At 53.3% G+C, this 70,513-nt stretch overlaps 3 protein-coding genes across 4 annotated transcripts; 2 read left to right on the top strand and 1 right to left on the bottom strand.

The window, feature by feature from the left end:
• Positions 1 to 10,109: 10,109 nt before the first annotated feature.
• On the bottom strand, positions 10,110 to 19,827 carry ngfra (nerve growth factor receptor a (TNFR superfamily, member 16)). Its single transcript, XM_051919064.1, has 6 exons — positions 19,505 to 19,827; positions 17,632 to 17,773; positions 15,398 to 15,760; positions 11,861 to 12,128; positions 11,647 to 11,783; positions 10,110 to 11,547 (listed from the first exon to the last, which is right to left on the bottom strand). The coding sequence occupies exons 1-6, from the start codon at positions 19,544 to 19,546 to the stop codon at positions 11,240 to 11,242; spliced, it is 1,260 nt and encodes a 419-aa protein (XP_051775024.1). The 5' UTR covers positions 19,547 to 19,827; the 3' UTR covers positions 10,110 to 11,239.
• Positions 19,828 to 34,711: 14,884 nt separating this feature from the next.
• Positions 34,712 to 37,107, top strand: fzd2 (frizzled class receptor 2). The gene has a single exon (XM_028819378.2). The coding sequence runs from the start codon at positions 34,993 to 34,995 to the stop codon at positions 36,676 to 36,678; it is 1,686 nt and encodes a 561-aa protein (XP_028675211.1). The 5' UTR covers positions 34,712 to 34,992; the 3' UTR covers positions 36,679 to 37,107.
• A 12,355-nt stretch (positions 37,108 to 49,462) lies between these two features.
• Positions 49,463 to 70,100, top strand: pus3 (pseudouridylate synthase 3). Of its 2 annotated transcripts, none has more exons than XM_051919060.1 (7): positions 49,463 to 49,544; positions 51,635 to 52,241; positions 52,417 to 52,685; positions 53,155 to 53,338; positions 54,388 to 54,497; positions 57,179 to 57,354; positions 68,745 to 70,100. In XM_051919060.1, exons 2-7 carry the CDS (start codon positions 51,636 to 51,638, stop codon positions 68,945 to 68,947), a joined length of 1,548 nt encoding a protein of 515 aa, XP_051775020.1. In that variant the 5' UTR covers positions 49,463 to 49,544; position 51,635; the 3' UTR covers positions 68,948 to 70,100. The 2 variants fall into 2 exon arrangements, with proteins under 2 accessions (XP_051775020.1, XP_051775021.1); XM_051919061.1 differs by having other exon boundaries at positions 49,465 to 49,544; positions 68,748 to 70,097.
• The last annotated feature ends 413 nt before the right edge of the window (positions 70,101 to 70,513 follow it).

The following is a 70,513-nucleotide window of genomic DNA, read 5'->3' as shown; positions in this document are numbered from 1 at the left end:
ATAAAGCCCACCGGCACATGAGGAGAACATGCAGAGTCCACGTAAATGATGACCACCTGGGAGTCTCAACCCCTGCGGCTGTAAACAGAGAAAGATCAGACAAGGAGCCCGTGGCGGCGTGTGGTGTCCATCCGGACCTCGCGACAAGGACTTTGCTGACCACTCGTTGCTGGCCGCTCATTTCACCTGACGGCTCCCAATTCAAATTTGTGCCGCGGTGGCTGAGCTTGGGCCCGTTGAGCTGCAGTTCTGCCGAGCGCCCGCAGAGGGAGCTCTAAACCAGGCTACGGCGCTCCTGTTCGAGTCTGCGCACGCGAGATTAGACGGCGCTCCGTTACCGCGATAGCAGCGGCAGCAACAGACTGGGAGAGCAAGTTTAGGTGAAGATGGATCTCGTCTCTTGAATCCTGCAAGTGCCACCTCCTGCCAACCTGGGTTCCTGTGTCCCAGGTTAGTGAGCCACCACGTGATCTTGCCAGTCGATTCCTATGAGAATTTGGGGGCCAGAAAAGGCGCAGGATTTAAACTCTGTGCCACCGTCCATCTGCTGAGCGCTTGAACCCGTGTCTCTCATTGGTCTCCATTGGAGTCAAGTGGCCAGACTGGGGGCCATGGGGGCTCCTAACTGGCAGGGTAGCTCTCTAATGGCACTGGAGATGGCAGACCTTTAAGAAGTGGCTGCAGCTGGGTTTCAGGTGGACTGTCACAGCCACGTGGGCACCTGGCCACTATGTCATCTGTGGTTGTGCCCTGCATGAGACCCCACAAGCAGAGCCCATAGCACAAAGCAAGAAGGAGTGAGGGTGGCAGCTTGATGCCAACACTGAGCACCTCCACACCACAGACTGAATAGACCCCGAAGTGGAGGTGCCCAGGCCAGTAGAAGCGGAGGGCTGTGTGGGTCTGCCAACCACATCACCTACATTTCAGGGGCACAAGGTCAGCCTGACGTAACGCATGGGTTAGGGCTAGGGTGGCAGTGACAAGTGCATGTCAAGCGGGCGGTCTCAAAGGTGGAGACACTTCCTCTATGATGGGTAGTTCTGTTGTACCTTCATCAGTGATTGGCACTGGCCAGCTCTGTCATTAGGGTGACTAGACCAGCCTGTGCCCAAATCCCTAAGTGCTTGGCGCTGCCCACTCGGTGTTCTTCCACCGGCCCTTGACAGCCCACCTCTCCACCCTTCTTTTCAATCCTAAGGTGGGAGTGCATGTGGTGGGCCGGGGGGGGGGGGGGGGGGGGGCACAGACTACAGAGACGCCAGCCTCCTTGAGGCGCTGATTGGCTGAGACGAGGAGAAGTGGCGCCCGACTGCAAACGTGTCTTCAATTATCATCTCGGACGTGGCGGCTGTGTCAGCAGCGTTTCTCAAGGGCACCGCGGCCTCGTGCCGAACAAAGCCGGGGTCGACCCGCCAGCTGGCTAAAACGCTCCCAGATGCCGTTGGTTCCAATTAGGCTCGCTGAGAGCCTCGGCGTGGAGACGTCAGCCGCACCGTCTTCTTGGGAAAGGGAATTGGAAGTGAAGGCCGCCCCCGGGGCGCCGCCAAGGTGAGGGTCCAGGGCGGCCTCAGCTCGAGATAAGAAATGTGCCAACTGGTGCCCGTCCACCGCTCTTCTCTTTCTGGTGGGCATCGCTGGTGACTGAGGGCTTAGTTGGAGTGAAAGGTGTTAGTGAGCAGTGGGCACTGGGATGGGGGGGGGGTCAGGCAGTGCCATGATGGCACCAGGGAGGAGGGCCGCGGGCTGCCCAGGAGACGTCTCCATCTTTCTGTCTCTCTGCTCTGTAAATTGGATGTAATGGGCGCCTGATCTAATTTGAGGGCTCCTGTGCTCGGCAAACTGAATTTCCTCGGAGGTCCTGGCGTAATCTCGTTAAAGTGCACTCAGGGGAGCTGCCTGCGTCGGCTGCTGGGTTATATAGCGACTTTCAGCCCCAGTGCCGCTGCTCGTCTCTCTTCGGCCCCCTGCTGGCGCTGCAGGTGCATCGCCCTCCCTGCGGCCCACCCCCAACACGCAGACCGCCCTCGAGTTTTATGGATTCTGTTTACGAGGTACGACTTTAACAGGCGGGCGAGTGCAGACTGGCACGTTACGCCTGCAGCCTCAGGCCCGGGCCCAGCTTTAGGTTCTATATAGCGCCCTTCCGCCAAGCCCTCTGTCTTGGTGTTTTTCTCCCTCCAGCTGCTTTCACTTTGGCCCAGTTCTGCCACCCTGTGCCCGCTCCTCCAGCGATTGGCCGTTTTTTCCTGCTGGTATCTTGATAGCCTGCAGCAGACTGTGCCAGAGCACATGAAAGGCACTATATACGTCTCAGAGTTCTCTAATTCACGTTCAGGGTCCTTACAGTCCTCTACAGGGGGCACATCCAAGCTGACGTATCCATGGAGACGAGCAGTGCAGTAGCCCCCCCACCTCGTGCTCAGGCCGTGTTTACACAGCGCCATAAACTGAGCCGACAGCCGATCACCGACACGTCTCACGGGCGGCCGTTTGCGTTCCACACTCGTCACCCGCACTCCCACAAGACTGATGAGCCTTACGTGGCACCCGCTCAGGACTCCAACCCCCCCCCCCACCATGCAGTCCAACGCCAACGCCAACACCTGGAATGTTGGCTTGTGCCACTTTTGGCAGGCCTTAGCCTCTTTACACTTCTTAGGTGGCTCAGTTTAACTCACTGCCCACTCTGCCATGCCCACCAGCAGGAGGCGCCCGCGCGTTGAGCGGCTCAAAGGCCAGCCAGCCAACATGTGTTTCCCGTTGCCGAGGGCGCCCTGGGAGTCGCCGTCACACATGACCCGAGTCTAATGAGACGAGAAGCCGGCAATCGGAGGGGCCGGGCGGCTCTCATTTCTGAGGGCTTCGTGTTTCATAGCCTGGGCACCGCGGGGGGCTGGCGCACTTGTACCAGGTGTGGCCATTGAAAGCAGCAGGCTAAAGGAGACTGAGGCGGGGTCTCCAAGACGAGAGCGGCAGAGGGTCTGGTTAGTGTGTGTGCCAATGGGCACACAGGTATGGTTGGGCAAGGAGCAGTGCCTGAGGGGACGCTTTGGACATGGCACCCTGTGGTGGGATGCGTCTGCCATCAGCGGATGTACAGAGTTTGTGCTGTGCCAGCCAGGCAGGTGTGGATGAGCTCCTGTCACTCGTGATGCTGGTCACTTGCCTGGCCTGATGGTGTAAGGCGCTATATGAGACGCTGCTCAGAGCCACTTCAAGTGGACAATGCAGGGGCGGTCAGGGCCCCCGCTACAGGGCTGGCCAGCCAGCTGATGAATGGCCCGCTTCAGTGAGCGGACCGCCCTACGCTTTCTCTCATTTATGCCCTGCTAAAGCCATTAGTGCAATTAGAGGATCAGGGACCCCCGCCTGACTCCCCCCGGGCAGCCTCGGCCCGCCTCCTCCTCCTCCAGCCTGCTAGATTTATGACTTCCTGTGAGCTGTGAGGGGCGCCGTGGCGCTTTGACCCGCCGCTCCGTCATTAAAGTCTAATTAGGACGTACAAGTGAAGTCACGCCATGAGCAGGTGTGTGACTGGCACGTCATATAGCGCCTTAAGTCACTCACCCGTTGGCTCCTTCAGACTGACGAGTGGAGCAAAGCAAAACTTGGAGAAGTCTGGAGTGAAAGTGTGTGTGCGAGCAGGGTGTGCCCGGTGGACTGGCTCGTGTGGACGCTGGCACGATGGTACGTCAGCAGGAAGTGTGAGGAGGGCCAGAGAATGCCTGAGTTGAAGCAGGCAAGGGTGGCATAAGTAATTAGATGAGGGCACTTCACACCCGGCAGACCTGGCAACTTGATGCCCACTAGACTGGCACCTGACCTCAATCTGAGCACTTTGGTCTGGTGGAGACATCACTCTGGTGACATTGTGGCACAAATTGCTGAAGGCACCTGCCCTGCTGCTGCCCACCCTTCTCTTCCTCACACTGGACTTCTTTGTCAAGTGTGTGTTGACAGTGAGTTCTTTCTCCAGCTGGACCAAGACAGCAATGCCACGCCCAGAAGCCTCTCTCTGCCAGTGCCTGCCTGTAAAGGGTTAAGTGGGCGCGTCTGACAACTTGTAATTATGGTGGAGATAAACGAGAACATATGCGCCGGTTTCACACTTATTAGAGCGCCACTTACTGCAGCACCTGTCAGCCATTATGCCAGCGTGGGAGCATGGCACCACTGAGCCCCTGCTGCTACTGCCCTGATTAAGGGCACGCCAAGTCTGTCTGCTGTGTAACCTCACAGGTGCCCGGTGGTAGCCAGTGCCAGATCATCTGCAGGCCGAGCTTCTGTGGGCAGCGAGTCGATACCCACTAGTGGCACTGGACCCAGTTGCGTTGCCCGGATTTAGAGGGCTTCAAAGACAGAAAGTTATGGACCAGGCATCTTGAAGGGTGTCGGTGCCCAGGTGTATGCAGATGGAGAGAGAAGAGAGTGAGCCTGGGCACACCTGTGGGTGCTTACCTGTGCAGGTACCTCTGTGTGTGTGTGTGTGTGAGCGCTCAGGTGTATGTAGAGACCCCTATCTGCACTGATGTGCCTGCATGTCCATCTGTGTGTGCCGCTGAGTGTGAGTACCCACACATTAGAATGCCCCTGTACATGCCCGGGTGACTCTCAGTGTGTGTGAGGCTGCCCCTCTCCGCAGTGCTACTTACCTGTGCAGGTCCCGTGTGTACAGGTGTGTCTGCATACCTCCACATGCAGCGAAGTTTCTGTGCATGAAGCCTGCCCTCTTTGCCCAGGTAAGCCCCGGGTACTGTGTTGCTGCCCTCCTGCCAGCACGCCACCCCCTTGGTGCCGCCTCACCGCTCCGCCCAGGTGGCTTTTCCCAAGGCCTCAGTGCACTTGGGCCGGGATGGATAGAAGATCACAGGTGAGGGGAGCGCCTGCCTATCTGCTCATCTGTGTCACTGGAGAGGCCCCCGGCTGGCAGACCCCTGTCCCGGTTCACCTGACTCCGCGGCCTTTGATGGCAGGATAATGGAGGGTGGGGTCTCCGCGCGGGGAGACAAAGGGCTGGCAGGGCTGGAGGGGGATGAGCTGGCAGGGCCGTCTCGTCGAGGAAACCAAATCCGCTCCCACAGCAGCTGCCGAGATGAGACCCCTTGTGTGCCCCCGTGAGTGAGGGGCGCGGCTGCTGGACAGCACACCTGGAGGAGCGCTGATGGGGGGAGGGGCTGCAGCATCATTTATAGCGTCTTTGCTCTCTTGTCTGCTTGCTATGAAAGGCGCTATATACCAGGAAGCTGACCTCCTATTTGGTCCAACTGCCAGGTATGTTGTGTCTTTTATTTTCCTGGTGGTCCCGTTATTTCTGCCAGCTGCTTGTGGTGGGCTGTGAAATTCCTCAGTGCGTGCGTTTAATGCCAGCTCATTATTATGAGGTGCCAGGGGTCTGCACCTCGGCCTTTTACTTTGTGCTGATTGGCCCCATTAGTGCCAGAGGCAGCCGGCAAGCATAGGGTTACAGCCAAGAAACACGCGCCAGGGAGCAAATCGTCAAGCGGCTGCCAATGAGCTCCAAGATTTAATTATGGGGGTCCGCGGCGGCTCCAGCACAGACAGGCCTCCCGCCCGCCTGCTCACTTAATGGCTACCTGCCTGCACGTAATTACACCTTGAGAGGCGAGCACTGGCAGGGGAGGCAGAGGGGTACCTGGCATTAGCACTCATTGGCAGTGGGGTTCTTCCAGACTGGCACTCCTGATTCAGTTTGGCTTATTTCAGTATAGCGCCTTTCACCAAATGTCGGCTCAAGTCAGCTGGAAAAACACAAATTACAAAAGTCCAGGTGAGCATAAACAGACGATAAAGCACCTGGCACTGCCCATCCTTTGATGTCCTCATTCAGGTGGCAACATCAGAGAAACTCAGTCATCTGCTTCACTGGGGGTCCACAGTCAGAAAAAACAGGTCACAGTGATGGATGCCCGCCCCCTATTGGTCATTCCGATTAGATGACAAAATCTTTGGGCTCCTAGCGTCTCTGGTGGGAAGGTAAATAGCTTGGCAGAAACACACTGGCACCAGGTGGCACAGCAGGACACTACAAATTAGAGGGGCAGTGCCAGTTCCAATTTATAGTCATCCTTTTATTTTAGTAGAGATGACTAAAAAATGGAAATGCTGCCAATCCGCAGCTCTACTCAGGGTGTGCCAGTCAAAATTGGTTATCTTTTCACCTTGAAACCGAAGGGGCATCACTTGATCAGCTTTGAGACATTGGCATTAAAAATTGACCTCCCACTGTTTTAAATTGATCCTTGCAATCTTTAAAGGACTGGCATCTACTAAACTAATAAGCTTGGTGTTCGTCAGACTGGCACATCCGACTGATATTTTTAACCTGCAGTATGTAACTCTCTAGAGCCAGGGCTAGTGAATGGAGTGCCACCTTCACTCTTTGCATGTAGAAGCTGTGTACCCGCCATACCTTTAATGTTTGGTGCCCACAGCAGATCAATATTATGAATTACATTCTTCTTAGTGTGCCATCTGCTAAGTGGCTTTCATTAGTGCCAATGTGTGGATGAACCACAAAGGCAGGCATTGTGTGTACTTCATGATCACCAGCTGTGTGGGTCAGGACTGTGGCACCAATGCCAGAGGTCACTGAAGTTGGTATTGAGCACCCAGCAGGCACATCAGTGCTGATCATCAAAGGCTAAACTGGTACAGGAGGACACAAGTGGAACCCACAGGGGTCTGGCAATGTGATGTTTCTGGCAATGTTTCAACCCAATGGCTGGTGTCATTTGGTCACCACATCACTGGCAGAAAAAGTGGTTCTGAGACCAGACACTGGCATGCCAGCTTTCTGATCAAACTGAGGGCATCCCATTGACCCCAACATTGACTTGCTTTATTGTGAGGTTGGGCTTCTTGAGTGGGCAACCAGCTGAGGACTCCTCCTGGACATTTCTGTGTTGGTGTGAGATGGGTAGGACTGGGCAACATCAGACAAAGTGGACATGTGGCACTGCTAGTACTATTGGCACTAATGAGCTGTGTGCCCCCTCTGACTGGCACTGCTAAGCATGCAGTAAGGCCTCAGTAGACTGGCACTATCATTTTGAGAAAATTGATCTAAGACTTGAATGGCTGCTTTCTCATGTGAGGTCTAAGGGTCATCCATAAGACACGGGCACAGTGCCCAAGGTGGCGGTTTAGCACTTGTGTGGCTGGCGACAGATCGGTGAACCACACTGGCATGAAGGCCACTAATGGGACAGCAGACTTTCTCAGGGTTTGCTTCTCACTGCAAGTTTGCTGACAGGCCATGGGTACCTAAAGGCCTGCCCACATCCTTGTGTGCCCGCCCTGCCTGCGCCATACATGGCAGTCCATCCGTTCCCAGAGACTCGCTGTGCTAGCGTGCAACATGACATTCTTTACTGCGCCACATCAAACGGCCGTCGATCTGGCAACATCCGTGGGCTGGCGGCTGGCGAGCAGGGCATGCTGGGAGTGCAGAGGAGGTGGACCTTCAGGACACCAGGCGCTATATTGAACAGGGAACATCTGTACAAAGACACACACCAGAGCAGATGGGCACACATGTGTGTGTGTGTGCGCACTGATATGTTGACCCACACATGTGGAGCCCCCCCAGTCACACTCAGACTCCAGAGTCCCACACACACACACACACACACACATGCAGGCCTCACTGTGCCCCCTCTGGTGGGCTCTACACTTTACCCACACTCATGGTTTTCACTGGTGCCCCTCCTTGGTGGGTCTTTGCCATTATGCCCAGTTGTTCTTAGTTTAATGGCCGCTTGGTGGTCAAGCTACCCACAGAGTGATGGCAGGGGGATCCCTCTGCTGATTTGCCCACCTAATGATAAAAGCTGACTGTGCCCGGATTCGGCGACACAGAAGCGAGCAGGAGCGGCCCCCGTGGGTGTGCTTCACATCAGGACCCTCAACTGTGCGCTGAGCGCCAATTCTTCTGTTTTCTCTTTTCCTTTTATTTCTTAGTAAAATCCCCCGTGAACACAATGGGGGGAGCAATGAGGGGGCCGTGAGACTCCAGAAAGGGCGGACATGGCAGAGCATCAAGACGAGTAAAGTGAGAGGAAGATAAGCGGAGCGGCGTGAGGAAGAGAAGGGTGGGGAGCTAACATGGGGTGGGACTGAGGGTGAACCAAAGGAGGGCACAGGAAGACGTGGCAGTGCCATGTGTGGTGTGGTATGGCGTGGGGTCAAGAAAAGTGTCACATCACTTACCAAGCCACCTGATTCAGAGCAGCATCCTGGGGTGAGGGGGCTGGAGCCATCCCAGCTGGCACAGGGTGCCAGTCTGACTTACTTGAAGGGCAGGTGAGTATGGAGGCCCACAACCCAGAAAAGTGGAATCGAGTGGACAGCACTGGGGACCCCATCCACGTAGGAATAGAGCAGAGTATGGCGTAGCATAGTGTGGATTGGGTGGGGAGGGCATTCACTCTGCAGATGGCGCAGCTGGCGTTGAGCAGGTCATGATGGCAGAGAGACCGAAAGCCATGGAGTACAGTGACCCATACAGTAGAGCTGAGCAGAGCACAGCCGAGACACGGAGAAGGGCAGTAGGCCACGTTTAACCTTTTGTAGTATGGCACCGCACAGGGGGTCCGAGCAGAGCAGAACACAATGTGGCAAAGCTCAGAAAACTCTGTGGGTCCTCCACAAGTGAGCGGGACTAAATATACCACCTTGGAAAATGGCACAGCACACCACAGAAAAGTGGACAAGTGGGTCAGGGTGGTGCACTGCAGCTCACTGGGGCCTGGACAAGTGCACTGGGCGCCAACAGAGCAGAGGATGGCGCAGTATAGCAGAGGGCAGTGGAGTAGGACATGAAGTCCTGTAGTGTGATGGATCCCACATTAGTGGGCTCTCAACAAAGGCAGCCGAGTACCGCGGGCACAGCACAGGACTACTGGGGGTGAACACGGCATTGGGTGAGCAGCTGGGAACATCTGGGTGAGGGTGGCATATGTCATGCCAACATGAGATGTGTGCAGCAGAGTCACTTTACTGCAATGGTGGATGGCATGGAGGACCGCCAAGCTGCACATCGTGGCCTCCACCTGCCAAGGTGTGATAGGGCAGAGCCAAGTGCTCATTGGTGGCATAGACCTGCAGGTCACATTCAGTGTGGCAGTGACAAAGAGAGGACAAGTGATGAGGAAGAGCGGGCAGAGTACGAGACCCCACGGGTGCCTTTCTTCTTCTCCGACTTTAGCATCAGCCATACAAGTGATGACGACGAGACAATGCCAGGCGTCACCAGGCAGGACAGGCACTAAGGACGGTGACACTGGCAGTGATTTGAGCTGCATATGGCCGGCCAGCTCGCCTTTCATTCATTCAGCACTTTTTGTGGAGCTCAACAAATCAAACCCCCCGCAACGGCGAGCCCACCGAGACGCAATCTGCTCGCCATATGTCAGGCTGAGCCTCACAGAGTGTGTGTGTGTGTGTGTGTGTGTGTGAGAGAGAGACGAGCGTGGGGGGGCCGAGTGTCCCACTCAGTGGGGCGACTCCATTAATCTCCATCAATCCGAAGCGCTGACGGCCCCAAACTGGGATGGGGGACACCATACTGGGAGAGGAGGGGGCTGTAAAGAGACGGACGGGCAGGCGGGCACACAGGAAGACTGATAAAGGTGAGCTTTTGTGGGACTTGGCAACTGCAGGTGGGCACAGACAACTGTGTCTGCAGTGGTGCATTTGTGTGCCCCCCGTCTGTTCACCTGGCACTCATTAGAGTGCCCTCGACTGGATGCCCTGTCCCGCCCCTCACCTTCAGTGCCAGCACTTGGCATGAGGCTCAGAGGTGCACGAGTGCCTAGTCACTCCTCAAATTGCTCAGGGTTCGTGGAGCATAAGACATGCCCGCCTGCCCCCCCCCCCCCCCCCCCCACAGGACCCCTCGGCCTTGTGCCCGAGATTAGAAGCAGAACCTTCCAGTTGAGGCCCCCCCAAGCGGTGAAGCCCATCTGCTTTGCAGCCTGGCAGGGAGGAAACATTCTGAACAGTGAGGCACCCAGGCCGAGGGAAACCAGATGGCTGATGGCATTGGTGCCAGCCCTGCCCGCTTGACCAGAGACAGCACACACCCAGATGGCTTATATCTTTATTTCAATCTTTTTTGCCCAAGATCAACACAAGTGGTGTCAGAGATGAGCGGCCAGACAACGTGTACAAAACGCGGAAGGCAGAGAAGAAGCCACAAAGTGCGCCCAGCCGCCGTCGAAGCGGGTACTGCTCCTCTGGGCGCTGCCACACTTAGAAAACACATTGCAGCCAGCTGGGTTAGTGAACGAGCAGGTGTGCCCAGCCCACCGGAGGTCGACCCTCTGCTCTTTCCGACTTCATGGTGGCCAGGCACTCCTGGGAGGGAGCCAGTGATGGGCTGCCCCAGAGATCGAGGTGCCAGCCTTGGCACTGTGTGATCCTTAGTCAGACACGTCCTCCTGGTACGTCTTGTTTGGCACCTGAGACCTCGGGTGTCCACTGCAGCTCAGTCCATGCCAGTCACTGAGCAGTAGGGTGGGGAGAGGGTATACCAAGCAGCAGCACTGGTCTCTTCATCAGTGGTGGGTGCTACAGGGAAGTGCCCAGGTGGCACAGAGTCTTGTTCCCTGAGATGCATGCCCAGTCGTCCCGGATGTCCCTTCTACAGCATCAGGGGACTTTTGCAAGGTGGCCACTTGAACCCTCACAGCTACCAGACATGTCTCAAGTGGCTGCTCTCTTCTGTGCCCGGGAAAGGTGCCCATCTGGGCACTTCCTAGAACTTTTCCCATCATCTCCTTCAGGGAGTCCACTCCAGGGCTTCCTGCTCGGGTCCACTCCGATAACCACAGCATGGCGGAAAGCGTCAGGTGACATTTGAGGCAACAACAAGTGACAGGCTGCTCCTTGGCATTCTTGAGATGCGTATGGCGCTGCAGAGCGGGTTGCACGAGGGACAGCTGGGGAGAAGTCGTCTCTTGGGTGGGCCCACTGGACCCTTGCCCAGGCCGGCTCTTCTCTGGTCAGTTAACGGATTAAAACTCAAGGAAGAAGGGGAATGGGGGGCAATACTGAGAATCCAAACTTCAGTGCACGCTAAGCGCTTCCTCCATGATGGTGGAGCCAGGGGGCATTTCCATGCCCTCTCCATGCCATGCTGCTGCAGGAGAGAACTCCGCCACCATAAAAAAGTCCAAAGTCTCAACACGCAGCCCATGGGCGCGTGCCCCCAGCTTCACACGGCAGACGTAGCGGTGGGCTCGGCGCTCAGGCACTCTGCAATGTCCTCCCGGTTAATCTTCCTCAGGGCAGTGCAAAGGGCATCCACGGTGGCACTGTCTTTGTTTCCCCAGTCGGACAGAAGCTCCTGCACCGGGTGCTCGCCCTGGCGGAAGGCGTCGATATGCCCCTCTTGGTAGCCCAGCAGGCTGGCCAGGTTGCACCAGTCAGTGTCGTCCTCGGCGCTGCCCTTCAGCAGGTTCTCCAGCTCCTTCTGTTTGTGGGTGGGCAGGTTGGCATAGGGGCAGCTGGACGCCTTTACTGCTGCGGAAAGAAGAGAGAGAGAGAGAGAGTCAGCCAGGTTTTGCCAGGGCAACAGAGTGGTGTCTCAGATCGGACAGTGTGCCCACGCCACCTTCTTACCCTGCTGCTGCTCCTGCAGGCTCTGGCTGTCCACGGAGATGCCACTGTCACTGTGGAGCTTCTCGCCCTCAGGTGACGGTGTCTGGTTCACCGTTCGGTTATTGGCGGCCTGCTTGTTCTGCTTGCAGCTGTTCCATCTGCAGGTAGACAGAAAGGCAATGAGACTGGCACCTGAAGATGGGCACAGCCGAGAATCTCAGCACACCCCGCTTACCTCTTAAAGACGATGTATGCCACGAGGCCGACTACCACCGCCGCCAGGATGGAGCAGTAGATGGGGATCAGGTTCTTGTCCATGATGGTGGCATTGATCTGGGAAGAGCTGGGGTTGGTGGTGGTCACAGTGTTGGTTGGTGTCATGGCTCTGCCCATGCCATTGGTGAAGCCCAACGTATTGGTGGGGACGGTGACCTTGCTGGTGGTGGAGGAGTCCATGAAGAGAGGGTCTGTCATGGTGCTGAAGGTCATCCGAGGACTCACCTCTAGCAGGCAAGAAAGGAGACAGTCAGTTACTGGGGGTACACAGGGGTGGGGCACTGGCAGGTGCATGCAGTTCACCTTTCCTAAAAGAAAGATGCCAACATGAAGGCAATCAATATGGCAGCGACACTGGAGGAGGGTACCAGAGAGGGCATGGCGGGCTGAGATGAATTCAAAGTGACGTCACTTAAGAAGCAAAAAAAAAAAAAATGCGAAAAACGTGGCCAAGCAGGATGGCACTCGCCAAGTGGGCAGCGATGGCTGCTTCCATTTTTGGAGGACAACTGGCCGTCACACATGAAGCCTGGGGACATCGGGGGGGCGACAAGTGGTGGCCACAGCCCCAAGATAGTCAAGCCTACATTCCATGAGGCCACACCCCTTAATTCACATGTAGTCAGGGTGACACTTACATTGAGGCCACACCCACAATGACCCCATATCACCAAGGCTAAACTAAACATAAAGCCACGCCTCCTTTAGCTCTGTATAATCAAATCTGGCTTAACAAGGAGGCCACACCCCCTAGATACTCCACACGACATTTGTAGCCACGCCCCTTTCTCCACGTGCAGTCACATGTGCACTCAGCGTGAAGCCACGCCTCCTTTCACTCTGTATAATGAAGCCTACACCACAAATATGGCCATTTCTGCAAGCAGGTCCTCCAACTTACAGGGACAAGCTGGGGGTTGGTGGCAGGACTGGCACTCCAGCCACCATATAAAAAACCTCGAACTGTTCCAGTGTGGTGCTGAGGTGTCCCAATGCAGGGGGCTCGTCGTGTGGTGGGTCCCAACCTCTCTCTCTCGCTGCAAGACCCCGTATCAGCAAGATTACACTAAGCATGAGGCCACGCCCACTTATTACCAGCTTTAGTCAGGTCTGAACTCCACATGAAGCCACACCTCCTTCACACGTAGCCACGCCCCTTTGTCTCTGTAGAGTCAAGCCTGCTCTCTGCTTGAAGCCACGCCTCCTTTAAGTCTAACATAAACCACGAAGCCACACCCACCCACTACATTTCCATGTAACGTCCAGTCCACGTGAAGTCACGCCCCTCGACTCCTGACATGGTAGCCATGACAACACGCCCCCTTTGCCCCTCACTCTTCTGCCTAAAGTCTAAAGTTTCAGAGTGACACCATTCCTGCTCACTCTCGTGTGCCATGTGCTTTGGGTCCACCTTCTCGCTTTCTGCCAGGGTAGAGTGTGGAGCCGGGCACAGCAGAGCCCACCGGGACTGGCACACACAGCATTTCTCTTCTGGCGGAGAACAATGCCCCCTTGACGTGGACCCTTTGATCCGCAGCAAATTGGCTCCACAGACATCCCAGTGCGGCGCTGCCGGCAGCTATGGCCTCTCTTGTCCCTGTGAAGCGTCCTGCCAGGGTGCAAGTGACAGAGTGCCCTTTGTTGGGCTCCGACTGCCACATGCTTTGGATTTTTGAGCCCTGATGCCGATTTGTTCCACTGGGAAAACAGAGCCACGGGGGCGGAGGGAGGGGCTGCCGGGCAGGTCAGGACTACCGGACGAGCGAGCGGCACACAGGCGGCTGCCTGTTAGGCGCCCTTCACGTGCCCGCTGCTCTCGCCATTCCCTGTGACAGCAGCCCGGGCAGGCTGCCCACACGTGTGCCACCATGTAGGCGTCTGGCACGTTCCTCTTTGTTAAGAAACACCTTTGGGTGCAGAAATCCGAGCCGACACACGAAAGGGAAAGGGAAGGGCACAGCAGCCGAGGAACTCGAGAAATGCGACGAGGACAAAGCCGGGGGTACCAACACGTGCCCGAGGGCACGGCGGCCTCTGACTGACCCTCACCATCCATCCACTTAAACACTCCCCGGTCAGCACCCCACTCCTTCAGCCAGTGTGCCCGCTCTCCTCCTCCCTGCACCCACACCTGGCTCAGCACCCACACCTGGCACAGCCTGCACGCCCACCATCCCAGTCCACCCCGAGGTGTTAGCCTGTCAGGTCCAGGGGTGCTGACCGCGCAGGGTGACATTGTCCCCTGTGCTCTTCTAGCGGGGGGGTGGTGGGTGGTCCTGGAAAGCGTCCGTCTCTGCAGAATGTGATCCACGCGGCTGAGGTCACTCGCTGCGCCTCGAGAAACCCGATCTGCCCGCATCGATCCGAACTGCGGCAAAGCAGCCGAGGAAGAGCAGAGAGGCGTCGGAGTGCTGCCACCCCGGAGGGTGCGGCACCCGGACTCTGGAGGCAGGATGTGAGGGGGGGGGCACGCACCCGCCACTGTGACCTTGACCCCCACGGCTCTAAGTCTCAGCGTGGCGGAAGTCTGCTGCGGAACTGATGGATTTGGCTAAACGAGGGCATCCATCATGCAGCGCCCCTCTGAGGCCCCACGCAGGGCGCCCTTTGGCTTGGACACTCCTTGTCATTGCTGCCCGCTTTGCTTAGAGGAGCCACCATAGTAAACTGGTGACTTTCATGGCATTAGGAGAACCCGCCAAGTCAAAAAAAAAAATGAATGTCCAAAAATAGAAAAGCGCCAAGTGCCCGAGGCGCCCAGACTTTGGCCTCTGACCCCTCATGAAGGGGCCATTTGTGGCCAGCAAGCAGACGCCTCAGCAGCCGGCCAAGTGACCATGAAATGACAAGAGCACTGCCTGCCCACATACATTCAGGGAGGCCGAGGTGGCCGTGCCATCGCAGAGTCAGGGGCAGCTCGCTCGTCTCCTCTGGCTCTGTGTGCCCATCTTGGTCTTTTTGGTGGCAGAGAGCTCAGCCCAGGTGTCCACCTTCAGCCACACTTACCGGTGCCAGGAATAGAACAATCCTGCCACAAGTGAATGGCCATGCGTGAGCGGGCACACCCCAGCAGATCCCTGGGACTGCCAGCCAGTGACCCTTCAGGTCTTCCTCTTCATCCTCCCTCACTGGCCTCTTCCTCATCGCCCCTTTGCCATCTGTGCCCTGGCCAGTAGCAGGACCATGGTGGGCAGCCCACACCTAATGGCCGAGTCTCACAGGCTCAGTAGAAGTGCTGCAAGTTGGCCAGTGGGGGGCACTGTTCCCCATACCCCATGCACCCCTAAATTCCCTGCTTTAAATGTCCAGCTGCCATCTTGCTGAAACCCACCTACAAGCATGACCTGAACCTGCCACTGGCACCTCCTGGTCAAGACAGGTCACCTCGCCGGTAACAAGCAAAGGCCAACTGAAAGTCTGCCAGACTGCATGTGGGCAGCTACATAACTAGGCAGAGCTTGGGCACCCCCATGAACCCTAGATAAGTGACACCTACCCCTGCAGATGGCATCTGAGGTGCTTGTGCAGGGCTCCAGCATCGTCTCGTCATCCTCATCGCACTGGGTACAGGGCAGGCACGGGTCCATGCTGCTGTCCTGGTCTGAGTAGGTGCCCTCAGGGCACTGTTCACAGGTGGTGTCCCGATCCTCGGTGCACTCGGTGTACACTCCTTGGCCCAGTGGACAGATGGTGCAGGGCATACATTGGTCATTCATCATGTCCTTGAAGTAGCCATAGTCACAGATGCAGATGGCATCAGCGCTCTCGGTGCAGGGCGCCTTCATGCGCAGCAGGCGGCCACACTTGGTGCAGGGCTGGCAGGCCTCTGTGTGGCTGTAGAACTCTGAGAAGGTCTCACCTGTGGGGGCAGAGAGGAAGCATTGGAGCGAGAGCCCGAGGGAGTGCCAATGGGCAAAGGGCATGGCCCGCTCCTGGCCCTGGCACGGGCTGGCCGGGTGGCTCCGGGGACCCTGTGCAGAAATAACGAAGTTGGCTCGAGCGCAAGCATGCAATGCATCTTAACCAGGTGAGCACGTGCCACAGCCTGCTTCACGAGGCGGGCAGGAAAGACCTGTTCTGAGGAGGTGTGCTTGGGCGCTGGCAGCGGCACAGGACGGACACGGGAACCAGCGTGGGAAAATCATTAGACAGCTGCCGGAGGCAGCTGGCAAAACTGCCAATTACTGAACTGGAACATCGGCATCTCATCAACAAAACAGCCATCTCATCGGTGGATGACCGCCTGGGGTGACACCGGGGCACATTGTAAAGGGGGGGGGGGGGTCGCTGGGAGGGTGGCAGTTGGTCACAAGTGGACTAAGTGACGAAGGCATCACTTCTTAGGTAGCAGTTCCACGGGCTCAGCATTGAGTCGTTTACCCGCCGCTGCCCACCATTACAGAGGACTGGTGTTAGCGACACCTACAGGAGATGACCGTACACTGCACCCAAGTGAAGGCACTTTACAGACTGGCAAAGAGTGTCAGCCCACCTCATGGCCCCTGCCACCTATGGAAGGTTGGCAGACTGGCACGTGGCTCATGGGTTCAGGCCTGTCTGGCAGCGGTTGGCTTCTGCCTCACTCGGCTTCACCAGGAGCTGCCCGCCTAATGCCGGCTCTAAATCCCGCCGGATGGCGTCTAAGTAGTACAAATCTGGCCATCAATATTGCAGGGGCTTATGGAATTACATTCGGATATAATAGGAAACGGAATAAATAATGCAAGACGGACATCCATCTCGGCACTGGCAGAGATACGCGCGAGCCCTGGCGCCGAGTTCTGCTCAGCAGCTTGGCAGGAGTGTGACAGGGCATGTGGGCAGACTGACCGTTGGTTATTGACCTCTGGGCCCGAGTGCCCTACTTGGGTTCAAAACCCACACAGTGTTCATTTGGGGTGCCTGCAGACGGCTGCAGTCGAGGTGACCTCCGCCCACTGGGCAAGGTGTCCACCCAGCGTGGAGAGCGGCTATACCGTGCCCATTAGGCTGCCCATCACCCAGCTCCTCCTGCGCCAGGCCGCAGGTGCCGATAGGCTCCACTCAGAAGCCATTACCCTAATGCGCTGATCAATAATTCATCGGCTCGCATTAGCGCACGCCACACTGGCACTCCCATCTGGCGCATGTCCTGCCCGGCTGCCCTGCTCAGCTGTCAATACAAATCACATTCAATCTGTGACCGGTCACCCAGCTGATGTCCATCGTCACCTCTCTCAATGGCCTAGGGACAGGAGCACATCGGGCTCGGGGGTCCACCAAACCTGCAGCTTCTTTTAGTGGGCAGCCTGGGGGAAAGAATGAGCCAACCAGGTGGAGGATGAGATTTGAGGGGAGGGGGCAGAGGCACTGTGGGCACAGATGGATCGGCCTGGGCAATGAATGGTGACTGGCATCACCGGGCAGGAGTCGTTGACGAATGAGGTCGACGGGTGGAGTGGGGGCGCAGATAGGACAGCTTTAGGGACACTGAAGGGACGGTGCCAGTGCTACCATCACTTGAGTGATCTGCGCCCGCTGCGCGCTCAGCTCTGCCACGCATTAATTAAGAAGTGCATTAACCCCTCGGTGCCCCCGTCTCCCTGCTGGCTTTTATAAAGCCTTTCAGGACCCGCAGAGTGAATAATTGATGGCGTCTGCTATTATCATTATGGGCTGGAGCTGCTGGCGGGGGGCTTAGCGGGGGTCCGCGCAGCAGCAGCAGCTTCCTTCCCTCCGGGTGGTACTCACTGTCCAAGCAGGCGGTGCACTTGGTCTGGTTGATGCCACATTTCTCCAGCACCCCTTCACCTGGCTGGCACTGCTTGCAGCACTCGCCGCTCCTGGTGTACTGTTTGGAGGGGCAGTCGTCCTTCGCTGCCAGTACGGCCACCTGCAAGAGAAAGGGGGCATGGCAAGGTTAGAAGAAGTGTGCTGCCATCTCTGCCTCATATAGTGCCTGTCACCATGCCTGCTGGTGAAGCACAGCTTAGGTGGCACAACGGTCCACAGCGTCTTCCACAATCCCCCTGCGCCTGCACGTCCAGACCCTTCCGATGGGCACGTGTGGACCTGTCGTTAAAAATGCCGGCCAGGTGACCTCTAGAGAGTCATGTGGGGTCAGGGGCCGTGACCTTTGATTGGTGTCTCCGCGCGTGCCAAATCTGCCCTGTGCCCTGTCGGCAGCATGGCACACAGCGGCTTGGCACAGCTGGAAGCGACTTCATTTGCATACGCTCTGTGTGCCATTGAGATGATTGGCACGGTGCTGCCGGAGCTACAAAGGCACCCTAAATCGAGCTCAGGAAAGGGGAAGTCGAAATGTTCCGCCGCCTTTGTCAAGACAGGAAAGCTCAAGCAGCTGCGTAATCCGCGCCTTTATGTGCCAGAGGAGCGCAGCTGTGCCACCTGCCAGCGTTGGGCGCCTTTCACACCGGGCATTGTGATGAACCTCAAGGGCCTTCATCAGCGAGTGGGGGTGAGGAGGAGGATGGGGGCATTGACCATTTTCACTTTGTGCCACCACGGCGGGCGTCCTCTGCCTGCCCCTTCATCCTCGCCCTGCTGCTGCAGCGGAGCCAAGGTGGGGGATGGGTGGGAGGGAGGGGGGATTAATATTTCAGTTGGATTGCAAGGAGGCAAAGGGGCGGAGCCTGGGAGGGGGTGGGGGGGTAGGGGTGAAGTGAGACGTCCTTTGTCTCCCAGAGAGGGGTCATCAAGGGGTCCGGTGGTCCAGCCGTGCAGCAGCCCGCGGTGGATGGAAGAGGGCGCCCTCTGGAGGCTACACGGCAAACAGCAGATTGAAGGACCAAGAGCGCCATGAGGCCAGTGCCAAGAGTGGCAGTTAGAAATATCAATTGGGCACGGGGCTTTTACAAATCAGACCTCAGTCGAGGAGAAAGTGCCAACCACTGGCCAGGTGCCCCCGAGCACCTCTGAAGAAGCACAGGTCAGTCCTCGATCCGTGCCCCGTCCACCACACCCCACCAGCCCACTCAAGAAGAAGAAACAGAACCCAGAAGGGGCGCCCGCTGTAGCCCCACATCCCGAAGAGAAGATGCGCACGCAGACAAACTTGCAAGGGTCCTCGGACAGGAGGAGGGCAGTCCGCGCGTGGCATGCCGCTCATGTCCGCGGGCTGGGCAGCTGCTGCCTCTCGCCCAGCCCTACAAGTCTGACACGCATTAAGAGATTAGAGGCGCTCGCTCGTGACGAGCCTCACCTGGAGCTCTCCAAACCGGTTAGTGACGAACGAGGGGCGGGCGGCGTCCGGTGAGGAATTCGCTCTCGGGATCGTCGGGGCTTTCAACACAAGCCCAGCAACCGGCAAGAAGGCGAGCGAGCTGCAGGGCATGGCGAGGTGCCTGCTGCCGGCCTTTCAAGGCGCTATACTGGCGGAGATCGACTCACCTTGCCCCGGCGCTCGAGCTTCTTGTTCTAAGCGCCCAGTTCGCCCTTTCCCTGCGATCGCGTCTCTCTCCTTCCACTTGGAAGCACCGACGTGCCGTGACAAACACGACCCGCCCGCCCGCCAGTGGCAGAAGATTCCGAAACAGTCCCGCAGAGGGGCGACGACCGGAGAGCCGGGTCCCAGATAGGCGCACGCGAAGTCGCTGGCACTCACCCCTCCGAGCAGCGCGAGCAGCAGGTTGATCCCGCGCCTCATTGTCCGTGTCGCACGTCACCACGGCGGTAAGAGAAGGTCCTGTCGCGATCGCCGTCCTCTCCAAAGTTGCTCTTTTATCGGCTTTGGCGCATCTTCACCGTGAGGCTCAGCTCGCCGGCCCGCGGGCGCATTCCGACTGCGGACTCCAAAGCGACACGTGAGGCGAGGTCAGGTCGGGTCGGGTGGGGTGGGCTGTGTCCGCGCTGAGCTCCTCGGCTGGCGTGATGTTTACAGGACAACGGCGGCGCTCCTCTGATGCCGGTCACCGCCGAGCGGCAGCTTTCATAGCACTGAGGCGGCTGCCTTCGCAACGAGCGGCCCCTCCCCTTTGGGCTCAGCCCGCACCTTCCGAAATCCTGGAGATGACGAGGAGGCTTCAGCTGGGGGGCGCCATGGAGGGAGGGCGCGTGCGTGGGGGTGTGTCAGGACCCGATCCCCCCCATCCCATCCCAACCCGACCGGGGCAGAATGCAAGAAGGGCGAGCTGGCGTTGTAGCGGTCGTATGTGTGCGTCTGTACAAGGCGCTATATTGGACGTCGCGTGCCACTCTGTGACTTCTGTGCCCGGTGGTCCTCCTCTCGACTTCCCTGACCTGGCATTTCACCCACACTATTCATTCCCATAAAAACAATACAACGACCTCTGCGGGGCGCTATATAGTCCGTTGACCTGTCCTACTAAACAGCAGAAGGGCAGGCGCACCCATGGCTAGGGGTCCCACTGAACTCAAGGAGATGGCAAACAGGCTGGATTTGTGCCACTGTGCAGCCTGGCATTACTGTCTTTGTTGCATAAATGCACAGAGGTCAGAGGTGCCCCCCGTTTTTGAAATTATTTTGGCTTTAGGCTGCGCTCTTTCATTTCTCCTCTTTTGAACAAGACCCTCTCAGATGGGGAACGCTGGCATCCGTCCGATGGCAGCTCATGAAAGCCTTGAATGTTCTCGGCCGCGGACAGACAGCGAGGAGGCGCCCGCCAGGCTCATCTCTGTTACTGGCACGCCTGCGCCGTTCTTCCTGGTCACTGCTCTGTCTCACAGTGACCTTAGGGACAAGTGCCAGACCCCGGGGGTCTGTGAGAAAAGCAAGAGGTGGCCAAAACCACTCGCATCTGTTAAAGCTCATGATAAGGTGGGCCTCCTGTTTGGGGATGGCTGCCAATTGGCAGACTGGCTTTGTGAGGGTCCGGCCTGTGAAAGGCGCTATAGAAAGGGAAAGTGGCCACGGGGCTCGAGGTGATGGCACGGACTAGTCGGTCTGTCCTTCTGTTCTCTTGCTCTAGTTCTCCCTGTGCATCGGGGTGCCACTGGAGTGGTGCTGCAGGTGGGCACCCTTCACATCTCAATAGACTCGAATGCCAGCCTGCCTGCGTGAAGTCTTCGTCTTCTCCCAGTGTCTGTGTCGGGTTCCCCACAGCAGGCTGTTTGGCCGTGTGCCCCACCCGGAGTCGGTTTATGCCCACCCCTGTGGGCGGACAGATCGATGGATGGAGGTCAGACAGCCTGCTTGTTTTCCTTCCTGTTCCCACCAGGGTGGCCTTTAGTGTTGGACTTGCGGTCAGCCCTTCACTGTGCCCACCGGACACCTGCAGGTGACCTTCAGCATCAGAGCAAGAAGTAAATGAAGGAGGCAGGGGACACGATGAGTGCGGTCACCTCCTACTCCCGGCCCACGCAAGGCCACTCGCAGGGCATTGCATCTTTGAGACCCCCGGCGTGTCAAGGGCACAGCAAGAGCGGCGTGGCCGGTGGGCGGGTGGGCGGCTGGGCGACTCCACGCTGACGTCTTTGGCTTTGATTCTCCCGGCTCAGCTTTTTAGCTCTGCCGGAAGCAGCGGGGAAGCACTTTAGCTCATTAAGCGGCACGATCGATGCGCCAGTTAGGCGTGGCACAGCCGGGTGGGCACAGGACCATGCAAGCCTGGTCGAGGGTGCTGGTCATGGCCGCCTCCTGGCATGAAGTGGGCAAAGGGCGGCTGTGGGGGAAGGGGGGGAGCTGGCTGCAGACACATACTCACTCTCACACACACACTCACACACTCTCACACACACACTCACACTTACACACACACTCACACACATACTCACTCTCACACACACACTCTCACATACTCTCTTACACTCACACTTACACACACACTTTCATTCACACTCTCACTCACACACACGCACACACATTCACACACTCTCACACACTCACACACATTCACACACACTCTCACACACACACTCACACTTACACACACACTCTCACACACTCACACACTTTCACTCACACTCTCACACTCACTCTCTCACGCACACACTCTCACACACACACTCACACTTACACACACATTCTCACACACTTTCACACACACTCTCACACTCACTCTCTTACACACTCACACTTACACACACACTTTCATTCACACTCTCACTCACACACACGCACACACATTCACACACTCTCACACATTCACACACATTCACACACACTCTCACACACACACTCACACTTACACACACACTCTCACACACTCACACACTTTCACTCACACTCTCACACTCACTCTCTCACGCACACACTCTCACACACACACTCACACTTACACACACATTCTCACACACTTTCACACACACTCTCACACTCACTCTCTTACACACTCACACTTACACACACACTTTCATTCACACTCTCACTCACACACACATTCACACACTCTCACACACTCACACACATTCACACACACTCTCACACACACACTCACACTTACACACACACTCTCACACACTCACACACTTACACACACACTCTCACACACACACACACACTCTCACACACACACACACTCTCACACACACACTCTCACACACACCCAGCCTCGCTCCCTGTACTCCTTCCCCGTTGCAGATGGCTACTCAGGCCCAGCCCCTCCCCGGTGCCCCCCCCCCCCCCGCGCCCGCCAGTCCACTCGCCTCTGCGTCTCGTTATCTTCAAAGCGCCGCCCGCACTCAGCTGCTTTCCATTTAGCTGCCCGCCCCACAACTGGGATTTTTGGACCAAACTGTTAAAATTGCATTTTTTCCCAAAGTCGCGGCTCCTCTTCTGCGGTTTCCCACGTCTTCACTTGGCTGTTTAAAAGCTGAGTGACCGCAGGGGGCCGTCACTGTACCCCCTGGTACGTCAGCTGCTGAGGGTAACTGCAGTGCCCCCCCTACCCACCTGTGTGCACCCCCTTAAATTGCCTGGTGCCCATGGTCAAAAATCCCAGGACACTCTGCTGACCTCTCGAGGGTCCGCAGCCCTTCTGCAGTCCTGACGGCTCCCTGTGGAGACCACCGCTGCCCTGCCCTGTGTCACCTGCTTTATCTCATTGCAGGACATGGGGAGCAAAGCAGGAGAGACAGGGCATCTTCAGTGGGCACAAAGGGTAGTTCTGCAGAGAGCACCACCCTGGGCAGGTAACGATATTAACTGCTGCTCCACAGTGCCAGCTTGGCTCACTCACTGGGAATCTTCATGAAGTCAATCCAGAATATAAAGCACCATGGGCTTGGCTGGTGGCATTGTCGTGGACACATGATGGCACCCCTGGCAGACTTCTCGTTAAGTGGTGGCCAAAATGCTCCTGACATCGTCAGTCAGTCCACTTCCTGGCCCCAGCTGGCAGGCCTGGCACCTATGCATGGACCTGTGGCACAGGTGGCAATGCCCATGGGAACACTGCTCACAGGAAAGGTAGGAGGGGCTTCAAAGTGAGGACACCAAAGCCACTTCAGTGCCATGTCAGCTGAGAATGAAGAACGCACCCTGTGGCCAGTGGTATCTCCTGGTCCAAGTCCCACCCCCCCCATCCACTCCCAGCCGCTGCCCGGGATGAAGAATGGCACTTCATACCAGAAGAGAACCTGAAGGGCCTCCCTGAGCCTCAGCCAGCTTCCCACACACGGAGACATGGAGCAGATGGCCAGGTCCCCCACACCCCTTCATTCTATACAGAGAAAGCCCACCCACTGGCCATCGTCAACTCAGACTAACACACCAAGGGAAGGACCTCGTGGGGCACCCTCATTTAATATAGTGCCTTTCACAGCCAGGCCACTTTGTTTCTGGTGACATCTGTTCATCTTAATCCTAACCCAGTTCAGGGTCATGGGGGCTTCTGGAGCCCACCCTGGAAGCATTGGGTGCGAGGCAGCAGACAGCTCTGCAGGGGGCACCACATGCCCACACCCAAACAAACTGCTCTGGCACTGGGAGAACACGAAAACTGAGCACAGACAGACTCTGGGCAGAGCGCCCCCTGGTGGCTACGATGTTAGACCATTTTGGTGCCTCTGGGCTGTTGGTTTCTTTGGAAAGGCGCTATATAAGGAAAGATCTTCCTGGGAAGGTGCCAGACCAGGCGAGTCCTCCCACAGTGCACTTCACTGGGCAGCACTTCTTCTGCCCACGAGTGGCGGCCCCTCAGCTCTGGTGGTTCACTCGTGCAGGGAGGCCATGCAGTTTCAGGCGGCACCAGTGGGCTCCTAATGTCTAGGAGAGACTGGCAGAGAGCCAGGGGGCACTGCAGGAGCACAGCGCCTGAGCTCTTCCCTGACATCCTGCTTGGCCCCTCACCTCAACGGCAGCGGCTGCCAGACCTCCAAGCCACAAGGCGCTGGAAAGGCCTCTGCGGTGTGTAGCTGAAGCCACCAGGGAAACGAGGGCCACATGTTTGTAGTTTGCAGGGAGAGAATGTGACATCCTGCTGTGACCCCAACGTTCCCATGCTACGTGCCAACTCCGGCAAATGTCACAGCCTCTCTGTGCTTATAGCGCCTTGCACTGTCTGAACTGGTGACTGAGGCTGAAGTCGCGGGTACCTCTGCCAACCAGCTGCCCAGGTGAAAAAGGAGGGTCAAAGGACAGGTGACAAGCGGTGACATTAAAATGTAAAGGCAGAGAGACGGAACTCGTTGACTGGGTGAGCCGCCCATCAGTCACCAAGTGGCTACAAGCAGATTGGACGAAGTGTCGGGGGGGCACCAATTGAACTGAAGGCTCGACAGCTGAGAAGTGGGCTGGGAGTGAGTCGCTCGGGGCAGAAGAAAGCGGGCAAGTGGCCTGGCATAGTGTGCCATGCTGCAGGAGTACATGTAGAGCGCACTTGACAGGGCACACCCTCCGGTGCTGGGGTGGTCCAAGGCCTGAGGGTCCAACAGGAGGACATGGACAGTGAAAGAGGGGGGGTGACCAAGTAGCCTCCATCTGCGCGCACACACCCACAGACGCGCACACACGCACACACACACACACACCCACAGACACGCACACACGTGTCAGCGCTGCTCCAAGTTAATTAAGCCGCGCGGGTTAAAACATTCCAAGACCCCTTTTAGCGGATATCAAATTCCAAGGCCAGGAAGATGAGCTCCATCGATCGGCGCGTCTGTCGATACGTCCACTCCCCCCCCGGTGGGTCACCGAGAGACCGCCTGCGTGAGATTTATGAGCCTCGCAGTCAGCACAATCCGAGGGCGGGGGGCTGCAGCCGGTCAGCAGAGAGCGGGAGACAAAAACAGCTCTGACCACTGGGGGCATTAAATGGGCACACTGCCACTTTGCGATTCTCCCTGTGCTCCTCCTTCTTTACCATCCCAGAGGGTCATTTGTTTAGCCCTGTGTTACTCACAGGTGAGGTGTGCCATCTTCACACCCGGCCAGTTCAGAGGTCTGGCGCTTTGCCCGCTGAGCCCCTTGGCTGTCTGTGGCACTTCACAGCCCTCCCCCACTGGCTGCATGCCTTGGTCATCGGCGTCTTAGCCGCGCCACACGGGCTGACTGCCTGGCAGATGCCAAGCCCACCCAGGGTGGCTCCAGTACTGTGTTTAAGTGGATTGGCCGTTCTGTGCTCCTGTTTAATATGCGTAACTGGGATGAGAGCCTTGTCGTGACTTGCCAGTCACCCGCTCGCCATCGATGTTCCAGGCCTGGCACAGTTCACCTTGGGTTGAGTTTACGTTGAGGTGCCCGGTTGAGCACAGCTGTCCTCTCAGAAATGGCAGACCTTCCTCCGCTTCCTTTCCTTCCTCTCTCCTTCGTCCCCCTCCGAGTCTCCTCAGTGTCCAGAGGGATGCCATCTTTGGGGGTCACTGAAGCTTCGTCCCATTAAATCAAAGGTGAGGCAGCTGAAAGTGGACGGGCGCTGGTCATGGCAGCCTCCTTGCAGAGAATGGTGGCACATCAAGCTTGCTAACCTGACAAGTGCAATGCGCCCACCAGCCATGGGGAGGTGCTGTGCAACTGGTTAGGTGCAGAATGCAGGCCAGGAGGAGGTGCCACCTTGGCTCCCGCTGTCCTGCTTTGAGAGCCTGGGCAGCGCCATTCTGAACTAGTGATGGTGGCATCCCTCTAAGGAGGTCAGCTTGCTACTGTCCATAGCGTGGGCCAGGGGTCTGCCCTCGGACACCTCACCTAAAATGTGCTCTAAAGGCCCTGGGGGATGAAGACTGGCATGGTACTCCTCTATGGTCCTGCCCAAAGGTGCCCCTCAATGCCTCACACTGATGATCTGAGTAACAGGGCAGCCTCGTTAGTTGGGCTTCAGCTTTGCCAGCGGTGATTGCTGTGCCCTGGGGGTTGAGTGCCCCATTTTATATGCCATTCACCCTGCTGCCCATCGTCTACCAGTCTTACAACTGCAGTTTAAACAAAACCAAAAAAAACAGCTGAACCTGTGCCCATTGACAGGTGAGCCCTCAGCTTCCTGAAAAGCCTGACCTGCCAGGTGCCTGCTGCAGTACCGCGTAGCATGGTGCAGCAACCCTTAATGGGCACCTCCAATCTGGCATTTGGATGACATGTGGCTTCAAGTGGGCACTGTCAATCATGTCAAGCAGACTGCCCCAGTGAGACTCATTAAATGGGCAATACGACTGACCTCACTACCCAGCTCTGTGGGACAAGGCAGAAAGACTGGCATATGCCACTCTCCTTGCCACTCCTCCAGGATGCCCATTTGACTGGTGACATGACTGTTCTTGAGGACATGGTGACCTGGACAGATGTGATGGGTCAGCAAGTGACACCAGTGCCAGTCAGACGACACGGGCACCTCAGTACAGCACAGCATGAAGGCAGGAGTTCTGGAGGAGCACCAGGGACCCCTAATCCCCACCCTGATGTACAGCTGGACTGCCTTTGCCCATAGCTGACCCCCGCAGGGGTGGGTGTGACGGGTCGAATGTTTATGGCCTCTGAAGGGTGTTGTGTGCCCGACATCTGCTTGTCCCTCTGCCAAGTCTCCTCCATGACATCATGGTCTTGACTCAGTGACGTAAGCCCCCCGAGCTGGGTGGCCCCCGAGTGACACTGGTGAGTCACAGCCTGGCTGAGGCCTTTGACTCACACATGTGGTCAGCGGCCACTGGACGTCAAGCTCTGCCTCATGCTGCTGTCACCCAGTCTCAGCAAAGGTGACAACAATATCAGCACACCATGTGAAGTCAGATGCCCACCTGAAAACTTGTGCCACCATGGATGTCTCGCCAGCCTCTAGCAGCACCCTGTGTCAACCTCTTAATGCTCTGAGCCCCTCGAAGATGGCTGGCACTGCTTTTCCAGGGTGCCATCAGCTTTGAAATGGCATGCCAGATGTGGGCACAGAGTCTCCTGACAAAATGAAAGGACATGTGACCTGTTATCCCTGCATTTACGCTTGGGGTCCCACTGTGCCACACAGAGCCAGTGGGTGCCCAGGCCCGATATTGGGTCCCCTAACTGTTTAGATGAATGATGGGTAAATAATTGAAGTTTTCGTGGCTGGGCCAATGTGTCATTGGGCGACCACTAGATGTATGCCAGAGGGCCTGTGAGAACACGGCTGTTGATGGGTGAGCCCTGGCAATCTCCACGGTAGGCCTTGAGATTTGGCAGATCCATTAAGCTCGCTAATCTCATTAATCCTCTCTGCCATCTGCCCTGTGCGCCCGTCATCACATCAGTGCCAGGGGACCAGCCCGACCCAGCTTGCTGCCTGACTCCCCTGTGCCAGTGAGTGCCAGGCACTGATCAGATGAGATCTCATTAACTGGCGCATTAGCAGGACGCTTCACGCTGATCTGCAAATCGCTCAGGGTGCAGCGTGCCGCCCCAGTCGTGGAGTCTCTGCCCGCGCCCATGGCACAGCGGAGTGGCTCAACAGGCATGGCTCCAAACTCAATGAGTGGGCACCTGCCTCAGTGGATCCCTGCCCGCCTCCCTCCTCGGGTCAGAAATCACAAGAAGCATCCAAGTGGGCACTGGGGTGGTGTTGGGGGACGTGGCAGAGTCAACGCCAGCAGGAGTGACCCCCCGACTGTGCAGCCCACCCCCTCCCCCAGCCATGATTATCAGATTGCTGTAAAGTGCTCTGGGATGCCAGGGCCGCTGCGCGGGTCCATCAGCCGAGGCAGATGAGAGGCCGCAAACTCAATCAGCCGCGCGTATAAAGTGTCGGAAGACATTAGCCGGGGAGCGGGCGGGTGGGCGGGCGGGCAGGATAATGACCACGGCAATTAGGCAAAAATCCATGGAAAGCACAATGATAGAAAGTGAAGTGGGGGCAGCGGGGAGAGGCAGACGCGCCCGGATAGAATGTCAGCAGTGCCCGCTTCACATCTGTGACCTCGGCCACTGGGGGCTCGCCCTCCGAAGCCGGCACTCCTAAATGTGCGTGCGTGTGGCCACAAACCCCCACACTCACCTTGCTCCGAATGAGGGGGACACCAGACGGCCCCCTCCACAGATGGACGAGACTAAATGCACTGGAAACGGCGGCGGGCGCAGCGGGGAGCAGCCCTTTGTTGCTGACCTGCGACGGCGCACTTGACGCTTGAGTGGGGCACTAGAAGATGGCGACCGACCCCTGAGCCACGTTTGGGGTCGGCCAGCGGCCATCTCAGCTGGGGGGGGGTAGGGGTGTGGCTGCCATCGATGAGCTCACCTTGGAGGTGGGGGCCTCCTCCTCCTCCTCGCCCCCTGGCATCGGCATGGCCCCCCCCAGTGGTTTGCATGCTGAGTGAGAGGAGCCCCTCAGTGCTCCCCCTGGTGGCGGACAGAGTGCACTTTAGACCTGCTGCTATGCAGAGAGAATTCTAGGCCTCTGATGCCCAACTGCTGTACCCCTTACTGGCACAGGGGGGCAGCCCTTCTGCAAGACAAAAGACTATCAGCTTTCTGCCGCACGAATCTCCTCATCAGGATGGCATCTCGTGTGCTGCCCGGCTTTCACTGACTAAGATGAAGTCTGATGCCACCCTCTACCTAAAACCCCAATCTGACTCCAGTCCAGAGGTGCCATGGGGGCAGGTGTGTCTCACTGCTCGTGTGTGTGTCCAGACTGGCTGACTGCCAGTGAAAATGCCTGGCACACAGGCTCCAGATTTGTGTTGGTCACATGAATATTCACATGATAGGGACCACTGGCAGAGGTGAGTACGAAAGTGTGAGTGGGCAGAGCCCAGGGAGCCTCCAGTTGGCATCGAGCTTTCAGGTATATGACTAGAAGAGTGGGTCCACAGTGGGCACATTGTGACTGAGCAACCGTGATGAAGGGAGCAACCCTGGGGATGGGCAAATTACTGCTGAGTCACGAGAGTCAAGGGGACGCTGGGTGATGGGCACACTGAGCCTGGTGATGGGTACCTCGGAAGGGAGTGACCCTGATGACAGGCAGGCTCTTAGATGGAGTACCTGGGGATGGGCACACTATAGGTGAGTGACCCTCTCGATGGGCACCTTATGAGGAAGAGTGACAATAGTGATGGGGGGCACTCTGACTGAGGGTACTAGCGATGGGCACAATGTAACTGAGACTGGATGGGGTGCCACCTGTGCCAGGCTCGCACTTGGTGGTGTAAATGACATATGTGTCCAGTGGAGTGTGGGTGCTCAGCTGCTTGTTCACCCGATGAGGTGGCAGTCACGACACCAAGTGACTAAGGGCACACACTGAAAAGGTGGCTGAGTCAAGTCGCTTTGTCCCGTGGCAGCGGTCACCGGGCCCCCGCACATTTCAGCCCTTTGAGTGTCAGTGAGCCATTCATTGCCCGCCGGGCACTCACTCGCGGGCACGCCTTCCCTCTAAGCCGCCGTGCAGATCAGGAGACATCTGACCTTCTGCCAGGCAACACTGACCCCCGGAGCTGCTTCTTGCATGAGTTCACTGGCAGGAAGTCCCCGAAGATGAACAAAGGAGGGCTTCTTCTTCCACGGGGTGATGGCCAGAGCGGGTGGACCGCAGTGGGGGGGCAGTGGGGCCGCCTTGTCAGTGGGACAATAAAGTCTTTCTCCTGCCATCCCCTGGCACTTGTCCATGGCCGCAGGGCTGAGGGCCATCGACAAACGACCTCTGTGTGTGGCTGAAAGGCGCTATATGGGGGTGACGCTGCAGTCACACTGGCAGGCTGTGGTCTGGGTCAGTTTATGACAGTCTTGTCTTGAGCCAGCAGAAGAATGGCAGCCAACTGGTCCGCACGTGGAGTCCTCGGCCATTGTCAGCCCGACCAGAACGTGTCTGTCTGGAAGGTGACAAGTGGCAGGCAGCGAGGGGCAGAGGTCACCAGATTCTGACAATGCCGTCACTCCTCTGTGCCCCTGCCTTCTCCGACACTCGGAAGTCCCACAGCGCCCCCTGCTGGACTCTGAAGCTGCATTCGCAGGCGTCTGCTGCACAAGGCACAACATAGCAGCCCGAGGGAGAGGACACACTGACCTCTGCATCTTGCTGACCATCAGATGTGGACACGCTGACCACCATCCTGCTGAAACCCAGGCCGATGACCAGCACATCCCAATAACCCTAAGGCACTGGACGAATCGTGCGGTGTGGACACACGAGTCAACGTGCCCTACTGACCATCAGCCTCTGGACATGGCTGACCAGCACATTACAACAACACCAAGGGAGTGGACAAACTGCTGACCCTCACATGTGGACGCACCAGCTTACGTGTCCTGCTGTCCAGCAAGTGCCACTGGCCCTAAGACGTGGACCTGCATACCCTAATTACCCCAATTTTCCTGGCCATCTGGCTGACCTTCACATACTGGACACTTTGGCCATCTTGTCTGGGTGACCCTTAGCCTCCACAGCCATCCATCTTCAAACTCTAAGGCTGTGGACAAGCAGGCCTGTGTGACATGATGACCCCCCCCCAGATGTGGACACGCTAGCCTGCAAGTCCTGCTGGTCAGTGATGTCTGCTGTGGTCAGTTCTAGCACCTTGTGCTGATAAAGCAGATGCTGGTGGCTGCCCCGTGCTGCACCATGCCGGCCAGTCATTGGTCAAGCCCCCTGTGATCAGCAGTAGCCTGATGCCCACAGCAAGTGGCAGACTGAGGACTACTGAGTGCTTCAGACCCTTTGGTCACCTCAGCCTTGGTGGTCACTTCAGCCGCAGCCCACCTGGCCTTCTGTCCCACAGCCAGCTGATCCCCCACTCCCAGTTTCCTCTTGCAGTCCCCTTCTTCTCCACAGGGTGGTGCTGTTAGACTGCATTTGCTGGCCGAGTCCTCCCCACAGTGCCACCCACAATGATGCCCTGCAAAGTCGGAGCTCGGGCACACAAGGTTTGTGAAGGATGGTGCAAGTGGACCAAGCAGCCAATCACAGAGTCACGTGTCTGTGGGTAACGGGCAGAGGTGTGCCAGTCTCAGATAAACAACAGGAGGAGCAGAAGGGGCCAAGGAGTGACATGGCTGCTCTCCAGCAGCTCGATATGTGACATGATCCGTGGCACTTCAAGGGTGTGCCAGATGGGCTCAGGTGGCCAGGGGTGAAGTGGACGCCCACTGGATGGCACTATTTACTTGGGTGGATGGCCACACTTGGACATGCTGTGCCATGCCGGCTACGGTCACTTCTTGGACACGTTTGAGTGTGCGCCGGTCAATCAGCCCATCTTTCTTTCTTTCTTTCTTTTATATAGCGCCTTTCATGATGAGCACAATGGCAGGAGGACATGGAGGTGTAGATGGAACATGAAAGGTCCTGCCATCTGCTCAGTTTAAAAATCACAGAGAACTGACAGGCCATGGGGCGGGGGGCCGATGGGCCCACCCAGCTCAACACAGCCTGCCATGACAAACACCTAATCTTGTGCCATTTGACTCAGGGTTACAGGGACTGGGGCTTATCCAGGCAGCAGCGGGCACAAGGCAGAACCCCACCCTGGACCAGCACACGCACTGCCACACAGGACATGCCATGTGCACGCAGATGATGTCCAGTGTGGGTTTGGAGCCGCACACTGGGTCTGTGGGGTCCTGCACTACTGTGCCACCCCAAATGCCAGAAAACGTCTGGCACAGACAGACAGACAGACAGACAGATGGGGTTCTGCTGAAGTACTTCATGGAGCAATAAAGAGGTGGCTACAGCACCCCCTGCTGGGATGCTTAAGTGACAGCCCATCATGCCCACCTGGTAGCCGTCATCGGTCAGCTGGCCACCCTCCACCCCGTCCCCTGCTGGGACCCTCCAAGACCGCCGACCACAGCTGCCGCGCTTTCCCGTCTATTTATAAGCACATCTCAGCTTACGCTGACCCCCGGCCTTCAGTCTCGCTGTTCTGCCCCCCTCTGGCTCTCCTGTTATATTCTGGATGGCGGGGGGGTCAGTGAAATCAGACAGGACCCCACTGAGAACGTGCCGGTCAGCGTCATGTCCAACTCCTGGAAGTGACCCCAGCAGGAAAAAGGCAGGAGAGTTAGGGAAAGTGGGCACGTGCGACATCCAGGGCAGCAAATGCCTGGGTATGACTACAGGGAAGGAATCAGCGAGTGAGGCGTGGGCATTTGAACCACGACCGCCCTTCACTCGCTATGAAAGGCACTATATAAAAGTGCCACGCCAGAAGGAGGCCAGTGACTGCGCTGACCTGATGGAGGATGGAGGGGATTGGCCGCCCCCTGTAGCCTGGCATGGGCTCAGGTGGCCAACTGTGCCGTGAGTCCTGCTCAGTTTGGCCTTCAGCACTCTGACCAAATTTGTAGCTCCTCTCAGGAGGGGGCAGCCGGGTGGGCACCCGCAAATCCTCACCACGCTTTTTTTTTTACAGTTTCTTGTGTGAGACCACCAGGAGCAGCATGAAGACCAAAAATGGGATGACCACCCTCCCCACATGCACATTGGCACAACTCAAATATAAAACCAAGAGAACAGGTGCCAACATAAGACAGAGTGCCCACTACTTCAGCTGTTTTGTGTCACACCACTAAAGAGAAAGCCCCCAGATACCCCCTACTGTGGCACCTCTACCCTCTGCCCTGGTGAATTCTGACAGGTTCCCATCTGATAGGTGGCCTTCAGGTGCCACGGAGTGAATGACAGGTATCAAGTATGTGCCATGCCAGTGGGTGCCAGTCCTCAGAAAATCAAGTGAGAACCCCCCCAGTCCATGTGTTCCCAGAAGGGCCAGCAGGGGGCACTGTGTCTTCATTGTGGATAGGGCCAGACATCTCTCTAGGGTTCACATATTTAATGCCCAGGGTGTGTGAACTACAGCTACGTGGTAGTCAGTCCTGCCAGTCCAATTGCCCATGGAGTGAAGCTGCTGTATGCTCAGAGTCACGGGCACGTGGGCAAGCTAAGACTGGTAGGCCAGTAGGCACTGCCCAGGCCTGAACCTCTATGTGTGTCACTTGTAGGGGCTGGGCTCTCGTTCAATATCAGGGGTACCAGATAAAGGTGTGCCATGGTGTTGGCTGGCACGACAGGATTGAAACCTGACAGGGCTCTGCCACAGTGGGTCACCTTTGGACGTGGGTTCAGTTGTTGGCTGCTCTGGCGTCCCGTCCAAGGGTGGTCCTCACTTTGAACCCCATGCTGCCAGGACAGGTTGGCATACCCTTAATGCTGAGAAAAAGGCAGACGGACAGGTAAGGAATGCGGGCAGTGAAGGTGAAGACATCACAAAGTTGCAAGGTACAGCAGGGCACGGGTATTGAAGTGACAGCACCAGTTTGAATGGCAGATGGAAACTGGCGCTGTCTGCCAACTTTGCCATTTTAATTTTGATTCCTCAGGTTTGTGACAAGAACATTTAATGGACGCTGATGTTTAAGGCCAAGACGACTGGCAGAAGTTCATTTATCTGCTCTGCCAATAACTGAGATGGGCACAATGGATAAGCACAGATGGGCATCCTGCTGGCACATGGGGCTCAGGTTATCCAGGTGGCACAAAGGGTAGTTTGACTGAAATGCAACTCAGGGCTGATTCCAATAAATGGAACACTGGGTGACGTTTCGCGATGTGACCATCTGAATGTTGGATAAATGAACCAAAAAATGCTGGGCATCACAGCGCACAAAATGGCAAGTGGCATTTTAAAATGGTTTGCGTCAAATCCCCCTTTCCTTGCACCACACAACTCCCCTCCTTCCACTATCAAAACCACTTAGCCCAGCCGGGCACTGGGTGAAGGACAGGGGCCGACTGGCGAGTGACCATCGCTCTCTAGTCATACTGGCATGAATCTGAGCTAAATGCCACCTTTGGGATGTGGGAGGAAAATGAAAGTGCCAGGAGGAGGACACAGGGAGTATTTGGACTCTGGGTCTGTGCCCAGGTGGACATGCAGTGCCATTCTCAAATCTCAGTGACCAGTCGAATCATCTCAGGGCACGGGCTGGCCAGCCAGGACATGCGATTGGACTTTTATATAGCGCCTTTATTTTATGGGCCACACAGCTTAGGCTGGGGTGCAGTGGGCAGTGCCACCTTGTGCTTCTTTTCAAATGCCTGACTGATGCCACCCCCAATACCCCCGCTACTGTCTTCTTTCTCGGCTATCAATCTCGGGCTCTGTTTCTGTCCCGCTCCGTTTTCTAAAGAAAGTGCGAAGTGCGCTATGCTGTTACTGATATAGCGCCTCCACGGAGGGGGACGGGGGCGGGTGTGGGCGATCCAGAGCTCCGGCGCGCGTTGCGAAGAGACGCCATGAGCCTGGCCGCTTTGCCCGCTATATAGCGACTTTGCGAGGAGGAAGAGGAGGAGGCCGTCCGAGTTTTCTGTTGTGCTAAGTGATCTCATTACGCCGAGCTTGACCGATCCTGCCCCCCACTCCCCCCCTCACGCCCCCTTAGGCCGGTCCCGCTGCCTTCCCTGGGATTGGCCGGGATGACATTTTGGGAAGGGGCTTCGGGGAGGGACGTCAGTTTCAAGGCGCCCCGCGGCCAGCCGCGGACCAAGAAGGGGGAGCCTTGAAACGGCGCAAAAGTGAATGTGGAGATTTGCACAAAGAGAGACGCGGCGCAGTCGAGACGGCGACAGGGAAGAGCGGAAAGGAGTCGAGCAAAGAAAAGAAAAAGAAAAAGAAAAGTGAAGGCAAGAAAAGAGAAGAAAACAAAAGGCAAGACAGGCGGCGTGAAGAGGCGCCGGGGTCCGTCCGCTCAGCTCAGCTCGTCTGCCCCCCCCCGGCCCGGACCCTCGGTCAGCCATGCGGGCGCCCGGCCGACTCGCGCTGCCGCCGCAGCTGCTGTTGCTGCTGTTGTTGTTGCTGCCGCCCCTGCTGCTCCACGGCCAGCCTCACGGCGACAGGGGCATCTCGGTGCCCGAGCACGGCTTCTGCCAGCCCATCTCCATCCCGCTGTGCACGGACATCGCCTACAACCAGACCATCATGCCCAACCTGGTGGGCCACACGAACCAGGAGGATGCAGGACTGGAGGTGCACCAGTTCTACCCACTGGTCAAGGTGCAGTGCTCGCCCGAGCTGAAGTTCTTCCTGTGCTCCATGTACGCCCCGGTGTGCACCGTCCTGGAGCAGGCCATCCCGCCGTGTCGCTCTATCTGCGAGCGGGCCAAGCAGGGCTGCGAGGCGCTCATGAACAAGTTTGGCTTCCAGTGGCCCGAGCGGCTGCGATGTGAGAACTTCCCGGTGCACGGGGCCGAGCAGATCTGCGTGGGACAGAACCACTCGCAACAGGGCCGGCCCACCCTTTACCCTCCCACGCTGCCCGCGCACGACCCGGAGATGGGCACGCCGGGAGTGCACCGGCCCCCCTCGCTGGACCAGGCCTTCCACTGCCCCTGGGTGCTCAAGGTGCCCCCTTACCTGAACTACAAGTTCCTGGGCGAGAAGGACTGCGCCGCCCCCTGTGAGCCCTCCAGGAGCAACGGCTACATGTTCTTCAGCCATGAGGAGATCAAGTTCGCCCGCGTCTGGATCCTCATCTGGTCCTCGCTGTGCTGCGCATCCACGTTGTTCACTGTGACCACCTACCTGGTGGACATGCAGCGGTTCCGCTATCCGGAGCGGCCCATCATCTTCCTCTCGGGCTGCTACACCATGGTGTCCATCGCCTACATCGCCGGCTTCATCCTGGATGACAAGGTGGTGTGCAACGAGCGTTTCTCGGAGGACGGCTACAAGACGGTGGTACAGGGGACCAAGAAGGAGGGCTGCACCATCCTCTTCATGATGCTCTACTTCTTCAGCATGGCCAGCTCCATCTGGTGGGTCATTCTGTCCCTCACCTGGTTTCTAGCAGCGGGCATGAAGTGGGGCCATGAAGCCATCGAGTCCAACTCCCAGTACTTCCACCTGGCGGCTTGGGCGGTGCCAGCGGTGAAGACCATAACCATCCTGGCCTTGGGGCAGATCGACGGCGACCTGCTGAGTGGAGTGTGCTTCGTGGGGCTGCAGAACGTGGACCCCCTGCGCGGATTCGTCCTGGCGCCCCTCTTCGTCTACCTCTTCATTGGCACCTCCTTCTTGCTGGCCGGGTTCGTGTCGCTCTTCCGCATCCGCACCATCATGAAGCACGACGGCACCAAGACCGAGAAGCTGGAGAAGCTGATGGTGCGCATCGGGGTGTTCAGCGTGCTCTACACCGTGCCCGCCACCATCGTCATCGCCTGCTTCTTCTATGAACAGGCCTTCCGCCACCACTGGGAGCGCAGCTGGGTGAGCCACAACTGCAAGAGCTTGGCCATCCCGTGCCCGCACCAGTACACCCCCAGGATGAGCCCCGACTTCACCGTCTACATGATCAAGTACCTCATGACGCTCATTGTTGGCATCACGTCGGGCTTCTGGATCTGGTCTGGCAAAACTCTGCAATCCTGGCGCAAGTTCTACACCCGGCTGACCAACAGCAGGCACGGAGAAACCACAGTGTGACGGTGGATGGATGGCTCGCCAGCTCTGAGGGCTCCAGTTCATTCCCATTTAGAGGGGCACCTTGCCACTCGCCAGGGGGTGTCCCAGCACACTTTAGGAGGCCTGAGGGCAGCCTCTGGACGGCTGTTGGTGGGCACTCAGTGTTCTCTTCTCTTCCTAAACTCGCGTGGGGCCGTGACTCACAAGTACTATGAGTTGACTGGCTGGGGGGTCTCCTACTGACCCCCGCTACTTCAGAACGCCATGCCCTGTGCCACCTGTGAATGACTCGGGACTCGTCTGCTGGGTGGGCGGGCAGGGCGGGGTGAGGCCTTGTGAACAGTGAAGTGGGGTCCAGAGTTGCCCCTCCTCGGGCTGAGTGCCCCTCTTTTATGAATGTTTGTCTTTTGTAACTGCTCTCCTCAAAATATACGTCTATTTTAAATACGAGCCCCGTGTGCCTTTTGTGATTTGGGGGCCAGGAGGGGGCCTGGCGACTGGAAATGGACGCTACGTGCCAAGGCGAGGGCTCGAAACAGGCAGGGGAGGGCAACTACGACGACAGGGTGCTAAATTATTGTGTGAGTGCCCCGTGGGGAGTGCAGCACTGGAGTGGGTGAGTGAGTGAGCTGTCTAATGGAACTGGCACGGAGCTGTGCAGTTGGCACATGTCTGCCGAGCGCGGCGCTATATTGGATGGCACATCTAGTGAGACTGGCACTACATTGGGCCACAAGTCCAGTGAGAGTGGTGCCATATTAGACCGCTTATCTAGTGAGACTGGCACTACATTGGGCCACACGTCCAGTGAGAGTGGTGCCATATTAGACCGCTTATCTAGTGAGACTGGCACTACATTGGGCCACACGTCCAGTGAGAGTGGTGCCATATTAGACCGCTTATCTAGTGAGACTGGCACTACATTGGGCCACACGTCCAGTGAGAGTGGTGCCATATTAGACCGCTTATCTAGTGAGACTGGCACTACATTGGGCCACACGTCCAGTGAGAGTGGTGCCATATTAGACCGCTTATCTAGTGAGAGTGACGTTATAATGGACAACCCTCCAGATCTAGTGACAATGGCACTGTACAGTGGCACATGTCTGGTGAGCGTGGCACTATATTAGCCTGCATACCTGCTGGGAATGGAGCTATATAGGCCACTGAGAGTGACACCACATACTCCTGTAAATCTGACAAGGGTGGCACTACATTTCATGAGACTGGCACTTGTGTCAGAACACAAGTCCAGCAAGGGGGGGCACTATACTGGACAACATGTCTGGTGAGAGTCCTGCTGTTGTGGAGGGCTCCATGGACCTACACAGTGCCCAATTGTAGTCTATGTCCTCTAATGGAAGTGACACTGAGCTGTATGGGGGCACTGGTCTGGTGAGGGTGGCACTATATTGGATGGCACATCTAGTGAGACAGGCACTACATTAATATTAGACCGCTTATCTAGCAAGAGTGGCGTTATAATGCACGACTCACCAGATCTAGTGAGAATGGCGCTGTACTAGGCCGTATATCCAGTGATGGTGGCATTATACTGGGCAGCAACTTGTCAGAGAGCTCCATGGACCTACACACTGCTAAACTGTAGTGTATGTCATCTAATAGAAGTGGCACTAAGCTGTATTGTGGAATTGGTCTGGTGAGGGTGGCACTATATTGGATGGTATATCTAGTGAGACTGGCACTACATTGGGCCACAGGTCCAGTGAGACTGGCACTACAGCAATATTAGACCGCTTATCTAGCGATAGTGGCGTTATAATGCACAGCCCTCCAGATCTAGTGAAAATGGCGCTGTACTAGGCCGTATGTCCAGTGATGGTGGCATTATACTGGGCAGCAAGTTGTCAGAGAGCTCCATGGACCTACACACCGCTAAATTGTAGCGTATGTCATCTAATAGAAGTGGCACCAAGCTGTACGATGATCTATGTCTTGCAAGGGTGACACTGTATTGAACTTCATATGTAGTGAGAGTGGCATTATAGGGCACCCCTGCCATAACTCATGAGAGTGGCACTCACTACCTTACCCTGTACATGCAGTGTGAATGGCACAATATTGGACCACGTGTATACTGGGCGGTATGTGCAGTGAGAGCGGTACTTTATATTACTGTGTATCTGGTGAGGGTGGCACTACATTAGGCCCTATAGCCAATAAGAGTGGTGCCACATTAGACCGTATGTCCATTGAAGGTGGCACTGTACTGGAGTGCAACCGTGAGGGAGCTCATGGAAACTATGCAGTGCCAAATTGTAGTGCATGTTGTCTAATGGAAGTGGCACAGAGCTGTATGATGAGCTACTGTATGCCCAGTCAGGGTGGCACTATAGTGGACTACATGTTCAATGACAGTGGTGCTATAGTAGGCTGTATATGTATTGGCAGTGGTGGCGCTATACTGGACCACATACTGGATTTGGTGACTAGAATGGAGTGCGGTACCTAGATGGAGTGGCACTACATTAGACTGTATGCCATGTTGTAGACCACCTCGGGTGATGGCGGCACATGATACCATATCTCTCATCTGAGCTGCACTGCGCACACACATAACTGACATCCTTCAAGGCGCTATATGCGAGCGTAGCTCTAGTACACCTTGCCTGGCACCTGTTTGCCCACAGGCCCAGGCTCCATGACTTGGCCCACAGCACCCCGTGTGTTTCCTCACATGCACGTCTAGCGGCCCACCAGACATGTCAGCCTGGCCAGACCCTCGCTCGGACGGCCGATGTGGTTGATGAGGGCCATGTGAGCCCCTAAAGTGCCTTCACTCCTCACTGCAGACTTCACTTCTTTTTACCTTCTGCTGTCACCCATTGCCATTTAGGTGCCAGTTGGGCAGTCAGAGCTGATGAGGGTTCAGTGCCAGGCTGGCAGGACTTATGATGTTGCTGTGGCATGTTGTCACTTCACAGATCAAGTGGGTTCAAATTTGGACAGATGGAGCTCAAGAAGAGCACAGTGATTAGCAGGAGGGTGGCATGATGCCACAGTGGTTGGCACTGTTGCCTCACAGGTTTATGTGGGTTTTTCTACAACATCCCTAATGAGGGGGGAGGCCCTCTGACTGGCACTAGTGGGCTAGAGATGGACTGACCTTACCATGGAGGGCTGTCTCTTGCCAGGTGTCAAGCGGGCTTGAGCTCTGCCCATACACGTATTCCATACCAGCTGCCGGAACTGCAGTCCAGTCCATGCCTGTCCTAGTGTGTGGCCTTCCCATCTAAGGACCTTCTCATGCAACCATGACTTAATCTGGGTGGCAATGCCAGCTGCTGTGAAATTGTTTTCCTCAAGGTGAATTTGTTTTTGTCACACCAAGTGGCTTGGCGGCACAGAGTTTATAAGTAACCTTAACATGAAGGAAGGTAATGCCAAGCCTGTGTGCCCAGCGTCCTAATGTTGACATTAGCGTGCTGTGAGCTCCAGATGACCACCTTGGAAGGATGGAGCTCCCTGCTATCCGCTGTGGGTGGCATCCTTTAGAGCGGTCACCAGGGCACCTCACTTAAACACAGTGGGCACCTGAGGAGAGAGCTTTTGAGCCTTGAAATGGCTGCCGGTGGGCACGGGCAGCCTGTAAGTAAAGCATAAGACAGCTGAGGATGTCCAGAGCTAAGAGGCAGGAAGCGGGGATTTTGCTCCCCCAACTCAGCCCTGGCGCAGCCGAGCGCTGCAACGCCCGCCTCCATAATGGGATCCAGATGCCGCTGCAGAGTGTGGAGGGGGTGGGGAGATCAAAGTGCTGCTCCACTCATGGCGGCTTTTGCAGACCTGCACGGGCGGGACCTGGAGTGGGGCTGTCGTGGCAGCCGAGTGTGGCACCGCTTGCCTGGACAGTGCCACTGATGGCCACGTCAGGTTGGCTCACACAGACCCAGCGGAATGATGATAGAGCCAGATGGCGGCCGCCAGCCTGTGCCACCCACCTCTCTGACTGAATGTTAGGCCAGTGGGCCTGAGCTCAGATGGGACGGGTGGCATGGTTGTGGAGACACTCACCTGAGTATTGGACGCCACTCCTGACTGGCACCCTCAAGTGAAAATGCGATGGGGAGGAGTCTGCGCAGGACTGCCTGGCACAGCTCCGCTCACACCACGCGGCGACAGGGTTGACGTACCTGAAGAAGCCCACCCCCACCCCCACCCCGCATGAGTCAGAGGAGCAGCCGGCCGGCACATCAAAGGCAGCTGAAACCCGACTCGGCCCTCATAAACGCAGAGGGGCGCCCAGGGGCGCGTTTCCTGCTCTGACTCACTCTGTGCCAGCACTGCCTGCCATTTGCACTCGTCTGGCCAGCTTCTCGGCGTGTTTACGGGCTTAGGGCGACTTTGGCTTGTGCCCTCTGACGAGCCCCCCATGTCACCCTTTGTGTCATGGATCCTGAGGTCAGCACTGCCTTGTCTGTCACTCCGGAGTCGTGCCCGCCTGGGGAGCCAAGGGGATGCTGCTGAGCAGTTCTGCCCACAGCAGTGTGTGTCATGAGCCCCGATTTGGTGTGGTGTCCTTCCATTTCCAGAGCCCAGTGCAGGCACGTGCTGCCACCTACTGGGGGAAGCCCATGCCACTCTCCCACGTGTGGCCAGCCTGGCACCATGGTGGCTTTAGTTGTCACCTGCATATTTGTTACTCCTCTGTATTTGCTGCTGCCAGGCAGCTTGGTGTGCCATCACGTACAAGTAAATGCCCGCTTCCACAATAATGTGGGCTGCAGTGTAGCCCCCTGTGGTGGACACTCAGGGCCTGCCAAGCACTTCCAGATGTTCCTTTCACATTGTTGGTCTAATGGCAGGTGATCACCTTGTCATTACTGTCCATCAGTAGCCCTTCTGAGCCCACTTACTATGGACATCTACTCGGCACTGCCACCACCACCACCACGTCTTTCAGGGTCCACTTGGTGGCTCATCAATCCCTTGTAGGCTCCTCACCTTGGGGTCCGATGGCCCATCCGGATGGCTTTGCTGTTATCGACTCCTCCATGCTGCCTTTCCTTCATGTGTGCCACTCTTCACAGGGTCGTACGATGCCACAGGAGTGATGTGCTGTGATTTGCCCTGGCACTCATTTTGGCCATTCATCGATCATCGGACCCTCTGATCAAGTTCAAGGTCACAAAGTCATTGGGCCCCTCAGTCAGTTTACACAAACAGTGACTTGCCAAAGGGCATAGAGTGGCGTCCAATGGGGAGCCAGTCTGATTGACCTCATGCTTATGGACTGGTGACTGGGCACTCGTCATGTGGGTGACCAGTATGAGGGTCTCTCTGAGGGCTTTCCCTGCTTGTCTGGCCTGCTGTCAATTAGCCAGCCCTGGTATGGACTGGCACACTGTCCAGATGCCAGGTTTGAGAGGCTGGGCTTTGAGTGACCCTGGCACCACTTCTGGCACTCATGCCATCCTTTGTAGTTTTCAAGGAGTCCACACAGAGTAGCTGTCCCGTGAACCAGCGGTCAGCCTTCACTAGGTGCCATCGACACTCGGCATGCAGCCAATTCCAGATGCCACTGAGGACTGGAGTCTGGTGGTCTTGGGCTGGACACTGGAACTTGACATCCTCACAGCTTTATAAAACCCACCTCAATCAGGGTCCTAGTGCCCTGGTGCCTACTGTGCAGCACACAAGCCAACCCTAGGCAGGATGCCACCCAACTCGACACGTGTGCGAGGAAAACCCTCAAGGGCATGGAGAGTAGACGCCAAGCGCAGGGTGAACTGTGCCACCATGAACGTCACTTCTCACCCGCTGACTAGGCTCCACTTTAATGGACACACGTGGTCAGTTTGAAGGCTTTGACTAAATACAGAAGGACAAAGAGAAGGAGTGAAGCTCCTCCGTGGACCCCCTAGCAGCCCACCTCAGACCCTCCTACAGGTGGCGCTATACCGCACACAGCCTCCTTTATGACCCCAGTGTCAGAAGGCCATTAAGACATCATGTCTGCCCAGCTCAGGTGGCACAATGCGCCTCTCAGGTTGTTTGTTGGTGTCATTTACATAAACATGTTTATGGGGCCTTGCAGACCATGTGGGACGTAAATGGGGGGCCAGGTATGGTGTATTGGCTGGACTGAGCCATGCCAGGCATCTGCCCAGTTACACATGGCACAGACTGTACTGGGAACAGTTTAATATTGCCAACTGATATCATATTTTACTTGCGGTCTCACTAGGAATAAAGCAGAGGTCTAGGTGGCAGGGTAGGCACAGGCTGTGTCCAGTGACTTGTGGCACAGCATCTTGCCAAGACCCATGCCCATGTGTGCCCTGAGTGGCACAAGACTTAAGTGGGGCAGATGCTCTAAATATGCATGGAGGGATGGGGTGGTCAAGATGGGTGCCACAACAGATTTCAGAAGTAAGCATGCCCAGTGTGCCAAGGGCCAACATACCAAGTAGGGGCAGACAAGCTGAGAATGTCAGTATAGCGCCTTTCACAGCACACTAGTCGAAGTGCGGTCACCTACAGTAGCTGACTGAGAACATGTCACATTAGATGGTGTGCCACCTTTCTTGTTACTGTTGTTCCTGGGGCACCAAGCCACGAAGACTGAGCTGCCACCCTCCCTTCACTTAATGGTTCAAGCCAGTTTCAGGGTGCTGTGGGGATGCAGCCCATCCAGGCAGCAACAGGTGCAATGCAGGAGCCAAGCCCAGACAGGATGCCAGTCACACACACATATTTAGGATGGACACAGGGGGGCAAGTGCAAACTCCAAAGGAAGGGATTTGAGCCCAGGATGCCCGAGCCAAGGGGCATCAGCACTAACTGCTGAGCCACCACATCGTGTCACATCATCACTTATCACTTTAGTAAGCCATGATTTTAACATGCATGCACCGTGACCTGCCACCGAAGGCACCACGGAGCCGAGTACCACAGAGGGCACATCCGGTGCCTTCCAGTCCCCCCAACTCCCCCACCCACCTCGGCTGCAGCGGCTCCCATTTAAACAGAAAGGCCTTTCAAGCGGGCGGGCGCTGCGGATGGGGAAGGTGCTAAGTGATGATCTCCAGACGTACGCGTCAAAGCGCCCTGTGTTCAAGCCCCGGGGGTCCGCAGGGGGAGAGCAGCGGGTGGCCATGGGCTGGCGTCACTTCCGAGTGAGCGTGGCGATGTACGGTACTCTTTAGTACCCACAGTCCAACGCAGAGGAACTCTTTGGGTGCCACGTTAGGGATGCTGCCCTCATCACGCTTTGTTGACATGGACCTACGTAATGAAAGAAGTGGGGGGGGGCTCAGAGCGTCGAGTTCTCCACAGCCTGGCAGCCTCTGCTGTTGGCACCTGGCACTTGGCCACAGAAACAGAATCCATTCACCTCAACCCTCAGTGACAGCCTGGGGTCCAAATGAGAAGGGTGGGCTTCTCAATCTGTGGCTGTGAACATGCACTGTTCAGCTGGTACGCCAAAGATGGCACACATCAGACAGACCTTAAGTGCCTCTCTCATGCCAGATGCCAGCACCCTTTCTGTAGGGCCCACTGACTCAATCACAGAAATGAATGAAAGGGGATAAGCAAATGGTGCCAGCAAAGCCCCCAGTAGCTCTTGCTGTGCTGCCCATCATAGAAGGGTCCTCCTTATGAGGCCTCCCCGATGCCAGTTGCTGGTCACCCAGTATCTGACACCTTTGATTTGATGCCAGCTTTCTCCATGATGCAGATGCCTTTCTGCCAGGCTGCCATGCCACCTTTACTTAATGAGATCCCGTTTACTTGCCTCTGCTCAGCCCGCACCTTGGATCTTGAATTGCTGTGCCCACTGAGTGCCCAGTGACAACACCTGCCATGAAAGGCACTATATTACCAGAATTACACACCGTCTCGCTGGCACCTCCCCCACCCACAGATGTGAGGCGTACTGCCCTCTTCCTATTTCCTGGCACTGGGATGGCGACTGTGTGTGAGTCACTGCCGCTGTGCCCTTCAGCACTCTCTGCATGTACATTTGAGCACAGGACCACCGGCAGAGCGCACTCAATGGAGCCCCCTGCTGACGATCACGTAAGGTGGCTACTGAGACTTGGAATGTGCACAGAGTGAAGCATGTCAGCCGGTGGGCACCGCAGGGTGACTCCATGGAGGACCACTGTCACCCTCCTCTTATTCAGAGGCCACTCCTCTTTGTCTGACATCTGGTATCCTCATTTGCACTCTCGATCTCTGAAGGCTGGCAGCTCATCAGCGGGCACACTGAGCTACTGGGCGCTCACTGAGGTGCTCAACGCGACACAAAGATTCACCACTGCTTGAACCTGCACCTGTGGCGCCCCCTTGTGGCCCAAGTAGAGTGGCCAGGCCTGGGACATGTCAGGGGGCTCTCAGCAGTGTCTTTGTATCCCAATCCGGGGTCTGATCCTGCATGCCTGACCCTGGGGCTCGGCCACTTGTCCTTCAGCTGCACTCACCTTCACCGCCACATTGTTGCACATCTCATTATCATGAAGCTTCAGTCTCCATTTGAGCAAGAGCCTTGCATCTCTGTGCCCATGCGACTCCTGGACAGGGATGGCATCGTGCCACTTGACGAGCCCAGAAGCCGCGCTCACTTCCCTCAGGCTCAGTGCCACCTAGTGTCCATTGGTGAGGCTGCAGTGGCTCTGAAGGACAGAACGACAATAAGTGCAGACTGAAATACTTCTGCTGGGGAGGTGCACAGGGCCGGATTTATATGAAAAGAGGCCCCAGGCTATTCCACTTATGAGGCCCTTTCACCTTCCATTTTTAAGTTTGTAAATTACATGAGAGATAATAAAATCCATCATTACTGTGATATATATCAATATGTTAAATGAAACATGTTGTGATTGGTACTAACCTGTGTGGAAAATTAACACGTTGATCTTAACCAACACATTTTTATGTTTGTTTATTAGTCATATGCGTAGAATTTCTCCTTTTTTTCGGTTCAGTGTTTTAGTGTTCACTGTTTTTAGAATAGTGTAATTTTAATTTTGCTAACAATTTGAATGTAGGCCCCTCTTGATCTTGAGGCCCTAGGCTGAAGCCTAGTTAGCCTATAGGAAAATCCGGCCCTGTCCAAGCTGCAAGGTTTATCGAGCTACAGACGAAGAGCTCTGTCCAGTAATGAAGAGTACGTTAAAGTAAAACATTCACTGCTGGATTAATGGCCTGTAGCCGGGGATGTTGAGTCTTTGTATGCGTGAATATATTCTTGGAGACCAGAGGTAATATTTAGGTCTGAGATATATATAAGATATCAAATGTTGTTCAAGCCTATGATAAGTAAGTTCCTAGGAGTACTGGGGAGAGCGGATTGTGTGTGTGTTATTCACAGTGTTCACACCTCACAAGGACACCATTTAATTTGTGAACTTGTTCATGTTAAGGAGTGGGAATAAATGACCCGTGAGTTTATCCATCCATCCATTATCCAACCCGCTATATCCTAACTACAGCCAACACAGGACGCAAGGCAGGAAACAAACCCCGGGCAGGGCGCCAGCCCACCGCAGGGCACACACACACACACGGGACAATTTATGATCGCCAATGCTATGGACTGTGGGAGGAAACCCACACAAACACGGGGAGAGCATGCAAACTTCAGGCAGGGAGGACCCAGGATGCGAACTCGGGTCTCCTTGTGAGGCAGCAGCACTGCCCACTGTGCCACCATGCCACACAATGGTGATAAAATAGGTTACAAATAAACTTTTTTTTACCTCCTCTTTGCTCGATCAGCTGTTGGCTTGCTGCTGCTTTCGTTCCACGTGATCGGCATTTCGGGGTGCACTTCGCACGTTTAAAACCCTGTACAGCACCTGTCCTTTTGTCCTCAAACACTATGCGACCTCTTTTCCGTTATTTTACCGAGTAATATTTTCCATTTGCTTGCGCTAATGCTAACTCTCCTTTAGAGTTTTACCCAGCAACAAACATGTATAAAAATAATTCTTTGCATTTTATGGGATTCGAACCGACAACCTTCCAATTGCCAGTGCAGCTCTCTAGCCACAGAGCCACCACTCCGCCTATGCTAATGTCTTTCTGGTCAAATAAATAAATTAAATAGATGCCAGTGTTCATTTAAATTACCGCTCTATATTTCCAAATGTGTGACACAAATGGTGACTGTGGGACCAGTGTGTTGGTGAACTAGCCTCAAAATTCGCGTCACATATTCAGGCCCGGTCTTAGGTATTATGGGGCCCTAGGCAAAATTGGGGTCCAGGGGCCCCCTGAGGGGGGCAGAGCCCCCTTGGAAGCTCTGTGAAATGCGTGAAAATTAGACCAAGGAGTCGATCCGGGGCCCTAGGCGGTCGCCTACTTCGCCTATGCCTAAGGCCGGGCCTGACTGGGACAAATGATGCTGTAGTATATTTAAGTATATATGACAATTGCTCACTCGGACAATTTGTTTTGGGGGCCCCCAAGAAGGCGGGGGCCCTAAGCTATAGCTTGTGTAGCTTATACATAAGGGGAATAGTGTGAAAGACCCCTGAAGACAGGACCAAGAATGTGTGTAAACATCCAGAAGAAGAAGAAGAAGGTGCGTGGCAATTACAAGAATGACTGCAAAAGTTACTTCATTTTGGTGCCTGTAATCAAAGGACTCGGCGCACATGCCGCTGGCTGTCGCCCTGACACACTTGGCACACGGACAGGCGGGCCCTGGCACTCCAGCACACACTCACCTTCCTTCCTCTCTCTCTCCCTCTCGCTCGCTCTCTCGCTCCGTCTCTCCCGGCGGCGCTTTCTTTGGTGCTGCACTGCCACCTGCTGGACGCTCGTCATCACTTCTTATTTTCTCTGCTCTGCTTCTTCTCGAGTTCTATAAAAACAGCCGCGGGGATAGACAGGATGAGTCACTCGAGGTAGGAGGGTCAGTAACTCAGTTTAGAGCACGTTAATTCGTTAATTGAGGATTATAAAACCGATCAATCCTAATTGTCTAAAGTCCGTTAAAAAAAGGCCCAAGCAAAATGCGTCAAACAGACTCGAGAGTACTTGATGAGGCGCCTTCCTATCTCACGTCCCATCTGCTTGTCCTGCTGATGGCGGCCAGTCGGATCAATTTCGGCCTACTTGGGATTTTCTTGGGCTGACCATAAGAAACAAACCCTCCACCATGCTGGGGTCTTCTGCCAGCAGTGCTCACCTTGCCCACCCCCGTGAGACAAACCCCTTCAAGCGTCTCCTTTTGAACCAAAGAAGCAGCAGCCCCGTTGCACAGCTGACTTCTCCCCCCTGTCGTGACAACTGCACTATGGCACTGGCCGCTCTCCACTGCCCTGTTTGGGGTTAGATGGGGAGGATTTGGAGCTCCGATTCTCACCAGGGCTGCTTTTTAAAATCGGCTGGAATTAGTGATTTGAGCAGAAGGAGGAGATGACGTGGCGGAGCAGAAGCTGTGGCCATGAATCCTGTGGCCGTATTGAGATTCCTTCACTTTATTGTGTCACAGATGTCACTGAAATGGACACGTCTGCCATTGTCACCCCCCACTCTACACACAGTAAGCACAAAGTTATTCAAAATCTAAACCTGAAATCTCCGAGTGACCAGAGCCTTCCCTGCCTGCTCTAATGTGGGACTCGACTGGAGTGACCACGAGTGGCCCACTGAATGGACACGTGTCCCTGTGTTCAGAAGGTCCTACGATTCACACCCCCCTCTGTGACCGAGTGGTGCTCAAGTCATTTTGTAAAGCTGCGAGGGTCCCCAGGAGCACAGTGGCCTCCAGAAGTTTGGAGCCACCGGGACAAAGAAGCCACTGGTCACTCTAACGGAGCTTCAGAAGTCCCATCTGAAGCAGCACTCTGTCAATCAGGCGCTTACAGCGGATGGCACTCCTCAGTCAAACACGTCTCAAAGACCCCCTTGACTCTGATGAGACAAACACTGAACCTTTTGGTCAGGGCTGCAAGCTCAACATCTGGAGAGGACCCCGCACTGCCCATCACCTGCCTAGTGCCATCCCTACAGTGAAGCAAGGTGGTGGCAGTGGGGACAAGGGGACTGGTCAGAATGAAACCAAATCCAGAGAGGTCCTTGAACACAACCCACACCAGGGCACCGGCCAAGATGGCGCTGGAGTGACGATGTATGGAGAGACCTGGAGATGGCAGTTCACAGACCTTACCGTTCAGTCTAATGGAGCTTGACTGGATCTGCCATGAAGAATGGGATCAGCTGCCCAAATGCAGAGACTTAGCGAGAAGACCATTAAGGGGGCTTCTACAGAGTACTGAATGAAGGGGACGAGTACATGCAGGAATGACAGGTTTGAATTATTCACAGACTTCTCTGAAAATGTGTTTGCACTTTGTCATGCCGTGCTATTGAGTGTGGACCGACGGGCACAAGGGACAAATAATGCTGTAGTATATTTAAGTATATATGACAATTGCTCACTCGGACAATTTGTTTTGGGGCCCTCAAGAAGGCGGGGGCCCTAAGCTATAGCTTGTGTAGCTTATACGTAAATCCTGCACTGGGCACAATGCCCATTTAAAATGACATCTGCAACACAGTGAAGTGAGGGGGTCTGAACACTTTGTGGGTTCTCTGTATGACTGCTGCTCCGGCCAGGATCTCTTCTGCCATTTTCACCCATGGTCCCTAACAGAAATGTCGTCATTGTGCCTCCTGACTGACCATTCTCAGCTAGCCTGACCTGTAGGTGTGTAACGTGTGTTTGTGTGTGTGCGTTCACCCCGTCTACGGTGGGTTTCTTCGTTCTTGAGGACGCCGTCAGCACACGCGAGGCCAAGCGGAGTTGGACTCGCTTTCTTTCGGGAAGCATTCATTTCCCAGAATTCCGAGCAGCCGTGACGTCAAAAGGCGACGGAAGCAGCGTGCTGCGTTTCACTTGAATTCCTGGAGAGGTAAGTTGGCGGTAGCCGGTTTGGGGTTTCAACGGTTCTTCGCGATCCCGAACGGAGCAATAGAGTTAAAAACGGACGGACCCCGACAGAGTGGATGTGATCTTTCGCTCCCGATTTATAAAGGCGGTCTATGAAGGGGTCTTCTTCTTTGTAGGCTTCGGCGCTTTCATACATTTGGTGGCACATCTGCAGCTGCCCGGCCATTCCAGCTCACCGTCACCCGCGAGCTCACAGCTGTATGCTTCATGTAGGTTGCAAGGTGGCCTGACGAGCACAGACTACACGTGAAAATGACACCCCGGAAGGGCAAGTAAGGTCGCGCGATCAAACGCCAGCCGTGAAGACCACCCGATGACTTGCATCAGCCGAGCAAGTGAAGCCCGTATGCCTGCCTCGAGCCCCTGCGTGCGCATGCGTTAAACTCCGTTTCCTGGTTCTCGGTTAATTTCACCGCATCACTTCAGCCAAATGAAGACCGAGACGTCACGGGGGTCTCCTCCCCGTTTTCTGTTATGCCCCACATGTACGGGCACAGAGGACGCGGTTACCCGCTGGGGACGGGACACGGCTTGATATTTTTGGCGTTCACACCCGTCGGACAGTCGTAGTGACCCTCACGGGTAAGTGGACGGCGCAGATCGGACACCCGAGAGGAAAGCTAATGAATTATTAATTAACAACACGTGACTTTAGAATCCACACAAACACATTTTCTGTACAGATGTGCCCGACATGTCGCCTCTTTGTGGATCCTGAGGGACTTTCCTTTGCTTTGGCCCGCTGCCCTGCAGGTGGTTCCTGTGCTAAATCGATTTCTTCCAAACCTCTTCGAGTTTATCGTATGAACGGCTGATAGGAGGACATGTTCGACAGTCATTGTCCCTCAGACTGGGGACGGTAAGGAAATGCCAACTGCAGACAAACGTCCAGCCGGCCGGCCATTTTCAAACCCACATATGTAAAAGAAGGTCCCGGTCAAGCTGGAGCCCATCTCCGCAAGAACTGTGTGTGTAATGCAGTGCCATAAATACCCAGTAAAGATGGCAGCTGAGCGGCATCAGGACCAGTGGATGAAACTGCCTTTGGATCTGCTGGAGTTTGTGCTGGCAGTGGGCAAAGGGGCCACAGAGAATACCCTTCTGTCATTCTATGTGCCTTTCTAAGGAGGTGCGTGTTTGGTCTGTCCTGGACAGAAGGGGGCAGCACGCCAGTGCTATTCTGTGGCACCTTCACCCACCCCATACCACGTGTGGGCCTGAGCTGAGCGGGCGCCACCCCGAGATGTCATTTTTAATTTTCTAAACCTGACTTTTGTAGCACAGAAACCCTAACATGGAAAAGCAAGAACCAGATTGGGATGGGCGGCTAATCTGTCAGTGGGCACAGCCACCCAAAGGGCAGGCCATTGTTACCAGTCGGTTCTTGTCACTGACAGAAGGCTGCCTGCCCACCCCGGGGTCCTGGAGGGGTGAGGTGCCACTTTTTTTTTTTTTTTTTTTTTTTTTTTTTTTTTTTTTTTTTTTTTTAAACCTGTGTTGCCAGGATGTCCCAGAGTGTGATTAATTACATTTTATGAAATGACAGGACTGTCATCCGTGGCCTTGGTCCTTTTGCCCTCCTTTGTCGCCAGTCTGACTCCTCTTTATTGTGGCCGCTGGCTTTGCTGGTGTCCGTCCTGTTGAGTGGTTGGCGGACGCCCCTTATGTCGTTTTCGCTTTTTCCGGGAGGCTGGGTGTGAATCTCAGTGCAGTTTGCGAATGTCTGGGTGTCCCGCACTTCCCAAAGTGGTGCCAGTTAGGTGAATGCCAGTGCGCCCAATGCTACTGGTATGACTTCTGGCCCCTGTGACCCCAAACTCCATTTACTGGATAACTAGATGAAGAGATGAGCGCAGTCCACTACAAATAAGCGAGGAGGACTCTGCTCGACACTTTGGGGGCATCCTGCGCAGCAGCCCGTGGCCCAGTTGGCTTTGCGACCTGCTCCACTTGTTGGAGTTCATGTGCCCGGGGTGAACCGGATTGCAATATAAAGTTACGAGTGCGCTCTACCAATGCCTTTCTCTGACCAGCTCCCATTTGCTTTTCCAGAATGTCCACGGAGGCCTTGATGCAGAGAGTGAGAGAGCTGGAGGCAGAAGTGGGGAGATTACGGGCCATGATGAGGGGAGTCGAACGAGAGGTGGGAGACCGGAAGAGAGCCAGAGAGGCGGGGCATAAAGAAGAGGACGCCATGGAGAAGAAAACGAAGAAAGGGGAGGAGCTGGGGAACTCGCCACTGTTGAAGACCCCTGAAGAGCCCTCAGAGCATGCGGACCATTGTGAAGGAACGGTGAAGGAGGAAGGCCATCAAGGAGTGTGGGCTGAAGGTTGGCAGAGGGCACCCTTACAGGACACGGAGGAGATGAGAGAAGCCGGCGCCAAGGCGAGTGGCAAATGCAACGACAGCAGTAAGAAGAGCACTAAAAAGGTCCCCCGGGAGTTTGATTTTGAGGCTCACCCTCGACGCCATGTGGCACTGCGACTGGCATACTGGGGCTGGAATTACCAGGGCTTTGCTTGCCAGGAAAACACAGAGAATACCGTGGAGGCAAAACTGTTTGAAGCTCTTGTGAAGACCCGGCTGATCAAGGGGCGCCAGAGCTCCAACTACCACCGCTGCGGGCGGACGGACAAGGGCGTCAGCGCCTTCTCACAGGTGGGAAATGGCCTTGGATGTTAGTGGGGGGTACAGGACGGCTGGCGATGTCAGAGCATTACAAAGAGGGAGAGGCGGGCATCTAAATGGAGACGCTTTACTACACGCGTGCCCACTGGTCTGGTGGCACTGAACTGGCACTTTTGTCACTTTTTTTTTTTTTTTTGTTGGACAGGTGATTTCAATTGACCTGCGCTCCACTCAGTTTTCTGGTGTAGGAGTGATGCCACCCAACAAAGAGAGCAGCACAAGCGCCAAGAGTGTACCAGAGATGCCTTACACCAAGATGTTGAACCGGGTACTTCCTGAAGATATTCGGGTTCTGGGCTGGGCACCGGTGCCAGCAGATTTCAGTGCCCGATTTGACTGTCAGTCGCGGACCTACAGATACTACTTTCCAAGAGGCAACCTGGACATAGAGCTGATGGCAAGAGCTGCTAAACGGTAACACCGATGCTTTTATTTTGTGACAGATTGTCTGAAATGTCTTGTGTGTGGCATGCGTGAGGTGCCATGTTGTCTATGAAGGCCTGCCCAGGGATGTCTGTACCATTCAGAGAGCGCAGGAAGTCTTTCATTCTTTTTTTTCTTTTTCTTTATTATTTATTATTATTATTTTCTTTCTTTCTCACCTTAGTCTATGAGGTGGTTTTGACCCCTTGCTAAGTGGCTTTCTTAGGGTCAGGGTTAGATGGGCACAGCTGTCTGAGAGTGTGCACTCACAATGTCGCGCGTCCCAAGAGTTTTTGTGACCTGTGCGTCTTCTCCCCGAGTCACACCCAAAACACGTTCCCCGATATGAGCGAGTGTGAGGGCTGGCATCCCATCTGTGCCTGGCACTGCTGCGCCAAGTCCTCCCATCCCTAAAACGAGCTCTGATTGGATGTTTCTTTCTTTTGTGTCATTAATGCAGCTTTGAAGGTACGCAGGATTTCAGAAATGTTTGCAAAATGGATGTGGGCAACGGAGTGCTGAAGTTTGAGAGGACAATCCTGTGTGCAGAGATCAGGCCCATTGGGCTGCCCCCTGGTCACGGAGGTGTACCCTATGAACTCTTTGTGTTTGAGGTCACTGGGCTGGCATTCCTCTATCACCAGGTAAAGCTGCTTGCATTTTTTTCTACATCAATGGATACCATGAAGTATACTTTTCTGTTCTCCCCGACTGTTTGCTGGCTCTTCTGTTGTTCTTGTAACACTGCGCCTGAAGTACTTAAATCTTAAAAGAGCGCTGGCTGTGCCCCACCTGGCTGTCCAAAGCTCACACACCTTCAAGTTGTTTGTACCCACGATGCACTGCACAGCCCTTCATTAGAACCCTCTGGACGAGAGCAGGCCACTCAGCCCCTCAAAGCTCGCCAGTCCTGTCCACTTCATTCTTCTAAAATGACATCAAGTCACGTTCTGAAGGCTCCTCAAGTCCTCCTGACCACCACACTATCTGGTCGCTTAGTCCAAGTGTCTGTCGTTCTTTGTGGAAAGAAAAACTTCCTCATGTTTGTGTGACATTTACCCTTCACAAGTTTCCAGCTGTGTCCCCCACTGTGTTCTTGATGAACTCATTTTAAAGTCACTGTCTTGATCCACTGCACTAACTCCTCTTCATCATTTTGCACACTTCACTCAGGTCTCCTCTTCCTCTCTGTAAAAGGCTCAGCTCTTTTCATCTTTCCTCCTACCTCATCCCCTGTAGCCCCCCATAATCAGCCCAGTCGCTCTTCTGTGGACCTTCTCTAGTGCTGCTATGTCTTTATGGAGACCCAAACTGCCCCCAGGACTCCAGATGAGGCCTCACCAGTGTGTTACAAAGCCTGAGCAGACCCTCCTGTGACTTGTACTCCACACGTCAAGGCGCTGTATAACCTGACATTCTGCAAGCCTTCTTAATGGCTTCCTGCACTACGACTCCTGAGTCCTTCACTTAAGGTGGTCTCTTGATTTTTCAGACCCCCATTGTGTATTCATACCTCACATTTTTCCTTCCTATGTGTCACTCTTTACATTTGCTGACATTAAATGTCATCGTCCACTAATCTGCCCAGGCCTGTCTGCTGTCCAAGTCCTTTCCTCTCTTGGTATCGTCTGCACACTTCACCAGCTTGGAGTGTACACTCCTCTGACGTTTTGTGTTGAATGCTCCCCTGCAGGTTCGCTGTATGATGGCCATCTTGCTCCTAATTGGTCAAAAATTAGAAGATGTGGAAATCATTGATCAGCTGCTGGATGTGGACAGTAACCCCAGGAAGCCTCAGTACAGGTAACGACTCGGGTAAATGACGTTAAAGCTGAGCCTACAACACTGGCGCTGTGGGCACTTGCTGAACCCACAAGTAAATGAACAGCGGGTGGGGTGGGGTGGGTGGGGGTGTTAATATATAAAGAAAGACCTTAACAGAGGAATCACACTTGGAAAGCAGAGCGGGCACATTGAAGCTTGTGATCCACTGGCAAGGTGACTTGTGAACACGAGAGCTTCATGCATATTAGTGAAGAATTACACCGAGGTACGCAGCCTTGAGAGATGGCACCTAAGTGACGTGATTTATGTGACAAGATCAGGTGCCGCCCAGGACGCGTCTATTGAAGGGTGAAAGCAGCAAGCGTTGGCTTTGTAGCGACTCCCGGTACGACTTCTGAAGCTCCTACAGTTAAGTCAGCCTCCAGTCTTCACACGGCCTGCCCACTACAGTGGCACTGCCCACTAGTCCTGATCTTTGACTCTGCCCGAGGTCTGTGAGGTGGCCTAACTGTACTTTTAAAATGGCCGCACGACACAAGTGATGACATTTCAAAGCACGGCCTCTAAGACTGTGCTGTGGTCATCACCGCTGACCGCTCGTGGCCCCCAGTCAGATCCATAAAGTTTACCACACCGCCTCCTGTCAACGTGACCATTAAGATGAAGGCTTCTGTTCACCCCGCCGACCCCCCCGGCCTGTGTTACGTGCCAGCCACTTGGCGTCTCTGCCACTCGTGTTGTGAAGAGGAGACGCGGTGGCTCCTCTTGAACGCTGGGTGACACAATGGGACAGTCGTTTTGGTTGTTTCTTCACCTCCTCTTTGTCGTGTGACCTTCACCTCGACCCTTTAAAAGCCGGCATGGTGGCCGTCCTGCTGTGTCTCACTGCCGGGTCTCTCGTCTCCCCCAGACCTCCATATCTTCGATCTGTTTTCGCTTTTGCCTTTTCGTTAATATTGCATTGAATTCTGATTCCGTGTTTGGACTTCCATCGTGACAATGCATCGTCTGACTGCCGGCGAGTGAATATCGTCTCTCTCTCTCTCTCTACACGAACTGTGCCTGACAATAGCGTTCACACAAATGACAAGTGATTGAGCCGTGTGTGTGGTTGGAAATGTTTTAGATGTGGGCAGACTTCTCCAAATCTCTGCATGAAGTCTTCTCTCACGGGATTTCACTTTCAGCGAACAACAGATTTTTTTTTTTCTCGTGGATACGCCTCTTCATTGGGGAGAAACACCCTGCTGGCCCCACGCGTTCGACGATCTGCAGGTCTCCGACGTAAACTTTAAAGCTGAACAATATCTCCATACGTCTGTCCTGTCCCCTTTGTCCACACATTGGATCTCTTTGCGCTGTTCTGTTATTTCACTGAGTCATATTTTCTGTGTGTTTGCGCTCATGTAATCTTTACTATCAGTTTTTTCAGACTTTTGATTTTCCGTACTTTCCTAATCTCTAAGCTGCTCTGCGTGTGTATCGCGCCAACGGTTTTTGAATTCTTTATGACGTTCTACTTTGCCCTGGTTAAATCTCTTGGCTCAAAGTCTATGCCTTCTTTTCTCCCCAATGCTTTGGGGTCTCTTTTCGACGTGCTGCTCTTTCTTCTTCACTTAGTCGTTCGCGTGTCGCCTACAACGTATACAAGTTTTAAGAGCTGGGAGCACAGGAAGTGCTAAAATTCAAAAGTCTCACAAAATGGATAGTAAAGATGGCATTAGCGCAAACAAATGGAAATGATTACTTGGTGAAATAACAGAACAGCGAAAAGAGATCACATAGCGTTTGAGGAGGTCTGGGGGAGAAGAGAGAAAAGGGCAGGACAGCAGCTGTGGAGGCTTTTAAAGGGTCGAAGTGCCACACGAGATGAAGGTCACGCCGCACGGCAGCAGCTAATCGAGCAAAGAGGAGCTAATAAAACCAACTGTATTTGTGTCCCATTGTGTCACCCAGCGTCTAGGAGGGAGCGACCGGGTCTCCTTGGGGTGCGTTCAGCCCCCCTCTTCACAATTTAACTAAGAGACCGGAAAACTGGACATAGATGGGGGGGGGACAACAACAACATGAAGGACAACTCGCACAAGTCTCCTGATATAAGGGTAGCCGAAAAACGGGCCGCGGGAATAAGGGAGTCTGGGAAAGCGGCGAATGAGCGACGTTGAGATGATGAGAAATGGTTGTATGGACTGTAACGCGTGGCTCCGCTTCTCTTGACTGCGTCGAGTCTGTTTTATTGTTTATTGCAGTAACGCTAATCGCTCTGTTTGCCTACCGGACTCCTAACAATCTCTGGTGCACCTCCTGCCACAACATCTACCACATGCGGGAAAGCTCTCTGTGATCACACTGAGCTGATCTGCTCCTTCACAGAGTGGTGGCACACAGAAACACGAGCAAGGTGGCCTTCTCTGTCCCGGAGTAGTGGCCTGTGCCCGAGAAAGAGAGACAACAGGACTTGTATTAGTGACGTAGCCACGTGTGCCCCCTCCACACGGCGTCAACGGTGAAACACTCCGTACCAGGAGAGGATGGCATCTTTGGAAATGAAAAGTATGAAGAGAAACAACGGGCCTTTAGATGAGTGAAAATGACGAGGGTGACATTTGATCAGATCAGAGTTCACTTCCATGTTTTAATTGTTCTTTGTTGTGAGGTTTGTTTTTATTTTACTAATTTTTTCTTTCTTTCTTTCTCAGCATGGCGGTGGACTTCCCCCTGGTCCTTTACCGCTGCTCATTTCCAGGGCTCTCTTGGCAGGACGAGGACCCTGAGCTCTCCCAGTCTGTCCTCTCCAGATTCCAGCAGCAGTGGGTAGAGCTGGCTGTCAAGGCTGAGATCGTTCGAGACGTCATCCGCGGGTTACCATCTGCAGGTACGCTGTCATATCCAACTCCAGAGAGATTAAAGGAGAAAAGGAGCTTGTGTGGGATAAGACGGAGGCAGGAGAGGAGGGTCTGAGTAACCCGATTAGCCTCGTTGAATGTGAGCGTGTCGAGTGCACGTTTGGTGTGGAGGATGACGAGTGACGTTTCTAATCTGTGTCTGAAGTTACATTTGTGCTGCTGAACCCAAAGGACAGTCTCGTGTGTGTTTGGTGCTCGGTACACACACACGCGCACACACACACACACATGTGAATGACACTCTGGACAGGTGACACCAAAGCACTGTGCATTTCCTAGTCTGTCACCCGTTCAACCAGAAGGTCATCTCAAGTCACAGTCCACGGTTGGACTCGGTGTGTCATCCCACTGTCTATACAGCATTGGGGACACCAAGGCTTGCGTATGCTGCGAGATTTGAGCTGGTGACTCCGCTAATCGTCTGTAAGGGGCTGGCTGCACATTCCTTATTGGTATTAAATATACCGTGCCGTATTCTACCACCGTGACCTACGGTAAGATCACCACCTCCTTTGACCGTCATAAATGGCATCTCAGGGAGCAGATGGCATCAGAAAGTTCTACTCCAATACCTTCTTGGAGGTGGGCCATCAGCTGACTTGGGTGAACCCGGAGAACGATGGCGGGATGTGGTGCTGCGCCGTAGAGCCAAGCCACATGGCCCATGTTGATTAATGTCCCGGACTCGGATATTGGGACACCTCTTGTCAGGGAGCCAAGCTGCAGATCTCACCAACTCTGGAAAAACCCAACAGGTCACATCGTATGAGTTTTTGAGAAAGTGATGTCGCCCCTTTAACTAACAATCTGCAGACTTCATTTTCCTGAGGTAAGCAACACCTGCCGTTTAAATCACATGGTCGCAGCTTTTCAATCACGTGATTGTAATCGGATGTTCTCATTGGTAGGCAGCAGTCTTTCCTCATTGGTCAGTGGAGTTGCTGGGTTTTTGTCTTGCAGCACATACAACTACAATGAAGACCTGTTTGGCCATCGCCGCTACCTTAGAACAGCAGGAAGGACCGAGTAACTCCAAAAACTAAAAAGAAAAATGTCCGTTACGAGGTTTTCTACTGGACGTGAGAGTTGGCTTGTGTGCTTCAATTACCAAAAACTAAAACTGTCTTTAATTAAAGAGGGGCACAGCAATCGGGAGTGCCATGAGGACAGCCGTCCATGTGGAGACTGGCAGGTAGGCACATGTGCTTGACATCAGTGCTGCTGGTCTCGGGGAGGGCTGGGCCCGTCCTCATAGGGTATAATTAAATAAATCAATCTCTCCATTATAAAATCTTAGAAGGAGACGAGATGTGATTGTCGCAGAGACACTTTCATGTCCTGCAAGATGAGTCTTTGTGCCAAGCGATGTGACTACGGCCAGGGCCAGAAAAAGTCCTGCGTGGTTATGTATGGCACATTTCATGTAGAGAAAAAGAAATGAAATTCACTCGCGGGCAGTTAGACGACGTGTTGTGAGTCAGAATTCAATGCGATATTCATGAAAAGAGCCTGAATATACGGACAGAGGTGACCAGAGAGATGAAGATCACACGGCACGGCAGCTGAGCGAGCAAAGAGGGGGTCAAAAAAAAAAAACTGGACGCGTTTCCCATTGCGTTTGAGAGGGGGGGGTCTCCTTGGGGTGCATTCAGCCCCCCTCTTCACAACGGCAGAGACGCAAAGAGGCTGGCACGTAGTGCAGGCGGGGTGGACGGGTGAAGTGAGTTGAGTTGGTAAATAGATGACAGAAGTAAAAGAATACAAAGAGATACAAGCGCAGGCCGAGCGAGTCAGGAGTGCTCATGAAGGGGGGGCGCAGGTGTCTGTATGGTTGGGGGGGCTGTGACGATTGCCAGGGAGGGGGGAGTGACGGGAATTCCATGGACAGACAAGTGTGATGATGGAGTAAATGCTGCTGTGTTGCTGGAATGGGCACTTAGGGCGACGCGGTGTGTGGCACTGGAGGGAGGACTCTGAACTCTGGACGTCTGCGGTTTTATTGGATTGCTTTTAATAAGTGAAGAGGAGTTTATTTATTTATATGAACTGCACTTGTGTGTCACTTTGGGTTTAATAAACGGCGTCTCCCACCCCACCTGCTCTGCTCCATCTAATCTACATCCCTGCCAGACGGTCCTGTGAGTGTCACTACAACGCGGATGGCACACTTTTAAATGATTTTTTTCCCACCTCTCGCCCGTTCTTAGTGTCTTCTCACTTCAGTCCTCCACCTCCGATGGCTCAGCGTGGCTCTTGTTCGTCAAGTGGATTTTCCTTTACTTCAGTTCACTTTACGGCCGACTGCAGTTCAGTGTTCTTTACGACTGGGTGGCTGCCCTTGGCACGAGCGCAGGGTCTTTCATCGTCTGCAGTGCACCTCCATCCCCCACAGCTACCACGTTGTACTCTTTTTGGAGCAACAGAGGCAGCAGCACATTAACATGTTGCCGTGGTGTAGACAGCAGTGACTAAGTGGTGGTTCTTTACCCTTGGCACAGAGCGTGGCACAATGGGAATGTTGCACTGGAATAAGGCAGAGGGGCCGTGGAACACGTCTTTCAGTCCCATTAGATGAAATTGTCCACTAAATACGTAAAAGCAGCTGTTGGCCCTCTTGCCTATTTGGTGAGGTCACTAGATGAGCATTGCAAGTGACAGTGATGTGTGGGTGCCATCAGACCAAGTACAAGAGAATCTACCACACGATGGAATATTATTTGGGTGTGTAAAAATAAAAGGAGAGAGCGCGAGACAGCAAAGCTACGCAGCGGCGAGGCCCCCAGGGCCTGCTCCCCCCCACCAATGTAACCCGGGGTAGTGGGGGGCACTGCTGATGACATGTCCTCTCCTCAGAAGGGCGTCCCAACCAGGCAAGGACCCCCCAGCTGTCTGTCACAATGTGTTAGGAGAAAGAGATGAGCTATTTATAAAATACTCGAGTGACAAAGCAGAAAATCCAAATAAACCGAAACCCCCTGCGTGTGTCGTCTGAGGCGTCGGTGGGCTCTTTGAATCCTGCAATGACTTACAAAACGAGGTCTTCCTCGAAGGCTAAACCAGCGGATTGTTTCCACACTGGAATCCTCCTGACATTTTACTCTCTTCACGTCTCTCCGCTACTAGCTGTGGAGTCGGCCTTCTGCCCATTTGGGGAGTGGGTGGGAGTTCTGGGCATTGTGACGGTCCCTCTGGCACTTGACATCTCTGAGTGATATGCCATAGCCGTTAGTGTCACTGGAAAGGGGGGTGTGGCGCTCCCAATACCTGCAAAAGGATGAAGGTGCAAGTCTTTAGAGTCCTGGTGCTCCCTATTTGTCATACATGGACACTATCCAGTGACCGAGACGAAGACTGGACTCCTTTGGTACTGCGTCTCTCCGGAAAATCCTTGGGCACCGTTGGTTTGACTTTGTGTTGCTCACGGAGTCCTGAATGAGGCACATGACCTGCATTGTGAGGGAGCGTCAGTTACGGCACTACGGCCATGTGGCGCGTCACCCCGAGGGTGATCCGGCTCGTAAGATCCTCACTGTTGGGGACCCGAGTGGCTGGACCAGGCCAAGGGGTCGCCCATGTAACACCTGGCTGCGGCAGATAGAGGGTCATTTCCAGAGGGTAGGACTGGACCACATGTCTGTCTGGGGGGTTGCCAACTGGGATCCCGAGCTGTTTCGACATATAGTGGGTGCGGCAACGCGCTGTACCAGTGCATGGTCCCCAACTTGACTTGACTTGCCGTTAGTGTGCAAACATTAAACACAACAGGAAATAATAATAACGGCAGCTCTGGTGACGTTGAAATGCCACCTTGATAAAGAGTCTCTGCAGCTGGGCACATTGGAGTTACACACAGTCTGCACTTAACAAGCACTAGCTAAACTAACAAGGCGCTATATTGACTTGGGGGACAGGACAGTCCGCTGGGTTAGCTTCACGACACTGATGCCCTGCACTCCACGTGACTGGCACCGTTGACAAGTTCAGCAGCACAGACCACCGCAAGGATGGCTTGGTCCTTTCATTTGAGAGCCTCCATGTAGGGAAGAGGGCAGTTATCTGGGCAGGAATACTTTGGACAAAGTTAAACATTGAAATAAATAAATGTATCGTGAAACGTGACGGTAGTTAAGAAGAAAGCAATATGTACATTTAAATGTGTCACAAAGTGGGTTTATTTTTTGTGTATTGATTTCTTCATTGATTTTATTTCAGTGACATCACACTACACACTGTGAATGTAATATGCCAAGAACACTGAGCTGCCATTCTCACCCATCCAAGTTAAGGGGTGTGGGGGGCGCGGTCTAGTGAGTGCCAGCTTTTTAGTGCTGAACTAAAACAGAGAGAAGAGCAAGTCAGAGAATGTGTGTCAGCCGTCGAGGGCGGTTTGCTACGTCTGTCTCCCGCAGGCTCGTGGTAAACTCTTTACTGTTAAGGGTCGCATTAGCACTTGTTGTAACCCCACGTGTGTCTTTTAGTCCTAAGCACTTCATGCTTCACAGACACTGCAGTGCGAGCAAAAAATACAACAAGGAGATCTCTAGATATATACGTATACACCACGAGGGGCGTTCAAACAGAAACAGGAATTTAGGAGCTACGGTTTTGATTTTTTTATTGAATACGGTGAAACGACTTACATACTACTGTACTGTGTAGTCTCCTGCCACTGTAATCCACTTGTTCCAGTGCTCCGAGTGCTTCTAAATCAAAGTGGACTGAAGACATGATAGTCGCTCTCTGAATGACTTGCACCCATCATACACTCGAGGCTGACAGGGAGAGACACTCATCGCCAAACTGATTCTGAAGTCTCAAATAAATCTGAGATGGAACGACTCCTTCATTTGTCAAAAATGTAATAATAATCCGCTGCGTAACATTACTGTGTACCTCCTGCTCCGACATGTTGATTAGAACTGACAGGAAGGGGGAAGGAGCAGCCAGCACTACGAACGACCAGTTCAGAGGGGCATCGGTTTGACCAATGAGTCGTATCTGCCTGGCACTCTTTTTAGAGGAACCGAGCCTGAAATACCTGCTTATAATCGAACGCCCCTCGTGTTCGTGTGTGTGTGTGTGTGTGTGTGTGTGTGTATATACATATGTATATATAAAGTTTGTGTGTGTACTAGGGGGCTTACCCCCTGCTCGCTTTGCTCGCCAACCCCCCAGCCTGCACTACGCACCAGCCACTTGGCGTCTGTGCCGCTCGTGTTGTGAAGAGCGGGGCTGAACACCCCAAGGAGACGCGGTCGCTCCTCCGAAACCCCTTCTTAAACGGTGGGTGACACAATTTTTTATTTTTTAAACCTCCTCTATGCTTGATCAGCTGTTGCTGTGCTGTGTCATGTGATCTGCATCTCGCTTCAGACGTTTAAAAGCCTGTACAGCAGCTGTCCTACTCTTTGTCTTTTATTTCTGGCCCCAGGCTGGCGTGGTCAAATCTCTGGGCACCAAGTGTCCTGTCATGGGATGTGAGTTCGTGATATTTTTTAGTTTATATTTTAAAAACGGAATAAGAATCTGAAAATCTAACAACATCACATTAAAGTTCAATGAATTCTGAAAAGAACGTTACCAAACATGTATATGTAGGTTTTAAAATAAGCCTGATTTAAAACGTGACATAAAAAGGTCACATAAAATCGTTGCACTTTTAGGCTTAGGATTTTATATATATATAGAGCAAAATACCCACGCTTCGCAGCGGAGAAGTAGTGTGTTAAAGAGGTTATGAAAAAGAAAAGGAAACATTTTAAAAATAACGTAACATGATTGTCAATGTAATTGTGTTGTCATTGTTATGAGTGTTGCTGTCATTTATATAATATATATATATATATAATATACACACACACACACATATATATATACATATATATACATATCTACATATACACATATACACACACAGTGGTGTGAAAAACTATTTGCCCCCTTCCTGATTTCTTATTCTTTTGCATGTTTGTCACACAAAATGTTTCTGATCATCAAACACATTTAACCATTAGTCAAATATAACACAAGTAAACACAAAATGCAGTTTTTAAATGATGGTTTTTATTATTTAGGGAGAAAAAAAATCCAAACCTACATGGCCCTGTGTGAAAAAGTAATTGCCCCCTTGTTAAAAAATAACCTAACTGTGGTGTATCACACCTGAGTTCAATTTCCGTAGCCACCCCCAGGCCTGATTACTGCCACACCTGTTTCAATCAAGAAATCACTTAAATAGGAGCTGCCTGACACAGAGAAGTAGACCAAAAGCACCTCAAAATCTAGACATCATGCCAAGATCCAAAGACATTCAGGAACAAATGAGAACAGAAGTAATTGAGATCTATCAGTCTGGTAAAGGTTATAAAGCCATTTCTAAAGCTTTGGGACTCCAGCGAACCACAGTGAGAGCCATTATCCACAAATGGCAAAAACATAGAACAGTGGTGAACCTTCCCAGGAGTGGCCGGCCGACCAAAATTACCCCAAGAGCGCAGAGACGACTCATCCGAGAGGTCACAAAAGACCCCAGGACAACGTCTAAAGAACTGCAGGCCTCACTTGCCTCAATTAAGGTCAGTGTTCACGACTCCACCATAAGAAAGAGACTGGGCAAAAACGGCCTGCATGGCAGATTTCCAAGACGCAAACCACTGTTAAGCAAAAAGAACATTAGGGCTCGTCTCAATTTTGCTAAGAAACATCTCAATGATTGCCAAGACTTTTGGGAAAATACCTTGTGGACTGATGAGACAAAAGTTGAACTTTTTGGAAGGCAAATGTCCCGTTACATCTGGCGTAAAAGGAACACAGCATTTCAGAAAAAGAACATCATACCAACAGTAAAATATGGTGGTGGTAGTGTGATGGTCTGGGGTTGTTTTGCTGCTTCAGGACCTGGAAGGCTTGCTGTGATAGATGGAACCATGAATTCTACTGTCTACCAAAAAATCCTGAAGGAGAATGTCCGGCCATCTGTTCGTCAACTCAAGCTGAAGCGATCTTGGGTGCTGCAACAGGACAATGACCCAAAACACACCAGCAAATCCACCTCTGAATGGCTGAAGAAAAACAAAATGAAGACTTTGGAGTGGCCTAGTCAAAGTCCTGACCTGAATCCAATTGAGATGCTATGGCATGACCTTAAAAAGGCGGTTCATGCTAGAAAACCCTCAAATAAAGCTGAATTACAACAATTTTGCAAAGATGAGTGGGCCAAAATTCCTCCAGAGCGCTGTAAAAGACTCATTGCAAGTTATCGCAAACACTTGATTGCAGTTATTGCTGCTAAGGGTGGCCCAACCAGTTATTAGGTTCAGGGGGCAATTACTTTTTCACACAGGGCCATGTAGGTTTGGATTTTTTTTTCTTCCTAAATAATAAAAACCACCATTTACAAACTGCATTTTGTGTTTACTTGTGTTATATTTGACTAATGGTTAAATGTGTTTGATGATCAGAAACATTTTGTGTGACAAACATGCAAAATAATAAGAAATCAGGAAGGGGGCAAATAGTTTTTCACACCACTGTATGTGTATAATATATATATATATACACATACATATATATATATATATATATATATCTATATATGTAGATATGTAAATATATTATATATATCAAAATACCCGCGCTTCGCAGTGGTGAAGTACTGCTTTAAAATTTTTATTAAGAAGAAAAGTAAACCTTTTTAAACTGAGGGAAAATGAATCAATAATTATTTGTTAAGGATCTGTTTGTATACCACGTCAGTTTGCCCCTCCGGTTGTAATATGACCAAGCTGTGTGCTGACCTTACTCTTGAGCATGCAACGTACAGTTGGCCATGTGAAAAGCAGTCATGCCTCAAATCAATGCCAACGTTTTGTAGGGTCTGTCCCTGAGACTTATTGTCATTGCGAAGCAGAGCCTTAGTGGAAATTAGAGGCGTTTGAATTGAAATGGGAGATCAGAGGGTATAACGGGGATGCGAGGAATAAAAACTCACTCTCCTGAGCCACCGCCAGTAAAAATAGTTACCTCAATGAGGTTCTTTTGCAGAGACGTGACCTGAAGTCTCGTGCCGTCACAAAGTTTCAGTGGCTGTACGCAAATCCACAATCAGTTTCATATTGTTTTCGTACCTTATCAATTGTGTAATGTGTTTTTTGAACAGGTTTGATTCATCGAAGTGATCACTCCTTCTGCGTTCAGTCACTTCACGTGAGCCGCTCTCTTGTGTGATGTTGCGATGTCCACGGGTTTATTTAATGTTAGCTAAGACCCGGCAGTTAAAAGCTTCTCGCTACAGCAATTTTAACTCTGTTACAAAGTGATCCAAACTGTCATTTATACCTCGTGTCTTCTCATTAAACTTGTATCTCGCGAATATGGCATTGCAAACGGCAGCGGGTCAGTTCACATGCTTACGTGGGAGGCGTGATGACACGATATATTTTGATATATATCAAAATACCCGCGCTTCGCAGCGGCGAAGTACTGCTTTAAAATTTTTATTAAGAAGAAAAGTAAACCTTTTTAAATTGAGGGAAAATTAATCAATAATTATTAAGGATCTCTTTGTATACCACGTTGTCAGTTCGCCCCTCCGGTTGTAATATGACCAAGCTGTGTGCTGAGCTTACTGTTGAGCATGAAATCTAACATGGTTTGTGCCCTTCAGAATGAAAACAGTTTGCATTTACCTTTTTAATAAAAGGCGAGCTTTTAAGCCTGAGAAATCACCCTGTAAATGCACACGTTTAATTGCACATGTGTTAATATGTATGCTTACACAGTATTAAAAGACACTCAACAATTAACGTCATAATCCTTAATTCCCGCATTTGACTCATGCTGTAAATCTCTTCCTTGTTTTCAGTTCACATGATTACGTAGGAGGCGTGATGACGCGATAACGTGACTCCGCCTCCTCCATTACAGTATATGGAAAAAAAACCAGGTTCCAGTTATGACCATTACGCGTAGAATTTCGAAATGAAACCTGCCTAACTTTTGTAAGTAAGCTGTAAGGAATGAGCCTGCCAAATTTCAGCCTTCTACCTACACGGGAAGTTGGAGAATTAGTGATGAGTCAGTCAGTCAGTCAGTGAGGGCTTTGCCTTTTATTAGTACAGATATATATGTATATTTTATTACAATCCAATAACATTCCATACATCCTTGTCAAGTTTACCAAAACTAGTGGTTTCTCACGACTCAAAGAGCTCAGCAATTGCAGGTTAAGGGCCTTCCTCGCTCAAGGGCCCAACAGAGCAGAGTCCCTGTTGGCATTTATGGGATTCAAACCAGCGGCCTTCCGATTGCCAGTGCAGACCCCCAGCCGACGAGCCACCACTGATGAGAAAGAGAGCCAGGCCAGCAGAGTAGCACTTTAATAATAGTAAAAATATGTAAATAAATCGTAAAAGAGGGGAGCCCATTGCGGCACTTCCTGTGTGATTTTGGGCTATACAAAAATAAACTGTATTGTATTGGGAGTGAATCCACTTCCTCAATTTAAAGGCTTATTCTAAAATGTCATTGTTCAGATCCTGCCAGGTTTTTATAAAGTTCTGCACAGATCCTCTACGTGTGAATTTGATTTTTTCCAGTGTAAATGGTATATTAACAGAGGAGAGTTTGGATTCTTCCCGTTGAGTAAAAGAAGTCTGCGCGCCAGGAGTGCAGTGAAGGCCATTCCAGTTTGTTTGTCCTTCTCCACTTTAAGCCCCCCTGTGAGCCCACCACACACAACTCTCAGTGGATTAGGAGGGATTGGGACACCAAGCCTGGCATTTCAAGATTTTGGTCCAGAATGATGACAATGTGGTGCCCGCGGCCCAGAACATGTGGACCAATGAGGCTGGAGCTCGATTGCAACGTTTACAGGTTGGCTGTTGCCCCGGAAACATTTTAGACGATTTCAAGTGAGACTGATGTGCTTGACATCTAATTTTAAGTTGAATAATTCTATGCTTTGCGGATATGGAGCTCGAGTGAATTCCCTGCATGGCTGGCTGCCTTCGTCTCCTTTTCTGCGATGTTGAGTGAGACGATTCGTTTCCCACTGTACTCTGGGATCTTTGAAAGGGAGGGACTGTAAAATAGTTTTATAAATTACGGAAATGCTGTCCGAGTCCTTCAGACTGAGCAATATTAGAGGTAGGTGGGTGGTGAGGGAAACTGGGCAGGTTCTGTTTAACAAAGCTTCGAATTTGAAGGTAGTGAAGGAAATGTGTTTCTGGAAAGTGAAATGTAGAGTGTAATTGTTGGTAGGATGCAAAGACGTCGTCTATGTACAGATCTCTAAGTGATTTAATCCCAAATGTTTTCCAGACATTAAAAACTGCATACGTTTTGAGAGGGTGGTTATCATGTAGAGGTGCCACAGATCTTAAGATACTTTGTACATTGGCTCCATATTCTGAGTGAGTGACACACAGTTGGGTTGTTAGTATATCGGCGATGACTTGCATTTATTGGGGCACAAAGCAAGGAATATAAAGAGGTGCTGCCGAATTTTGTTTTGCATCTGTTTGTCTATTTGTGTCCAGGTTTTTATCGCTTGTATATTTGCCACCCAGTAATAAAAGTGATAGTTAGGGAGAGCCATGCCACCTTCAGCCTTAGGCCTTTGTAGGGTCGCCCTTTAGATATGTGCAGGTTTTGAATTCCAAATAAATGAGGTTATGTTATATTTTATATACCAATGTATTGAAATGAAATCATATGATGACAACATTTTAATCATATTGGGAGACCGTGCTCCTAGAACAGTTTTACTACACAGTAAAATTCTAAAATAACTCTCGGAAAGACTGATTGCCTCCCCTAATGTCATTTTATTCAAAAGCTATGCTTTTAATAAGATTTTGTAAATGTAGTTTTGCAGACGTACACAGATAAAAATTAGACTAACAATGTTTTGACATTCACTAACAGGAGACCTAAAGACTCGCAGGATGGACTTTCTGACTTGAAGATGGGACTCCTGACCAATGAATGACCGGGACAGGCGCGTCTTCAAGTCAAAAAGTCAATCCGGTCCGCACTTGACTGACTTGTTAAAGTTCTCATCTTTAGCCTTTGTCTGTTGTAAACTAAACTAATTTCTTAGTAACCTGCAGTATGATAGAATTATGGGTAAAGTGACGATGCTGACTTGAATGGGGGGGCAGGCAGTGAGCCGACATCTTAAACGCAGTCCAGCGCGAGATGCGTCCAGGCTGTGCTGCTGATGGACCGACTTCACGTCCAGTCCATATTTGGGTCATTCTTCACATGATTTGATTTGCTAATGTTTTACTGAACTGCATGGTTTTCTTGTTAGTCTCCGTTTTTATTTTATAAACCATCTGGCTGTGCTCTGTTCTAGCAGGTGCCTCTTTCACGCATTGCCCTCTTGTTGAGGGAAGCAGAGCTCGTCACTACTGTCCCCTGCTGCAGAGGCCCCTCTGTGAAAGTCTAGAATCCCGAATCGATCACTTTGTAAGAAGAGGGAGGCTTGAAAAAGAGGAAGAGTCGGGGGATTTGTTTCCACAGTACAGACAGAGCAGAAACAAGAACCCGAAAAAGTGAAGAGAAGGGGATGTGTTTGGGACGGCTTTCTAAGTGAGGGGCCACCTTGTCAGGATCAGAGCGTCTGGGATGGCGTCGGGCCCGGTGACATCGGAGGAAACCTTTTTTCCAGTCATTTTGTATTCATCTATCACCAGCCTTGCAGAATGTGATGCACCAATGGTGACCTTTTATTTCTTTTATTTTCATATTTTCATTGTCTATGAGAAAATGAAACTATAGAGCCTTTGTCCACTATGAAGCGTGGCTCGGACACGATGTCTTGAGTTCTGTCTTCCAAAGCCTGCTAATCATCACCTGTACAGACTGCAGAAGATGGTTTTATTTTGGAGATGGCATAGCTTTTTATTTTTATTTTTTAAGTATTTTCTTATGCAGAGTTAAAGACTAATTATCGGAAGCTGAAGACTGTTCCTGTAACCATGCGAGTTGTACAACTTTAAACTGTGCTTTCCATTTTATATCAGAGCCCAATGCTGCCCTGGAGCTGGCAGTACCGGGACAATCTGCACAGACCCTGCTACTCTCTCTTAAATCCCTTGACATACAAGATTTGATTCTTATAAAGAGCAAAAAGTGAATAAAAATATCAGTTGTGTACACAGTACATGCAGTTGTTTCCATCCTGAGACGAGCATTTCACGAGTGCACCTGAAGTATCCAGTCACACGTTTTAAGCACACACAAGCACAAATGATTGCAATTTATAGAGCAGTTTACCATTACAAGTTGAGTGTCTTCAGCCAGAGCCCCTGATCACCCAGCCACGCTATAGTCACACAAACTCCAAGAGCAGCGGAGACATGTTGAAACGTCACAGTGCTCAGCCACACGTCTGTACTAACACTGCGCAGGCCCAGAAAGGGCCGGCCGAGTGCCAGTAAGGCCACACTAGGAGTCTGAGCTATGGCACGACATGACCGGGTACACACACCACCCTGACTACATCCCGTCCAGGCAGAATCAGCAGCGTTTTGTATTTATTCAAGGTGTATCAAATACGGATGTTCAATCCTGCCCTGAGATGAATTAAACGGCCTTTTGAATATTACACTTCAGATCCTGTCCTCGAATTCCACCTGCTGCTAAGAACCAACGGCATTAGTGAGCAGAGCCGACCTGTGCAATACACGAGTCAGTGACCAAGAGCACACATCTAATAAACCGGCCACTGGATGTTTATTCGTGTTACTTGGCTTCCTTGAACTCTTTATGCACTAAGGGGTTTTCAGCATTACTGCGCCTAAATTATAAACCCAATGGCTGCTACTCATTTATTATAATAAAGCAGCAGCAACAACAAATGGCTGGAGAGTAGCGAGGACAACTTTATAGAGTTAGAAAGCGTGGCTTACACCAGTATCGCCTAAATAAACCAATGTGCTGCTTTAGGGAGTTCTCTCCGGAAAACTGGACTTTACAGGACATGAGCAAAACATTTCAGGGGACCCTGGAGTCAAGTTTCTGGTGTGCCCCAATCTGCCAGCCATCACTGTGCCAAGTTTAGATGGCACTGCAGAGTTCTACTGTTTGCCACCAATTTGGAAACATTTAGTCTTAGGTATC

This window comes from Erpetoichthys calabaricus, chromosome 14, assembly GCF_900747795.2.
Source record: "Erpetoichthys calabaricus chromosome 14, fErpCal1.3, whole genome shotgun sequence".
Lineage (NCBI taxonomy): Eukaryota > Metazoa > Chordata > Cladistia > Polypteriformes > Polypteridae > Erpetoichthys > Erpetoichthys calabaricus.
This window is presented reverse-complemented; position numbering and strand designations above follow the sequence as displayed.

Coding starts and splice junctions, on each gene's coding strand:
- pus3 (XM_051919060.1), top strand. CDS start 51,636: ATGTCCACGGAGGCCTTGATGCAGAGAGTGAGAGAGCTGGAGGCAGAA. Junction 53,339..54,387: donor TGGCATTCCTCTATCACCAG/GTAAAGCTGCTT, acceptor GCTCCCCTGCAG/GTTCGCTGTATGATGGCCAT. Junction 57,355..68,744: donor CCGCGGGTTACCATCTGCAG/GTACGCTGTCAT, acceptor GCTCTGTTCTAG/CAGGTGCCTCTTTCACGCAT.
- ngfra (XM_051919064.1), bottom strand. CDS start 19,546: ATGAGGCGCGGGATCAACCTGCTGCTCGCGCTGCTCGGAGGG. Junction 12,129..15,397: donor CTCAGATGCCATCTGCAGGG/GTAGGTGTCACT, acceptor CTTGCCTGCTAG/AGGTGAGTCCTCGGATGACC. Junction 11,784..11,860: donor GCATACATCGTCTTTAAGAG/GTAAGCGGGGTG, acceptor GTCTACCTGCAG/ATGGAACAGCTGCAAGCAGA.
- fzd2 (XM_028819378.2), top strand. CDS start 34,993: ATGCGGGCGCCCGGCCGACTCGCGCTGCCGCCGCAGCTGCTGTTGCTG.